Raw genomic sequence first — 64,407 nt, forward strand, 5'->3', positions numbered from 1 at the left:
ACGAGGGGGATTGCCCTGGACTAGCTTCTGCAGGGTCCTCAGCCGGATGTACTGGTTCCTCCCCTGCAGAGCCAGCAGAAATTCTGCGGCCAAGGCTCCCCTCTGGAGCAGACTCATCCGCCTGTGTCTCTGTTGGAAAAATGAGAAAAGACTCACATTAGAATCTACATATTGGCACAATAAAATTTCACAGTTGGTGACATCACAACATTTACCTGGGACAACATGAGGAGCCGCAAAGTCTGGCATGTCCGTATCCATGTTGGACACGCCAAACACCTCCACAGGCTGCACACACCCCTGTGCCAGCTCTTCTAAATCTGTAAACTCCAATGACACAGGGGTGGGACCTCCACCTGTCCCCCTTGCATGCCTAGCCCTGTGTGCCATTTTTTGTTTCAGCCGATATTTGAAGTCTTGCCATTTGTGGGTTAAATTGGAAGCATTACTTTTTATTTGATTGGGTTGTTGGTTTTAGGGTGGTCAAGTGTTTACTTACCGCCGTTTGACATCCCGGGCTAGACGGACATAATCCCCCACCCTATTGACCTCCACGGCTACCTCTTCCCACATTCTCCACTTCTGGCTTGCACTCATATTCCTGTCTGCCTGTGGCAGGATGTCCACACACTTCTGAATCAAAACCTCCATCTCCTTTCTTGTGAATTGTGGCTGCCTTTTCTTTTTGGCAGCTTTGCCCGCATTACTGGGCCCAGCAGCCTCTTCCATGTCATCCTCCTCACCTATTTGGGGTAATTTGAAGAAATCTAAAATTCCCAACTTGCACAATAATATGTTTAGAATTAATCATTGAGTCAAAATGCATGAAATACTTACCACTGAACTGTTGTCCATTGTTTTCCTGGTCTGTATCCATGTGTGTTGTTCCAACTAGAAATACACCAGAATTGTTTTTGTCTTGTGACGTATTTATACATGCGTCCTTATTATGCGGCCGCATCATTGATTGTGCGTTCCTCTGATCCTTCTTTAATTTGGGCGGGAAACTAAACACTATTTATGGGTTGTGGCGTTTCGACTCGAGGTGGCGTTTATTGAATGTTGGAGGTTACGTTGGTTGGAGTTGATTGTTGGCTGGTTTTGGAGATTGCGTTTATTTATTTATTTTTTTTGGTGTTAGCGGTTTTTATTGGTTTTCATTTCCTTTTTTTTCACTTTTGGTTTTTTGGATCCATTCCAGTTTTGGTAAGTTTGGGGAAGTATAACTTCGGGGCAATTTGTCTCTCATTGTGGTGTTGATTTTTCTAATAATTGTTTTCCGTCATTTCATCTCTCTTAGGTTTTTTTTTTGGCTCTGCCCCAAAGACATTTTGGTCCGGTTTCTTAGATATTAGCTCTTGGTAAGTTCATGTGTTAAATTGTTTAGGGAATGTTCTTGTTTGTCTGTACGCAACTTTGGTTGGCCTTCCACATGTGACGTTGTTTTTTGCCAAATCGAACTCTGTGTCTTTTGTTAATATTTTTGGCCGCCGTTATTGTGCCCTGTATTTGCGATCTAATTAGCGCATTTTTACTACTTGCTATTGTGCCCTGTATTTGCGAACTAATTAGCGCATTTTTACTACTTGCTATTGTGCCCTGTATTTGCGAACTAATTAGCGCATTTTTACTACTTGCTATTGTGCCCTGTATTTGCGAACTAATTAGCGCATTTTTACTACTTGCTATTGTGCCCTGTATTTGCGAACTAATTAGCGCATTGTGAAATGTGTATTCATCCCTTAATAATGTTTTTTGTCGCCTGGAGCATTGGTTGATTACATTTGGCCTCTATTTGGCGTAGTGTGCGTAACGTCATTTTGCTCTTGGGCCAAATGTGTGTGTGTGTCCTTTTATGTTTTGTGTTGCTTAAATTTGTGATAATGACATGGCCAGCATAAAATGATGTATATTTTTGATGTTATTATTTGCAGTTACAACATATCATGACAATACCCCGGCATGTAAGCATCACTGGATGGTATTTGAAAGCAAAGTTACATGTATTTTTTTTTGGTGTTGTAAAAAGGCTGACCTTCCAATGTTGTCATTTCAGGTTGATTTGGGTCGGATTGTTCTGGCCCTGCTCCCGGAAGCCGACCAACCTCAATCTCGTCCCAGGCGTAGGCATCGTAGGCGTGCAAGGCCCCAGATATTTCGAACACGTGTCACCCTTTTTGGAATGCCAGATGATGAGGTTTTAAGACGATACCGTCTTCCTCCAAAAATCATCATAGACACTCTCTCATTAATAGAGAGTGATCTTGAGCGGCAAATTGACAGTCCTACAGCAATTCCACCACTTACGCAATTAATGGCGGTGTTACATTTCTGTGCCTCAGGATCGTTCCAAACAACGGTGGGAATAGTGGCGGGCATCTCACAATCCTCCTTTTCCCGGATCCTGAGGGCAGTGATGGAGGCACTTTTCAAGCACCTCCATCATTTTATTCAAATGCCTTTGGATATGGGTGCCCTTAATGTGGCCAAGGCCAATTTTTACCAAATAGCTGGCTTCCCACACATCATAGGGGTTGTGGATGGTACTCACATACCACTTCAGCCTCCAGCACGGCTGGAGGCAATATTTAGAAACCGTAAACACTATCACTCCCTCAATGTAATGGTGGTAAGTGATGCCTCCCTCCAGATCCTGTCCCTGAATGCAAAATTACCAGGAAGTGCACATGACTCCTTCGTCATCCGGCAATCAGGGATATGGCACAAATTAACCAACCTACAAGCTGGTGATGCGTGGCTTCTGGGTAAGTGGAGACCTTTAGTACATAACAATGTTAAGCTTCATACAGAGTGAGCCTGATGTTGTCTTTTCATTTTCACAGGAGACAGTGGCTACCCTTGCACGGCCTGGCTGCTCACTCCTTATTTGGCTCCCACACCAGGGCCACAAAGTGAGTATAATTCCGCACTTACTGCCACCAGGCAAGTGGTGGAGCGCTGTATCGGCCTTTTAAAAGGCCGATTCAGATGCCTCCACCGCTCTGGTGGCGAACTCATGTATTTGCCGGATATGGTTTCGAAAATTGTGGTCCTGTGTGGGATATTTCACAACATCGCCATAAGGAGTGGTGTCCCAATGCAGCAAGAGGATGCCTTACCTGAGGATGGCCCCCCCGAGGTTGGTCGGAGGTCAGTATGTGGGGGGGCCATACGCGATGATGTGGTGGCCAGATTTTTTAGGTAATTATTTTCAAAAAACCAGTGTTGATACCTGATGTGATTGGGTTTGTTTGAGAGCATCTAATTTTTTGCGAATTTGTTTCTACCTCTTCTGTTTTTTGACATAATCTTTGGCACTCCAACGATGACTACTTCCTGCTACCCTTACAAAACCTGTATGTGGATATTTTGTGGCTATATTCGGGAACACTTCTTGCCACGCCATATATGTGGAATCATGTTGGCATGGTCCTTCGTCAACCAGTTCTTGATTGTTTTTTTTGGGTGTTTGTTTTTTGGTATGTGTTGTATTTGAGATTATCACTGTGTGTTTTGTTTGTGAGTGACCACTTTGCAATTTCTGTTATGTTGGTATTAAATTTTTTTAGAGTGAAATGTTGTCCCTTTTTTGTAACGTTACCACCAAGTGTAACCAGGTTCACACATGTAACATTTGACTAAGGGGTAATCCAGTACTGGCGCCATTTGTGCAAAAATGATTCCTTTATTCTGGGTCCAAACCAACACCAAAAGGAAGCCTGGACAATCCTTTTGCTTCGTAATATTGCCCTAAGCTGCTTGCACACCAACTAGGAACCTGGAAAATGTTGAAATATCTAATTGTGACTACACCAAAAAAGGGAAATCAGATTTGTACTGTTAGGTGTTTCTTGTGGCTGTTTGTCCCAAAAATACAACACACACTCTTATTGGCCCAAATGTGAAATCCTTGCAGGAACACTATACTTATGTCAGGGTAAACAATATGTGGTTGGGACAAAACGAATGAGCCAGAACGTAACTTCAAACAAAACAATTTATTTACAGAATGTTGAACAAAAAAAAAAAACTAGTCCCTAAGGAGGACCGACATACGGTCAAGGACCACCAGCACCCCGATGATTTGGCTGTGCATCTGGGCCACACATCCTGTTAAATTTGCCCGAAGCCTCTGTTCCTCTGTGGGTGAGAAAAAATTGGGGATTAATACAACAATAGTGAAACCACATAAAAAAAAAAAAAAAAAATGCATTAAAATTCATCACACTAAAATGGTGTAGGGCAAAAATACAAGGCCTATGTCCAAATTCAGACAGGTGTGCTATGTGTATGTTGAAAACAGCAGTAACAGGTTTACGGCAAACGACCAAAACCACTTATTTTTCTGTTAAACAAACAAACAACATAAAATTAAAAACAAAAAACAAACAGTTTGAGTAGAAAAAAAACAGCCAAAAAAAAAACATACCGGAAGACCCAACGCCAGCTACAGAAGGCCCTCCATCGTCCTCCTCGGAGGTGGGTCCATTCCCCAAAGATCGGGGCGGTGTAATGACCGACTCCGGGGAGGGGGTCATTCGAAGAGGGGTGGTTGGAGGAGAGGGGGAATTGGGACGGAGGGGAAGGAGTCCAGAAAAATCTGGCTGAGGGTGTAGGAAGGTTGGGGAGGAGGGGGGAATAGGGGAAGGAGTGGAGTTGGAGTGTTGGCTGGGGGTGGGGGAGAGTGGCCCTGCTCACCGTCTAGCGGGACGCTGATGGCGTAGTCTTCGCTGGGCCCCTAAAAGATGGTAAACAAATTGTGGTTAGATCCAACACAAATCTGCAAACAAAATCAATTTCAAATGCACCCCCAAACAAAAACAAAAAAAAAATTAGAATGAATAAAGATGAAAGACAGGGAAAACATGACCATGCAGATATGAGGAGAATGAATAAAGATGAAAGACAGGGAAAACATGGCCATGCAGATATGAGAATGAATAAAGATGAAAGACACGGAAAACATGGCCATGCAGTTAGGGCCACAAAGACAAACATGAAAACCACAATCCATTAAACTTACTCGCAGCGATCTGCATGCGAAAGCATGCCAGCAAGCGGGGCGTCCGCCGTTGCAGGTCCGACCACCTGCGCTCCAGCTGCCAGATATGGCGGCGTGAGCCGAAGGAGTGCAGGCGGGCCCGAACCTCCGCATATGCGGAACGCTTCTCGCGGTTGGTGATGGGTGGAGGCTGGCTGGTGATCCGCCTATCCATCACCTCTGTAAGCACCATCAGCTCACGCCTGGTGAATGCGGAGGCTCTCATGATGGCAATGGAGTTTTGCCAAAAAATCATTTTTGATAAAGTGCTGAAAAATTTTCTGATTGGCTAATGTATTTAGGATATTAACAGGAGCAATTCTATTGGTTAGTGTATGAGTCATGTGTTCGACAGGGCCAGAAATCTGAGGAGACTTATGATAGGCTTAATGCAGTGACATGCGTAAGCAAATTTACATAAAAAAATGAACTCAATGAAATATGCGGGGCTAAAAACAAATATACCAATTAGTTTATAGGGGTTAACATGTATTTTGACAAATAAAAGCGAATGTTTAAGCCGTACGTATTCTGCGGGTAAACACAAACACGGACATAAATAAAGTTTATTGCATTGTGTAAAAAAAAAAAAAAAAAAAAAACAATTAAGCTAATTGATATATTGATTGGCATGTTACGATTGAGGGAGGTAGGCAGAATAAACGAGCAGTTAATCGAAATGTCTCAGGCCAACTTCCGGGTAGTACTAGTGCGTGCGTTCCCTTCAAACCACTTCGGGGATGTACGCTCGCTATTTGGCACGCTCGTTAGGTAGAGGAGGGGTCGCCTGAGTTTGGGGAGGATGTTTTGATGCGAACGAAAATACGAGCGTGTGCCTGAATTTAAATATTTCTTTACGTTCGCCTAACGTACGAACGCCCACTTGCGTCCGGGTCTGAATGAGGGCCACAATACCATTTCATGGGCGTACATAAAATAGCCATTGTAATCGCAGCATGAGATCTCTCTGCGTGCGAGGAGCTGCAGTGTTTGCGGCTGCGTGACTGCTTGATGAGCGTCGATGGTACCGATGTTTATGCAGATGTGCAACATCGGACGAATAGAAGGCGGCAGTGGGCGTCTCTATGCCGGCTGTGTTTTGGCAGACAATAGCATATTTGTGCATCTGCGATTGCATTAACGTCCACCAGCGGAATCAGGCCCCGAGTGCACAGGAAAACGGCATTAGCATATTATTATACATCGCAGGGCCATCGCGTATAGGATTGCAGCAGCGATGGGCATTGCCCGCATCTATGTACCAGTGTATGGCCATGAGATCGGCTGCGTTTTCATGGCCATAGCAGCGGCTGACAGAAGCCAATGACAGCAGCGGTGCTGAAGCACGCAACACTGAATGAGGCCCTTTAGCGGTTATTATATCAGGAGACTGACCACTTTTCCAACCGTTCTGCAAGATTTTCACTTTTTTTTATTCATTTGCAAAACTGTTGCCTATTTGTTCCCTTAAGCTGAATGTTGTACGGTGAGATGTGTAACTACAGCTGGAAAAGTTTGATTTAATTTTCCATGGTGTTAAGTGACAAAAGTTATGATTATTATCATCCTTTATTTATATGGCGCCACAAGTGTTCCGCAGCGCCTTACACAGTACATAAAACTAATAAATGAACAACAAAAAAAAAAAACAAGTAACTTACAGTACAGTGAAGGACATTATATACATTGCTGCAATAGTGATTAAAACACTCACAATAAGCAGCCGGGAGTTGGCAGAGACGTGTTAGGTGCCCTTATGAGGAGTAAGGAGTAGAAGAAAGTAAGGAGAAGCACATGAGGGAAGAGGTCCCTGCTCATGAGAGCTTACATTCTAAGGGGAGGGGCAGACAGACAGGCGTGACACAGAAGGGGAGGGGCCGACAGACAGGCGTGACACAGAAGGGAAAGATAGGGAGGAAAGAGCATGAAGTGGGTTAGGATGAGAGCTGGAAGGCCTTGATGAAGTAGTGGGTCTTGAGAGCCGATTTGTAGAGAGGTGGAGAGTCTGATAGGGAGAGGGAGAGAGTAGGGAGCAGCACGGGCAAAATCTGGGATGCGGGAGTGGGAGGAAGTAATCAGTTGGCAAGAGAGGCGGCATGCATTAGATGAGTGAAGTGGACGGGCGGGAGTGTGAAGGGAGATGAGGTCAGAAATGTATGTGGGGGAGGATTTAGTGAGGGCTTTGTAGGAGAGTGTAAGAACCTTGAATTGGCATCTGAAGGGGAAGGGGAGCCAGTGTAGGGCTTGAAGGAGAGAGGAAGCAGATGCAGAACGTCTGGAGAGGAAGATGAGCCGAGCAGCAGCATTGAGGACCGATTGTAGTGGAGAGAGGTGGGAGACTGGTAGGCCAGCTAGGAGAAGGTTACAGTAGTCCAATCTGGAGATGACCAGTGAGTGGATGAGGGTTTTAGTGGCATACTGGGTGAGGAAGGGTCTAATCCTGGAAATATTTTTTAGGTGGAGACGGCAGGACTGCGAGAGGTGCTGAATGTGCGGTTTAAATGAGAGGGAGGAGTCTAGGATAATTCCAAAGCAGCGCACTTTGGGGATAGAGGAGATAGTTGTGCCATCAATAGATAAATTGTGGGGAGTGATGTAGTGGAAGAGGGTGGGAAGATGATCAGCTCAGTCTTAGACATGTTAAGTCTAAGAAAGCGCTGGGACATCCACGAAGAGACAGCAGAGAGACAGTTGGAGATACGGGTAAGAAGCAAGGGGGAGAGGTCAGGGGTGGAAAGGTAAATCTGAGTATCATCAGCATAGAGATGATATTGGAGGTCAAAAGATGTAAATGGGCATGTTTGAATGAAGAAGGGACAGTGCCAGATGATAGGGAGAGATTGAGGAGGTGAGCAAGATGGAAACAGGCAGTGGGAGACAGGTAACAGAGGAGACGGGAAGGGATAGGGTCAAGGGGGGAGGTGGAAGGAGGGGAGGACCGGATGAGGGCCATGACTTCCTCTCCAGAAACAGGGGATGATTTCCTATAGGCACTGTGCGCTGTCCTTACAATGGTAATTATATTGCATAAGCTATTCAGGTAAAAGTACCATCTGAAAACTGTTATTAGACTACCTTAGTGGTTCTCAAACCTCGGTCCTCAGGACCCCACACAGGTCACATTGTCCTGGTCACCCAGCAAGTGCACAGGTGTAGTCATTACTCACTGAGTCTTTTTTAAAGATCCACAGGTGGAGCTAATTATTTCACTTGTGACTCTGTGAGGAGACCTGGAAAACATGCACTGTTTGGGGTCCTGAGGACAGAGTTTGAGAACCTGTGGACTACCTTGATGAACAACCACAGCAGGAGTAATGATCCCTCCTACACCTTGATTTTTCAGAAGGTTTTCTCACATGTTGGTCCAAACTGCATGAACCAGCGAAAACCTCTTCCAAGGCACTTGTGTGACCAGTCCCTGTATGTACGTAGGTCAGGAGCAGGATGTACAGATCAGTTAGTACTTGTTATTTTTCCAGCTGAGATTGGTGTAGTGCTTTGGCGCCATCTGGAGTCAGGTCAGAGTATAACAATAATCTTACCCAGATGTGAATGAAATAACCGATACTAACAGAGGTTTTAAAACAACTAATTCCTTTCATGTTATTACATGTAAAATAAGTAGAGACTTTTCCTAATGGAAAGCCCCGGAGGAAATTATTTCTGTTTTTAATGTGTGAACACCTATTTATCTGATTTTACCAAGGCAAAGAGGCACTGCCCACATGTATAATTGATGCACAATACCAAGGAGGCAGTACCCACTCCTACAGACTACACCCTAATGCTGGGTACAAACTGGCAGATATATTGGCTGATCAATTGATCGGCCAGTATACAGTACCTTCTGTGCGTCGGCCACTGGGTACCAGCGATAGGTCTGTGAATTATGTCGTTCACAGAGATCGTGTTGGATATATTGGGGCATCGTGCTGTGTACTGACCGCCCGTACACTTGCTGCAGAGAGGGGAGAGCATGACACCCCCCCCCCAGTGAGACATGCGCCTAATGGTTGTTCAGTGTGTATGAACAACTGTCATCTGCAGATCACTCAATCTGCAGCAATATCTGCTAGGTGTGTACCTAGCTTAACAGCCAAAAATGCCCACCCCTAACACAGAAACAAGTATGGTCTGAAGAGGTGGGCACTGCCTTACTGTGTAAGGGGTGTGGTCTACAGAGGTGGGCACTGCCTTACTGTGTAAGGGGTGTGGTCTACAGAGGTGGGCACTGCCTAACACCAACATACTGACAATATGAGGCCGGGGCCACAATTCATACAGATCACGACTGTACAATGTGAGAAAACATTAATCAGACAACTGCATTGTCTTACATTCCTGACTTTGGTATTCTTAGACCCCATCAGATAGTGATTGCGGCTGGCAAGATGGAATCTGCGTCCCAACGGATGAAACAACTGTATGCATAAAAATGTGCACTACAAGCAGGAAAGGATCTTATACAGTGCCCTGACCCCTCCCTGCCACAATGGTGATAACACCACCGGCAAACTCATTATTTCGGCTTCATTTAAGTTGCGATCAACGTTGCCCATTCTACATCTGGTATCAGCATTTGCATTCTCCCCCATTGTACACGGGGTAATACGGTGGCACGTTATGGATATTGGGCCTCCTCATGCTAGAAATACGATAAGCATGTACACACAGATAAAATCCCCCTCTTCTCCTTTAATCAGCAATACCCATATGGAGCCAAGGACTTCTAGAACAGGGTGTTTAAGTCAAATTCGCAAGTAAAGGCCAACAGGCCATGTTTTCAGGATTCCTTTAAATCACGCACAGGTGATTTCACCTATTTTGCTTGGCCAGTAATTACCGCACCTGCTTTCACACACAGAAACCCTGAAAATCAGCATATACAGATTTATAAGTATAAAACAGGGGTATTCAACATGCAGCCCTCCAGCTGCTGTGGAACTACACATCTCAGCATGCCCTGACACATTTTTAGTATGCCCTAATAACAAAACAGTGGCAGGGCATGCTGGGTATGTATGGTTCCACAGCAACTGTAGGGTCACATGTTGTATACCCATGGTAGTCCTTGCCCACTGAGTACACCTAAAGGGGGCTGCCCTGTTGTGGGCTGGACCAATATTCCTGAATATATCACCTAGGAAGAGTCTGATTGGTCATTTACAGTCACTCAGAGGCTCCTTATTAAATGCATATTTCTTAGGACTGGTTAAGCCGATTCAAATAAAATAATACTACACAAAAAAGTGCTTTCGCTACAAGTAGGACGCAGCAGAAGAATAAACCACAGGTTTATTCTACAGGCCAGGTAATGTCATCACAGGAGTGCCCCCCTACAGGCCAGGTAATGTCATCACAGGAGTGCCCCCCTACAGGCCAGGTAATGTCATCACAGAAGTGCCCCCCTACAGGCCAGGTAATGTCATCACAGAGTGCCCCCCTACAGGCAAGGTAATGTCATCACAGGAGTGCCCCCTACAGGCCAGCTAATGTCATCACAGGAGTGCCCCCTACAGGCCAGCTAATGTCATCACAGGAGTGCCAGGTAATGTCATCACAGAGTGCCCCCCTACAGGCCAGGTAATGTCATCACAGAGGAAATAAAAAACTAAAGCATTGTGTAAATGAATAACGGCAAGGACAGCATGTGCTCAGTGATCAAACACATTCATCTACAGGACTCCCTCTCCATTATACACCGGTCCCAAAGAAAGACACGACAAACCAGGCATTTACAAATTAATTTATCTGCATTATCCCCCTCCCCCCCTACACTGTCAGCATGAAGGTTCCCGGAACCCTGTACAATATAAATTATTAAACCCATCTACAGCACAGTGCTGCAGGCTCCAGCCAGCAGGAAATGAGAGGAGAACAGCCTTGTAGAGGGCAATGTGTAAACCCGTTTCAAGCAAATCCGCTGCCCTACCGTGTAACCCACCCAAATTGCTTATAACAGTCCCAAAACAGTTTGTGATCTCCCCCTGGAATGGTGAGGAGGAAGAGCACAAATAATGTACAGTTACTGGGGAGAGGCCATCTGCGACATCACATCGCTGTAGGTGACATGCGGGTGTCCAACGTTTCATTAAAGCACCATATTTCCACAGAAGTGCATCTGGCAATGGAAGGATTACCCTTCATTGTCCTTTGTCTACAAAAAAATAAAAAGGCAACGTAAGGTGGGAGAAACAAGAGTTAAAAAAAAAATGGGCCACTTCCATTCTGAAGAGGATTGTTGCGGGTCTGTCTGTTATTGGGTTATCATCTACACACGTGTTGAATGGGTCAATGGCACGTTGCTGAGGTTACTTAAACAATTAAAGATAAAAGTGAATGCGTGAAAAGGCCAGTCTTAATAGGAGAGAACGTGGTGGGAAGTTCCTCCGCCACACACAAAATAGCTTCATCCGCTATGGCGAAGCTCATGTCACTTCCACCATGAAATTGGCTACGGCCTGAGGCTCCAAAACATCTCGGCCCTGGACGTTGTGTGTCAGCTGGTGTTGGTCAAGACTGGAGCGGCAGGAAAAGTGCTCGTCGCATAGCGGGCATGCTAAAGGGCCCTCCTGTTCATGCAGTTTGCGATGAGCAGCCAGGTGACCAGCGATGCGGAAAGCTCTCCCACAGTCCTTGCACGGGTATTTGTGAATACGGAGATGGTTCTTAAAGGCAAGCAGGTTGAAGAATTCCTTGAGGCAATTTGGGCACTTGTAGACCCCAGTCCTATGGGTTTTCTGGTGATTGAATAGACTACCAGCATGGCGGTAAGAGCGATCACATTGGTTGCACTTGTATTTACGATCTTCTTGGGTGCTTGGGGCAGCGTGGTCCCGCATGTCCTCCGATGATTCTGATGGGTAGTTTTCGTTGCTTTCCGTCTCTTTATCAGTTGACAAACCAAGTGTGGAAGACTGAGGAGAAGATAAAGAATTCAATTGCTTATGAGTACGTTGGTGCTGCCGAAGGGTCAGTTTACTGCTAAACCCGCGATTGCATGTTGGGCACTGGAAGGGTTTTTCCCCGGTGTGGACTCGACTGTGGCAGATCAGTTCTCGGGAAGAGCGAAAGGCTTTTCCGCAGTCCACGCACTGGAAGTGCTTCTCAGCTGTGTGAGTGCGGAGATGGTTCCTTATGGCCATGGTGTTAAAAAACTGCTTGTGGCATATTGAGCACTTGTAAAGCCCCGTCTTGTGAGTGTTCTTGTGATTGAGCAAACTACCAGCATGACGGTAGCTACGGCCACATACATTGCATTGATATGGCCGTCCCTCTTGAGATGTTGGGTCTTCTGCCCCATCCAACATAGTCATGTTTTCATTACACTGGTGGCCTTCCAGCTCATTATAACTGGTAAATAATTTTCCACAAGCTAGGCAAACTGGTTTTAATGAGGATGACTGGTCATTACTTACATTTCTGGGTTTCTTTACGGCACTGGATAAGTAATTGCTAATTATTCTGGGTCTTTTATGGGATACAGTGGAGTTTTGCTCCTTGCATCTATCTACGACCATTGCTTCTTCTGCTCCGGAAGGCAGATGGGAATCGGGCGACTGGGTCCCTTCTCGAACATGGACAACTTGGTGTCGGAGAAGCTGCCTCTTCCACCTGAAGGTTTTTCCGCACTGGGAGCAGTGATGTCTTTTTGTTTCGTAATGAGTGCGTTGATGATTCTTCATGGCCATGAGATTAGAATAAGTTTTGTCACAGATGGTACAGCAGTACTGCCCCATTTTGTGGCTTTTCTTGTGGTTAAACAGACTTCCCGCATGCCTGTATGATCTTCCACATTCTTCACACTGATAAGGACGGACATTAGGATCCATAACCCTTTTCACTCTAGCGCCAGAGCGTTTTTTCACAACTCCATTCACTTGAGCTGCAGAACGGTCTTGACTTGGAAGTTCATTCGATACATTAGAGGACTTTTGCTGTTGCCATTGAGTAACTTTTCTATGTTTCATACTTCTGCGGTTGCGCCTTCCTGGCTTTCTGGCTGCCCTTTGCCTGTGTATTCTTTGGTGGGTGTCCAGTTGCTTCCTCAGCCGAAAAGCTTTGCCACAGTCCAGGCACTTGTGCCTCTTCAGCTCAAAGTGTATACGATTGTGGTTTTTCATGGCCATAAGGTTGAAGAAGCGTTTCTGGCAAATGGAACAGCGGAAGATCCCAGTTTTGTGCGTCTGTTTATGGTTAATAAGGCTTCCTGCGTGCCTGTAGCTCCTGCCACACACTTCACAACGAAATGGACGTTGGTGAAACCCACTCTCTCCTGGAATCGGTGACGGAATCCAACCAGACAGGGATAGCTGCAGAACTCCCTTACTCGCTGTTCTGTTGTCCACTAGCAGAGAAGCCATACCTTTTTCTGAGTGACTGCTCCTTTCACAATTTCCAGCACGATGCAGTGCGATTTCTTTTACACCAAAGAACATTTTACCACAAAATTCACAGATCTGAAGTGATTGGTCTTCTCCATCAGACACGTCCAGGGGACTACTAACAGAAACTCCCCCAGGAGCAGCTGTTTGACCAGATGCCGTTCTACTTTTACCAACTCGCCTAGAAGACAGTCGACTTGAGTTCTTGATATGTTTCATGGGAGTTTGGCAGTCGACTTGGGGAAGGGAATTTAGAGTAGAATTAGCCTTAGATTCAGGATCCTTGAACAGTTTAAAGTCACTGGACAGAACACTGGGACCAGTACGGTCGCACAAAGTAACACTGGATGGAGGGGAAAAATTCAACTGTACCATATCCTCAGTAGGGTATATACTTTCATTTAGATTTGAAGCTTGTAGTTCATGAGGATTGTTCAATGCTGCCTGCTGCTTACAATCTGGGTGGTGCCTCAAGTGGTTTCTGTAAGCTGCAAGGTTAGGATACTGTCTAGAACAAGCTACACACTGGAAATTCCCAACTAAATGAGTCTTTTTATGGTTTACTAAACTTCCACCATGTCGATAGGTTTTTCCACATTGGTCACAAGTATAAGGGCGTCTCTCTGCGCTTTCTCCATTAGTGGCAGTTTCCCCCGAGCTCACCTCCTCTTTCATAGTCAGACTTTGCAGGGGGAGTTGATCTTGAAATTCTGCCTCAGGCGAAACTTTTCCACTTGAAGAGGGCACTTCTTCAGCACAGTGACTCAAGCTATGGAATTGCAAGCTCTCTAGGTCATCATAAGTCTTACCACAGAAGCCACAAATGTGGGAGAGCAGAGATCCAGTGTCAGCAGCTTCAATGGGGTCAGCTTCCTCCATCTCGCTCTTTATTCTTCTTAGCAACTCCCTCTCTGAGGAATGCATGGGAAAGGAGAGCTCCGACACCTGTTCCTCAGCATGGAGCCTGGGCAGAGATCCGTCCATCACCTGTTTTTCATGTGCAACCTGGTGCTGATGGAAGTCTACTTCATTTGAGAAGATCAATCCACAGTGGCCACAGTCATAATTGTTATCCACAGCGGGTTGATTGTCCACAAACTCATTCCCCTCAGACCCATCTACGGGTTCTCTGCCACTATTCCTGAGAGCTTGAGGCTTAGTGTGGGACTGAAAATGACTTCTTAGGGCAAGGAGGTTAGGGTACTCTTTGGGACAAAAAGAACACTGGTATATACCAGTCTGATGGGTTTGTTTATGGGTATTCAGGTCCTCCACACTTTCATACACTTCCCCGCATTCTACACAAGTATAATCTAAAGGTTTGATGTCTTCACCTGGAGAACCAAGATCGTTAGTTTCCTCCCCATGGAAATTGGAGATACTAGAACGTTCCCAATCATAGTCCCTAATAACTCTTAAAGTTGGATCTTTATAGACTTTTGGAGTGCTTGACACTGGAGCCTGTTGGTCCCATAATTCTCCCTCTAGTGCCATGTGAACCATTTGGTGAGCCACCAGATCACTTTCATTATGGAACTTCTCTTCACAGCTGACACACCCAAACAAGTCCTTGCCATCGTGGGGGAAGCAAAGATCGGAATACAAAAACCCAGAATTATCACTCACTTGTCCCTGTTGGCTTTTTTTAACCTTGTGATGAATTCTTATATGATTTTTTAAGGCAGCCAAGTTATGTACATGCTTGGAGCAATAAGGGCACATGTAGTCACCAGTTTGGTGTGTTCGTTTGTGATTGATTAGGCTTCCTGAATGTCTATAAGATTTATCGCAGAGGTCACATTCATAAACCCGCCTTCCCTGATGTTCTGAAACTTTCCCATGAGGTTCTGTTACATCTTTTGTTTTAGCAGCAACTTCTCGTGGGTCAGGTAGCATGGAATTCCCACCTTGGAGGTCTGTGGCTGGCTCTGCAAAAGAGTCAGACAATGCTTTCTTACATCTCTGGCTGTGCTTCTGAAAATCCTCTGAACAGGTAAGAGACTTTCCACAGCTGCAATGAATTTGTGTCTCTGTCACAGTTGTTTCAGCGGCTGCAATATGAGCGGCTGTCCCAGGGGATATTTTATCATTCAGTTTTACTGGTTCTAATACACCGCTCGTGATTTTATTTTGCAATAATCTGGGCTTGCTGCGAAAAAAATGATGGTTTCGTCTGGATGTGAGCCCCCTTCTTCCTGCATATGATCGATTATGGAATCTGTGGTGGTTCCGAAGGGCCATCAAATTAGTGTATTGCTTTGGGCAGAGAGAGCATTGATATACTCCTGTTTTATGTGTTAGTTTATGGTTTATTAGGCTGCTTTTGTGACGATATGTCCTTCCACAAGACTCACATTTATAGGGACGGTCAACTGGCGCTTCTTCTTGCTCTTGTAATCTGCACGACTCTTCCTCTTTTGAGACAATCTGATCTTGTGGCAGCTGCTCAAAATCCGTAAATGCATTTTGAAGGCCAGCACCACTGTTTTCGGTCTTTATTTCAGGGGGTACCGATAAGGATTCTTCAGGACTCCACTGTTGAAGGGCAAGACTTTCCACTTCTGTTTTGATTACGTCTGGCATACCAGGACCACTGGAATAAGCAGAATCATCACTGCTACCGTGCGAAGCCTGGGGATGTTCTTGCCAACAAACATCAGTTTCAGGACCCTCCTCCATATGTTGACCTTCACTAACCGTTTCTTTCATTTCTTGCTCCTGGTGAAGTACTTGGTGCTGTAGAAAATCACTCTCATTAGTTAAAATTTCACCACAGCTGCCACACTGGTAAGGGTCCTCTGGGTTTTGGAACAGCTCTGAGAAGCTTGCAGAATGGAAAAAGGCATCTTCTAGCTTTCTCCCTCCTCTAGACTTAAAGTGAGCCCGAACATGGTTTTTTAAGGCAGCCATATTGAACATCTGCTTGGAACATAATGAACAGTTGTACACCCCAGTTTGGTGAGTCTTTTTGTGATTTATGAGGCTCCCGGCATGCCGGTACGTCTTTCCACACTCTTGGCACTTGAAAGGTCTGTTCCCCAAGTCACTAGAGTTGGTTTCTTCTTCAAGTGTAGCGTCATATGGCAGTTGTTGAGCCTGGCACTGCCCAGTTTCGTGCTCAAGTTTGAAGGAAGAATTATGAACCACTGCCTTCTCCTGCACTTGAGCCATATTGTCAATGCTGGAGCTCTGAAGCATTGAGTCTAAACAGAAGCTCCTATTAGCCGTATTATAATTAGGCTTTGAAAGGGGACTTAATGAGCCAGATTCAAGTGCCACCTGGAGGTGTAGGTCAGGTAAGGGGATTCTATCTACATCTTCCTCTACGTTGCTGCTCTCCGATACCTCAGATAGATTAGGCGGGTCTTCGTGCTGTTCCATAAAGTCATCTGACTGCAGCGCATCAGTCGGTGTTAGATCTGCACTTCCCGCAGGGGTTCCAGCGACTTTTGCAGAGGGTTTGAAATGTCTCCTGGCTCTTGAGTCCGAGTGGAGACGGCAGTGGTTTTTCATAGCCATGAGGTTCGAAAATTCCTTGAAGCAAACGGCACATTGATACACACCCACCATATGGCTCTGTTTGTGGTTAGCCAGACTGCCTGCATGTTTATAGGCTTTCTCGCATTGGTTACACTTATACCGATACTCCTCAGCGTTGCTGTTGGTCAGCTCCTCTCTCTCCTCTGCAGCAGTCGCCTTCCCTTCAACGTCATTCTCTGCGGTGTCTTCATCTCGTGACTTCTCCTCTGGGTAATACTTTAACACAAGCTGAGAAAAGTCCACCGGCACTATGGATTCAGCAATGTAGTTCTCCAAGTTACTCATTAAGTTGCTACTTTCTGCAAGTACTGGAGGCTGCACTTCAAGCTTGTGGCTTCTGGAAACGTTTTCCCCATTAGAGACGGAACAAAAACTATGCAGAGACTTCCGGTGGTTGTAAAGCTGCTGTGACATCCGAAAGGCTTCTCCACATTGCTCGCACTGGAAACGCTTGTCCTCTGAGTGAGTGCGCAGGTGGCTTTTCAAGCCCATGGGATTAGAGTACTCTTTTTGACAGATCAGGCAGGTGTAGAGCCCAACCTGGTGGGTCTTCTTATGGTTCACTAGGCTGCCGGCATGCCGGTAACTCTTGTCACACTGATTACATCTATACGGTCTGTCTCCCTGGTCACGGTTCAGAGTTCGGCCTGAAGCGCCTTCTACTCGGTCAGCTCCAAAAACTCCTTTGTCCATGTTTAGCCCGGAATGTGTTGGGGGTCTTTCAAAACATCAATTATCCACCAGTCCCCAGGAATCCAGCTCCACTCCTAGGACACAGGCTTGACAATCACTCCCAGCTGTGGTGACATCACAGATTAAGCGTATCTCTCTTTCGTGTCCACGCCTGGAACCCGGCTCCATATACTCAGCATTTCTTCACCGCTATCCTGTAAAGATATATAAAAGTGAGAATGTTTAGTGTGTAGGCAAAAGGAAACAAGTCACACAGATGATGCTTGAAACAATTTGGGGCAGACACAGAATTAGTCCCTTTATGCTTGTGAAAGCAAAGCTGCACAAACGATAAACATCTACAGAATACCGTAAACCAGGGCTTGACACATTTTTCAAAAATTTAGGAGCCAGGATGAAAGAGTAGGAGCCAGACCCCCCCTTCCCCCCGTGAAGCATTACTGAGCACCTACACTCCTGACAACCAACCCCCATGGCCACACCACTAACGGGGTGCCCCAGTAGTAATCCCCCCCCCCCCTCTGCAGTGTCCCCTGTAGTAATCCCCCCCCCTCTGCAGTGTCCCCCGTAGTAATCCCCCCCCCTCTGCAGTGTCCCCCGTAGTAATCCCCCCCCCTCTGCAGTGCCCCCAGTAGTAATCCCCCCCCCTCTGCAGTGCCCCCAGTAGTAATCCCCCCCCTCTGCAGTGCCCCCAGTAGTAATCCCCCCCCTCTGCAGTGCCCCCAGTAGTAATCCCCCCCCTCTGCAGTGCCCCCAGTAGTAATCCCCCCCCTCTGCAGTGCCCCCAGTAGTAATCCCCCCCCTCTGCAGTGCCCCCAGTAGTAATCCCCCCCCCTCTGCAGTGCCCCCAGTAGTAATCCCCCCCCTCTGCAGTGCCCCCAGTAGTAATCACCCCCCCCTCTGCAGTGCCCCCAGTAGTAATCACCCCCCCCCTCTGCAGTGCCCCCAGTAGTGGTTCCTTTATGTAGTGCCTCTTTAATCAGTGCCCCCAGAAGTGCCCCCCCACCTATGCATTGCCCCCAGTAGTAGTCCCCCCTATGCAGTGACCCCAGTAGTAGACCCCACTATGCATTTCCCCTATTTATAGCCCCCCCCATAATGTCCCTACAGTAGCGGCCACCCCCACCTATGCAGTGTCCCTTAAAAAAAAAGCAACTTACCTGATCCCCGCTCCTACCGACGACCGCCGCTGTCCGCTCTGCACTATGGGAGAGTCGTAATGACGGGACGTCTCTCCCAACCTGCCGCGGGGTGAGCCGGAAGGAGGAGCTCATGAGTGAGCTCCAGCCGTCTCACTCCGTGAACGACGCAGCAGCCAATGAGAGTCTGACAGACTCTCATCGGCTGCTATAACAAAACATGCAGCCGCCGCTGACGGCTGTATGTTTGTTACTCTGTAGTGTGGACCGCGCTCGCACTACAGGGCCCGGGGGTTGCTGAAAACCTGGTCGCCATGGCGACCTGGCCCCCGGGTTTTGTCGAGCCCTGCCATAAACCAATGCCCCCAGGAAGACGACATTAATAATATGCAGGTAATAAAGTGAAAATACCATTTGGTGTGTGTTACATATCATTACATACAAAGGCCCTCATTCAGAGCCGCTCGCAATTAGCGCTCGCTCGTTCATAAAAAGGGGGTGGCTATTCAAATGAAACGTTCGCTCTTTGCGGTCTGTTGCCGCCTCCATGTCTGAACGAGCGAGCAAAACATACGCTCGTTTATTTGATAAAAACGCCCCCTGGCCGCTCGCATCATACGTCATGTCCGCTATTTATTAGATTAATCGAGTACATCGAACAGCGTATGAACTGCTCGCTATTCTTGTGGTTGGTTTTTTCAACCACAATATTGCGAGCAGTTCTGACTATAAAATAACCCAGTGACGTGGTGAATGACGCTGCTGTATTAATTATGCACACCCATAAAACGCCCGCTTTGACCTTTAAGCACGCCTGCGTTCTGACCTCCACTCCCCCTTTTCAAGCACCTTCCCCTGTTACCACCCACATACGCCTCATTCTGTCACTCAAATTAGCAGGCACTCGCTATATAGCGAACAAACGATTTTCGGCCGCACTGACTGGTTCGCACATGCGTACTAAAAACCGTACGCATGCGCAGATGTGCAAATATCGCTCGGAACGAGCGTACTGCCGCTTACGAGCGGCTCTGAATGAGGGCCAAAGACTGCTTTGGGAGATGATGTGTTGCGTGTAAACAAAACAGGCTGCCATGAATGGTCCTTGAGGGTCATTATTGCTCCCCTTCCATGCTCCACCTATATACAAGTGATGTCTCATTACAAACGCTTATATCTGCAGCAAAGGAAGGGAGTGCTGCTGATGGAGGTGGTAAGTAGTGTTGCTGCTAAGCTGTTTTAATGGTACGCCGCCCCCTGCCCGATTTTAAAGGATCAAATTGTGGCCTGCCCTTTTAACGGTGCCCCGCTAGAATAGCCAGCCCTGTGCCTTCCCCACTCGTGGTTGCGGTGCCCGATCTCTGCCTGGTGAATAGATGCTGTTTGCATCTATTCACCATGAGGGAAGAGCTTGGGGGGGGAAGCCCAGCACCCCCGTAAGTACTGGGCACTCCTGCAAGTGGTACGAATTGTGACACGCCCTTTCTAGTAGACCACACCTCTTTTTCAGAAGCACGCAGAGATGCCCTGCCCTCCCTGCTGTCTAGCGGGAACACTAGGTAAGGGGTTTGTGCACACACATACAGGGGAGTGTCTTATCTGGAAAAAGCAGAACAAGGGAGATGCTTCAAATGGGCTGCGCAAATGCTGTCTGTAGCAAAAACACATTTACATAAAATCGCTTTCTACATAACTACTGGATAAAGCCTATGGTAGAGCAGAGATATAGATATATTTTATATAGATTTATTATAAAGTCCCTGTTTTAGGGATCAATCTGTTCGTTCGTGGTTAATGTCTTGAACCACTGGACGTATTTAGATGAGGTTTTCACTATTCTATACAGCACTGGTCGAGGAAAGTTTAGGTGTATGAACCATTCATCCGTGACAAAAGGGAGCAGAGCAGTAATGATTTTAGTGAAGCAAGACAAAAATAAAAAATCTTGTCCCAAGCTGCGGCATAGGTGCTGGCCAGGGTGCTGAAACAGCAAGACCGCATCTAAAACTGATGCTTGGAATGAAGCAAGTCAGTGACAGACTCCTGCACTTGCTTTTACGGTCTGAGAGCCAATGTGCCCTTTGATTAGCAGCTGCCTAGAGAGGGACTGAGCAGGGTCACGTCTGAGGCAGACAGCCTCCACTGAACCCATGAAGATGCCCTGATGCAGACATAGGAGCCAGGGGAGGCATAGCTTCCGGGTCAATCCATGTGGAGTGGTCCAGCCCTGATTGCTTGACCATTTTTAAAAAAATATATATATTTTTTTTGTGTCTGATGACCCCTGTAAGTTAGTAGTCAGAAACCACCATTACTTCATTTGTATTTACCTTTATATAGAGATGGCAGCCATTTTTGCATCATGGCATATGACATTTTCCACTGTTGCAGAAGTCTGGGGTAAATGCAATATCTCAGCTCAGAAAAGTCATAGAAAGCTGGGATTTAAAAAACATTATTTTCAGCACATTTCAAGCTACATTTTTTGTCATACCCATTTCCCTATCTCACTTCCTTAGGAATGAAATTTAAGCCCAAAGTTAATTGTCAGATTAGAAAAAAAAAAAAAATATATATATATATTTTGGATTGTATTTCAGTGGGATGGAATAAAATGTCAGAGCTGTAATTTTTTTTGGGAATAGCTATATACTCAAAGATTTGCCAAACAAATTTTTAGTTATCCATCTGGTCTACTTTTTTTATTAGAGCACTTTGAAATTGCACGTTTTTCCGTCTGTCACCTAAATTGACCTCTAATATCTCTGGTGGGGGACTTGATAAAAATTTAAAATTCACAGCATACAAGAGTACTCTGAAGGATAACTGTAAAAAAATAAAAAATTTTTTCCCCCTTTTTTAGATCAGACAATTAACTATGACCTTAAATTTCAGTCATAAGGAAGTGAGGTAGGGAAATAGTTATTTTCAGCACATTTGCAGCTAAATTTTTTGTCATAACGGTTTTTATCCCAGCTTTCTACGACTTTTCTGAGCTGAGATTTACCCCAAACGTCTGCAACAGTGAAAAAATGTCATACACCGTGATACAAAAATGCCCGCCATCTTCATATGAAGGGAAATAAAAATAAAGTAATGGAGGTTTCTGACTACCAACTTACAGGGTTCATCACAAAAAAATTTTTTTTTTTTTTAAAAAGTTAAAAATGGTCAACCAACCAATTAATTTAATTCTGGACCTTTTAATATGGATTAACCCTTCCAGGAGTATTAAAAAAAAAAAAATTTCTATCTGAACACTAAATGATTTCCAGTCGATGGTGGTAAACATCAGACCGCCACCATCAGATAGTATAAACACTACCATCGGAACAAAAACATTGATGTTAGTAACTATCAGATTCCAATGTCCTCCACCTCCAGCATAATATTCCCATTCAGCCACACGCCCTCAGTGAACAGGAAATTGCTCCCGTGTGAAGTCGCTAGTTACTGTATAAACAATGGGGTGAATGGGAATTATTCAGCGCAGCAGCAACGGCAATTTTACTTAACTACCAGCACGTGTTATTGGGTACTTTCTCTGGATATTAAGCAAGGAGTTCTCCCCTAACAATTTTAGGGTTAGGCTGTGGGTAAGGGTTAGGATATTTGTCTAATCCTGTCGGGATTCTGACTGTTCAGATGCCCCCGCCTGTATGCTGACCGCCGGCATCCCGGTACCCATTTCAATAACATACAACTCAGATTTTATTTTTCACAGGAAGGACCCTGGCTGATAGAACTACAAGCACAAGCCTGCCCTAAAAAAAGTTGTCTGCATGTTCTGGCAGCCATAGGTATACTGGCACTAATAGTTCAACAAATGCCAACATACCCATTAACTTGGTGGGTGCCAGGTAGGGCTGGGCCAATCGTTTTACACAAAAAAATAAATAAATATGGAACAAAAAAAAAACAAAAAAAAAAAAATATATTGCAAAAAATTTCTAAACTTTTAATAATTGGCCCCAAACCCACTGTTCTCTTAGAAGTAAGATAGATAAGCTGGGTAATGGTCTCTGGGAGTGCAGGTCACTGCAACCAGCTTTGCTAGAGTTTCTGGCAACGTCAGAGCCAGGTGAGTAAACATGGAGGTGCAACATGTCTAGAGTGTCTGCCGACTGATGTGGAAGAGATCCTGGTGAGTGATAGCTCACAGCTATTTGTAACCGTATAGCGATCACCAAGCAAGCTCCGGCTGTCAGGAGATCCAGCAATCATTGCACGCCCCATGTCACTCACTCTAGTGACAAGTTACAATAGCACAACAAAGACCACCTAGAACTATAGGTGTACAGATGTGCCATATATATATATATATATATATATCTATCTCGGATCTTGACGCTTGGCGTGACAGACTCTCTGACATGGGTAGCGCAGCAAACATCTCACTAATTACTCTGTCTTGATCTCATCGTAGCTGCATATAGAACCGCTGCCCGTGTACCAGAGACGCTAGTTTGTGACTTGTCTCAAAGAGATTAGTACAAACCATATACATAGTCGCAGATTCAGCATGACGGAACGTTGGTGGGAGGAATAGCCGCGGCTGCCTGCATCTGGGCCTCTCTTACACAGGTCTGCGACTTAGACGCGCACAGATGTACAAGTACCGCAAGCCCCAGGGGTCTGTGTACGGGAGCAACGTAGTTTTGTCACTTCTCGCAGCTCTTAGTAGTGCGCATAAGCAGCAGCTTTTGACAAACGGGACCCTGGCGCACCAAGAGGGGCTATTAGACACAACGGCTTACGAGGACACATCTGTACCCAAATTCAGCCTCTCCGGTCCAACATTACCATACAAAACAACCAGTTTATAATAAACTATGAGCACAAAGTATAGACTGGCGTTAGCGAACATCGCTGCTGCCTATTGCACTTATTCCTGGCCAGAAGGATTTCCCCTTCATTAGGTTAAGCAGAAAGGCTTTCCCAGTACCCAAATCAGTAACATCCTCATATACATACATACATACATGCACACATAATAACTGTAAGGGCCGTCCCTCCTCAGACATATATGTGCAATGGGAGTCAGGACGCGTGCAGCCCATCCAATGGCTTCAAAAAATACATAAAACACAAACAGTAAACCAATAATTGGACATGAGTGTACCCCAATTATTGGTATACCTGAACACTGTGCGCCTTATTACAGATAATACAGAGAAATGTAGGTCATAAGTAGCCTTGTGTTAAACTTTGATACAAAGTAACTTCATGCTACTGTGAGCTAGTGCTGCAGCAGATAAATGTGGCTGGATATCCAGAGTCTTGATATAGGGGAAATATTTATGGAAATCAAACAGTCTGTCCAGAAATATGTGTTTTTTGTATGTTTCCTTCCAGCTTTCAATAAACAATCTCTGTAGATTAAATCATGATGTGATGTCGGCTCCTATTAACATATTCTGAAGCATGTATTTAAAACTGCGCCTGTTAACACTTCCACCGCTAATCGAAAAATTAAATAAAAATAAAAAAAGTTCTCTTTGCAATAAGTACAGCCCTTCAAGGCAAAGTGGTAGGTGCTATGTAGGCAATTAGAGATTGGATACAGCTCGTGCAGCTGATTGGATCAAGTCTCCAGCCAAGACTTGTGAGTAAAAACTTAGACACGGACCGTCCATAGGTGGAGGAACTGTGAGTACTCGCGGTATGTAGAGAATGGGGGCCCCCTTTATTCTCCGCACCTCCTCCGTCTTCTGTGTTCAAGAATATGTTGTCTAGTATCGGACTAGACTGAAAAGCCGATCCGCGTGACGCAATAATCTCTTATATGTCACAGGCGCCCGGAGCATGAGCCTGGACACAGCGCCGGAGCGTGTATCTGTTCAGAGCGTAGACAATCACAGGAAGCAACAGTGTATTGGTGGATACTGAGTGATGAGGTAGTCCCGCCTAACGCGTTTCGTCACTTAACATGTGACTATCAAAAAACACATATTTCTGGACAGACTGTTTGATTTCCATAAATATTTTCCCTATATCAAGACTCTGGATATCCAGCCACATTTATCTGCTGCAGCACTAGCTCACAGGAGCATGAAGTTACTTTGTATCAAAGTTTAACACAAGGCTACTTATGACCTACATTTCTCTGTATTATCTGTAATAAGGCGCACAGTGATCAGGTATACCAATAATTGGGGTACACTCATGTCCAATTATTGGTTTACTGTTTGTGTTTTATGTATTTTTTTAATGTTATTTAATTATTTCTCTTTTATTGTCTAGATTATTGTTTTTATGTACTAGTATTGGCTAATAAATGTTTCATTTTTATACATCTCATTGCTAGGTAATTATCCTTAGTACACTTTTTAAACACATATCATTCTTTATTGTGCTTACTGGAGTGTAAGCGCTGAGTTCTTGTTTTTTTTTTTTTAGATCTACTATTTTTGCAAATATACAGAGTTTGCAACTTGGCTGCATCACTCCAGTATCTTATTTATATTTATATCTATTACTAATAGTTTAACACTAATCGGTACATGCGCCAGTATTTTGGTGGTTCTACAGCCAATGGCTTCCACTGCGAGAGAGATGGGACAGACCTAACACTGCAGAAGTGGCCGAACGTTACCAGGTACAGGGTAAGTATGGTGGGGAGTGTGGACGAGTCAGTAGTGCGGTGGGGACAAATGGGAGTCAAAGCGGGGTTCGGAGCAGCGGAAAGGGGGTCCCAGACAAAGCGCATGGGGGGGTTTGAGTCAGACTGAGGTGATATATCTGTATCACATACATATACACATATATATATATATACACACATATATATATATATATATATATATATATATATATATATATATATATATATATATATATTCATACATACAAGAGTGGAATGCGTATGGCAGTTAGTCCGCTGCACATTAAGTCAGCTCTACGGCGGAATTTCCATTTTCTCATTGGCATTAATCTCAGGGTTGGTTACGTGTGGATAATGTTGGTGAATGACACAGTAACGCTGAAGATGACCTCACAAGCAGAACTAGGCTGTTGGGACCTCTCGGACCACTGACATCAACTGTGAATTGTAGCTGCGCCCTCTGCTGGTCCAACGGAGCCCAACAGTCAGCATCCTGGAATTGCACCTACCACTCAAATAACAAGAAACAAACCTCACACCCCATGTCCTCCGCATGCTGGCGACATCCCAACCAACCCTGGGCCCTATGCAGTCCCCACTATCTGCTCACGTACCTCGTTTCTGCAAAAGACGTCCCATCCACCTTGTACATCCAATCCCTTCAACCTTATCCAGACACTCCCTCTACTTTTCCAGGGCGCTCTTAGAGACGAGGTCTGTATCAAGCTGGCATCCGTCAACCTCCATGACATTACATAAACCCACTACATCCCCTGCAGTACTCTCCCAAGGGGGACGGGGTGCTCCTCCTCAGTCACACTGCCAGACCAGTCACAGACAAGGTGGTAGATAACCTACTACCTTCATGTTGCACTTACATAGTTATATCTCCAGAACCTTTGCACTCTCTTTCTCTTCCTGTGTTGTCCACACTATTGGCCCCATTCAGACTTGGCACTACAGTGGTCCCAACTGTGAATCTTCGCAGTGCATATACGCTCACGTCCAAACGAGGCGTGCTTATTTTGGCTTTATGCCCAGGCATGACAATGGGATTCTTCTTAACACTGGCAAGAAGTGCTGCCCCTGGTGGCTGACTTACTTTTAGACAAACAACCCCCCCCTCCAGCTGTTGTTGAACTACAAATCCCAGCATGCCTTGCAACAGTTTTGACATGGCCAAATAGCAAAAATGTAGCAGGGCATGCTGGGAATGTGTAGTTCTACAACAGCTGGGGGGCAAATAATTATTGCCCAACTGTACTTCAGACGGAAGAGAAGATGTCTGACTGTGTTTGGTCCCGGCTTCTAGTGTATGAAACATCAGTAGCAGGACCACCACTCGCACAGGAAGGCCATGGTCTGAGCCTTTCCTGCCACTGTGTGTGGTGTACGGCATGCTGGCTATTTTACGTTTTCTGTTTTTTTACAGTAAACTCTCATTTCATAGTTAGAGGTGACGTATTCTTTAAAACTGTAAAATACGGTTTAGGTTGGAGGTGCCCTTTACACCTTTTCCCCTGACCACCTGCAGTAGATGTTGAAGTACGGTTGTTGAACATAACTAACTGTTACCACACCTAGGGCCGGATTCAGAGATTTACGCAAACACGATGGTTTTCGCACATCTCCGATATTTTGGGGGCTGCGCATGTGCAGAACGGGTCCTGTGATCTCACTCGCAAATCCCCCAAAGAGCAGCATGTCGATCATTTGGGGAGTGGAGCGGGGACGTGTCTGGCCAGCGTCCCCGGAAACAGGGGCGTGTTGCCACCATTCTCCAGGAGGGATGAGGCCAGGATCCTTATAGTCGGTGGTCGCAGATTTCCTGGCCTCGCAGGCTGCCAAGGATCTGGCCAGGGTGAGTAAGTCTCAGTTTACGCAGCCTGGCCGAAGGAGCAACCATTGCGATTTAAAACTAGAAAAAAAAATAAAAAATAATAATAAATAATAATAATATTATTATTAATAATAAATAAAAAAATTCTCTTCTACTTATGATTTCACTATGCAATTGTTTTATATCCTTTAGAATACACTGGTAATTATTTTTACACACCTGGAGCAGAAAAGGTTTTCTTTGCAATACTTGTTTAGGGGTGCAGACGATTGAATTAGAAAAGACTGCAGGGGTTGTTTTTTTTTTTTGGACAACACGAAAAAAAAAAAAAAAAAAAACCTAAATTTTTGCAATTTTTTGTTCAGCAGCTCAGAGTGGACATATAATGTTGCAATCAACGCGGTCTCTGCCCAGGGCCGTTAAGAGGGCCCGGGTGAAGGGGGTGTGACCTAATTGCGTGAGGCGTGGCCACACCCCTTTAAGATAAATAATGGAGAAAAAACCTAGCTGCAGCACTGGGGAGGAGGGCACTGTGAGCCCCTCTGCAGCATCAAGCAGGGCTGCTTATCTGACAGGAGTGGGTGGAGGGTACACAGCCTACAATCCCTCACCCCCTCCCTCAACTCTCCTATGTGAAATGGTGCCTAATCATGAAGGAGTGACTTTTATAAGCAATCCAAAACACGCAAGATCAGACACATCAGGGATGATGTTTTGCCTCGTTCTAGGATCCAAACTTGGGGCGGTATGCAATTAGTTTCGCACCCACTGAAAAGTTTCGCCTGCTGGACTGTTCGCCTACATCGCGTCTTTTGGCCGCGGAAACTTATCATGCGCGTCCCCGCTATTCGCCCTACTCAATTCCAAAAGAAGCAAAAAACGGCGACAAGCGAAATCAGAACAGACAGAAAGTGTCCGAATCGGGGAAAGATGTAGAAACATTGGGGATCAATGTAGTAGTGTAGCGTTCCCGCTAGGTTGTTTCAGCGGGACACGGCGCCCTTCCCTCCTTTAGGAGGGCAAAAAGCGCCCTGCCTTCACAGCCTGCGGGTGCCGTCTTCACACGCAGGTCGCAGTGTCCCGCGGGTGGGGGAAATGTGCGGTGACCCGGTCAACGCCGGTGAATAGACGCCGGCGCCCGGTGTCTATTCTCCCTGTCAGCAGCACTTGGGGGCTGCCCGGCACGCGCCCAAGAGTGACTAGTCTTATAGATAGGCCCCCTTTTCAATGGCCACGCCCCCTGCATGCCACTGGAGCTAGAGTGAACACTAGTAGTGCCCAAATAAAAAGAAACTTTTGGGGTACTTAAGTTGGTACAATAGCCTCTAATTAGCCTCTTTGCACAAGTGGTGAAGAATGGCAGAAAGCAGTATTTTTAGGAGACAATAAGTAGTCCTGGCACATTTGGGGTACCCGACAATGGGGGCTAGCATCTATTAATGTCTCTAAAGTGAAGTTTTTTAAATAAAAAAGAGAAGTTCCTCCCTCATAAAAGCACCTGCAACCCCCAAAACACTTGGCCCCTTCTTAGAGCACCCCCAGAACCTTATTTCGCAAGTTTTGAAGTTGTCCCCCCACTTTGTATTTTTTCACCCCAAAACAAAAGTAATTTTTTGAGGTGTTTTTTCTGGATTATTTGGACACAGTTGTCCTTTGGGCGGCTATTCCAAGGGTTCTGAGTGGTCTCCCCACCTTTGCACCCCAAAACAAAAATGTTGCTCTTCTTTTCTCCTGCTATTCAGAGGTGAATCTTTTTCGTCTATTATACTGTATTGACTTTCCTCGTACACGAAAAGCGGATGGAATTAATACAGAGAAAAAAAAAGTTTCAGACAGGCGAAAAGACGAAATCGGCAACACTTTTTCGCGGATCTCGGCTTTTCACGTCTAATGGAATACGGCCCTATGAGGGAAGACCTGAGCTGGGACACAGATCCACCAAGTTCGGGTACGTTTACTTTTCTGAAAGCCCAAATTGCTCATCTCTAACTGGTACATCCCCACACCTATAGTACTCGCACTAATGCCCCCACACCTATAGTACTCGCACTAATGCCCCCACACCTATAGTACTCGCACTAATGCCCCCACACCTATAGTACTCGCACTAATGCCCCCACACCTATAGTACTCGCACTAATGCCCCCACACCTATAGTACTCGCACTAATGCCCCCACACCTATAGTACTCGCACTAATGCCCCCACACCTATAGTACTCGCACTAATGCCCCCACACCTATAGTACTCGCACTAATGCCCCCACACCTATAGTACAGGACTTATTTGCTTAAATAATGCTGTCCCTGCTAAAAACATGCCGGGTGCTGTCCCTACCCGTGGGCTGCGGGTGGGAAGAATAGCGGTGTAGCGATCATCGCCGATGAATAGTTGCCGTGAGCATGCACGCGACATCTATTCACAGAGAGATAGGAGAGATTGTGGGCAACACAGATTGATGAAAAGGGATGGGTCTTAAAGAAACGCCACCTTTGGGGAGCGCCATGCCTTGGCACGACTCTGTAGCGCCGAGCGTCTTTACGTGCGACTTAACTTCAAATGCATCTTATATGCAAAACAATACATAGCTACGTTACAGTGTCACAGCAGGGCGCCCCCAAAGAAGTCCAGCCAAACCACCCTACACCAGTGTGATGTGGACACATCTGTACAGTATGTGCATTATCACCGTATGTGCAGGTGATTGTCGCAGAGATATCTGGAAGTCCCTTATTTGCACTGCAAGAACTCAATAACCAAAACAAGAAGCAGAGTTTATTGTAGACACTTAACTACCAGTGACCTCTGTTCCACCCTCTCCAGGTTTATCCTACCCCTCAGGCCATACACGACAGCTGTAAACGCCACTTCTATAACGCAGGATGTGTGTTATGCAAGAGGGGAGACATTGATACTTGGCGCACACGCAAAGAAGACTTTACTAGAAGGTATACTGCAATTCCCAAACTATAATGATTACTAGAGATTTAATTTTACGACAGAAACATCACAAATGACATAATAATCAATTATTCTTCAGTCTTTCGGAACACCAATCCTTGGAGATTCTGGGGAAAATGTTATAGCCTGAGACTTGCAGACATCGCTAAAATCCCAGAGAGTACGCCTGATGTTTTAAAGTGGCAATCATTTAAGAGGCAAAACCTAAAATGATTGCCATGTTTAAGACATCAGGCATACTCTCTGGGATCTCGCCCTATGGCTACCAAGACAGATACACACACAGATGTGTCCTCACTTACTGGTTGTCCGTACGCCATACCGTGTGAGGCGCTCTAGCGTACCATATTTTTCTATAATATTTGCAACTCGGGTGCATCGCAGATGCAGCGAAATGCCGCTCACAGCATACCAGAGGCACAGGGCTCCGATTCTAATGGCAAAGGAATTGGTTTTAAACACAACATCGCAGATAAAGCACAACGAAACCTGAGGTGAGAAAAAGCTGCAGCACTGGAGCCCGACGCACACAGACGCACAAATACCACACGTGAAATGATCAGCGCAGTCTAGAAGAGTAGTTTCCTCACTCAGAGTTTCATTAATGCGAAGACCCACATTTTGGGGGGGGGAATTCAACTGTTTTATGCGGACCCTTTATTAATGGGCAACCAACGGAGCAATTCAATTGTTGCTCCTGTCGGGCGCAATCAGCTGCCAGCGCACCATTTCAGCACACAGCCCCAGGGGGGTGCAAGCTGAAATGTGACCTGTTTGGGCACCCCAACAGCACTTTTCAAGATCGCACCCAGCACTTTGGTCAGGGGTAGCCATTTTACGCGGCAAAACCCAACCACTTTGGGCGCGATCAGCACGAAAAATAGCAGCAATTGAATAGCGCCCCGCTATTTCCCGTCACTTTAGACTGGAGATCGGGCGCGCTATAACTATTGAATACCGCCCAAAAAGTCAGTCTTTCGGTGCCCAAACTGCATTTTTGGCAGCACGCCCAACAGAAGGCTTTAGCTGCTATACGACTAAGACCGGGGGCTTATGGGCGTGACATGCACGAAAAGTAACGGGTGCAAAAAACACATCTGAATATTGCCCAGTTCAGCGAGATAGACATTCACACTGGTACATATGCAATGCATTACCGTCTTACCTATTTACTAAATCTTGACAGGATGAGATGGATTTAATAACCTCCACTGAGAAATAATATCACAATAAACGTGTATATATAAATAATACTATGAATAATAACGTTACTCAAAAATAAATGTAACAATTTTTAAATATTAATTTCCTTATGGAACGCAGGAAACCTAAACACACCCTAATATAATACTGTGGGCCGCTAAATTTTAACACATAGCACAGACTGTTAAGCAGATGTTTGCGGTGGTGGCGAAGGGCTTAGTATTACAGGCTCATGGTACTAAAGTCATCCTGTGCGGGCTATAATTGATATAACTGATAACTAAAACCAACCGTATTGTGTGTGTTAAAAAAAAAAAAAAAAAAAAAAAATGATTGTAGTATGCACTTTTAAGGGGCTTGATTGAATTAGGCGGGATGCCGGCTTTGTGGCACTCACAGTAGGCCCTAAACCACACACACTTCAATACACCCCCCCTGATGTGCCTGCAAACTATAACGTGCGATTTAGGGGTAAATCCGGACGCTTTAGGATGCTGCTGCTGCTGCTGGTATTCCAACACGCGTCCACGTCACCCAACCAAATTGACCCAATGCATTTTGACAGTTTTAATCCCAGACGGGGTCCGGATTGATAGCGAATTAATGACGTATACTCTGTTGGGCGCTGTGGGAGACGGTGGCCCTATTTAAACCATAATGCAGCATCTTAGCAGGGGATCATTATTTCTATTTTTGTTTAAAAAAAAACTAAAAAAAATAAACTTTCTACGAATCTGCCGCAGACTGGATTAAAAAGTCAAAAGAAGCAGCAGCAGCAGCGACCCCATCCCAAATCACGCAGGTCGCAAGCGATAGGCTAACAGTCTCTGATCTATGGGTCTGATTCAGAGCCAGACGCCATTTGCGCTCGCTCGTTCATAAAAAGGGGCTGGCTATTTAAATTGACCGTTCGCTCTTTGCGGTCTGTTGACGCCTCTATGTCTGAACGAGTGAACAAAACATGCGCTCGTAATTTTGAAAAAACACCCCCCGGCCGCTCGCATCCTACGTCATCTCCGCTATTTATTAGATTAATCGAGTACATCGAAAAGCGTATGAACTGCTCGCTATTCTTGTGGTTGCATTTTCCTACCACAATCATGCGAGCAGTTCTGGCTATAACACAACCAAGTGACGTGGTCGATGACGCTGCTTTGTTAATTATGCACACCCTTAAAACGCCCGTTTTGACCTTTTGGCACGCCCGCGTTCGGATCTCCACTCCCCGTTTCCAAGCACCTTCCCGTTACCACCCACAAACGCCTCATCCTGTCACTCAAATTAGCAGGTATTCGCTATTTTGCGTGCACACGATTTTCGACCGCACAGACTGGTTCGCACATGCGTACTAAAACCCATACGCATATGTGCGAACATCGCTCGGAGCGAATGAGTGGCCGCTTACGAGCGGCTCTGAGTCAGGCCCTATGTACAGCCACCGGCACACCGCCGATACTCACCGACAAAGGTGGCCCGCCGCTACTAAAAGGAAGCAGGGTAGCTATGAGAAAATATTATATATATTATAAACACACACAGAAATCAGGGCACACAGGGTAAATGACAAGTGACAGATAGATGATGGATATGATAATGATAATAATAATAATAATGATAGGGGATAGCAGTACCTGAGCGTGTCCAGCCTCCAGCCTCAGGGGGTGTGAGTGTGTTGGGGAGGGGGTGTCAGCCCATAGCCTGGGATGGGGGTATATAGTATGTAGGATACACAGCAGCAGGGGGTGAATGGGCCACAATGGGGCAGGGCTCTGTCCTTGATGTTGGGGGGCCCCCAGGTGCCGCCCCCTGGCTCGGCCGAGGCGCTCTCCCGTCCCCCAGTGAGGGGCCCCAGCCTGCGGGTGAGGGGCCCGGCCGGTGAGATCACTCAGGGATTATTTATACCATCTCTCAGCACCACTAATACTTCCTTTTGTTGCTAGGAAACAGGAAATGCGCCCCCCTAAATGTCTTCCCCACTGGCTCCATTCTCTCCGGCCTCTTCTCCTGTCTCCCAGGACACCGCTGCCAGCTTGCAAGATGGCGGCACGGGGGCCGGCGGGTGCCCGGTCTAAAGATGGCGGGGGGGGAGCGGCCGGCAGGAATGAAAAGGCTGCCACTCACAAGATGGCGGGCAACGGGTGACTTCAAAGGACGTATCACTACAGCAGCGCCAGCGGCTGATGTGGGCGGTGTCCTGGCCGCTGCGCCGCGCTGGTGAGGTCCTGCTTGAAACAAAGCAGGAAAAGGAGCGTTCCGGCCGGCACAGAGCTGACCGTGCTGCGGAGACGCCGGCGGGAAGCTGACACTGTCCGGTCAGGGAGAGCCGGACACTGCCACCGCACAGCCTGACCACGGTGACTCCTTCATCCCCGAACACTCACTCCTGTCAGGGGACAGTTTATTGTAACGGACACCGACTTCCGGCACCGACTCCTCCTCCCACCCCCAGGGTCCTAGGTCCGGCCATGTTACGCTTTGTCTGCTGGCAGGGAGCTGCTGAGTGCCTGCTGGGTGTATAACTCCCATCATCCCCTGACAGCAGGTATATATTATATATGTAATATCTGTGTGTCCTGTATGTTACACATGTCTCCTATTACTATTATATCTGTGTATTATATATACAGTATGTCCTATGGTGTATAACTCCCATCATCCCCTGACAGCAGGTATATATTATATATGTAATATCTGTGTGTCCTGTATGTTACACATGTCTCCTATTACTATTATATCTGTGTATTATATATACAGTATGTCCTATATGGTGTATAACTCCCATCATCCCCTGACAGCAGGTATATATTATATATGTAATATCTGTGTGTCCTGTATGTTACACATGTCTCCTATTACTATTATATCTGTGTATTATATATACAGTATATCCTATATGGTGTATAACTCCCATCATCCCCTGACAGCAGGTATATATTATATATGTAATATCTGTGTGTCCTGTATGTTACACATGTCTCCTATTACTATTATATCTGTGTATTATATATACAGTATGTCCTATATGGTGTATAACTCCCATCATCCCCTGACAGCAGGTATATATTATATATGTGTTATCTGTGTGTCCTGTATGTTACACATGTCTCCTATTACTATTATATCTGTGTATTATATATACAGTATATCCTATATGGTGTATAACTCCCATCATCCCCTGACAGCAGGTATATATTGTATATGTAATATCTGTGTGTCCTGTATGTTACACATGTCTCCTATTACTATTATATCTGTGTATTATATATACAGTATGTCCTATGGTGTATAACTCCCATCATCCCCTGACAGCAGGTATATATTATATATGTAATATCTGTGTGTCCTGTATGTTACACATGTCTCCTATTACTATTATATCTGTGTATTATATATACAGTATGTCCTAGATGGTGTATAACTCCCATCATCCCCTGACAGCAGGTATATATTATATATGTGTTATCTGTGTGTCCTGTATGTTACACATGTCTCCTATTACTATTATATCTGTGTATTATATATACAGTATGTCCTATATGGTGTATAACTCCCATCATCCCCTGACAGCAGGTATATATTATATATGTGTTATCTGTGTGTCCTGTATGTTACACATGTCTCCTATTACTATTATATCTGTGTATTATATATACAGTATGTCCTATATGGTGTATAACTCCCATCATCCCCTGACAGCAGGTATATATTATATATGTGCTATCTGTGTGTCCTGTATGTTACACATGTCTCCTATTACTATTATATCTGTGTATTATATATACAGTATATCCTATGGTGTATAACTCCCATCATCCCCTGACAGCAGGTATATATTATATATGTAATATCTGTGTGTCCTGTATGTTACACATGTCTCCTATTACTATTATATCTGTGTATTATATATACAGTATGTCCTATGGTGTATAACTCCCATCATCCCCTGACAGCAGGTATATATTATATATGTAATATCTGTGTGTCCTGTATGTTACACATGTCTCCTATTACTATTATATCTGTGTATTATATATACAGTATGTCCTATATGGTGTATAACTCCCATCATCCCCTGACAGCAGGTATATATTATATATGTGTTATCTGTGTGTCCTGTATGTTACACATGTCTCCTATTACTATTATATCTGTGTATTATATATACAGTATGTCCTATATGGTGTATAACTCCCATCATCCCCTGACAGCAGGTATATATTATATATGTGATATCTGTGTGTCCTGTATGTTACACATGTCTCCTATTACTATTATATCTGTGTATTATATATACAGTATGTCCTATGGTGTATAACTCCCATCATCCCCTGACAGCAGGTATATATTATATATGTAATATCTGTGTGTCCTGTATGTTACACATGTCTCCTATTACTATTATATCTGTGTATTATATATACAGTATGTCCTATATGGTGTATAACTCCCATCATCCCCTGACAGCAGGTATATATTATATATGTAATATCTGTGTGTCCTGTATGTTACACATGTCTCCTATTACTATTATATCTGTGTATTATATATACAGTATGTCCTATATGGTGTATAACTCCCATCATCCCCTGACAGCAGGTATATATTATATATGTGTTATCTGTGTGTCCTGTATGTTACACATGTCTCCTATTACTATTATATCTGTGTATTATATATACAGTATGTCCTATATGGTGTATAACTCCCATCATCCCCTGACAGCAGGTATATATTATATATGTAATATCTGTGTGTCCTGTATGTTACACATGTCTCCTATTACTATTATATCTGTGTATTATATATACAGTATATCCTATATGGTGTATAACTCCCATCATCCCCTGACAGCAGGTATATATTATATATGTGTTATCTGTGTGTCCTGTATGTTACACATGTCTCCTATTACTATTATATCTGTGTATTATATATACAGTATGTCCTATGGTGTATAACTCCCATCATCCCCTGACAGCAGGTATATATTATATATGTAATATCTGTGTGTCCTGTATGTTACACATGTCTCCTATTACTATTATATCTGTGTATTATATATACAGTATGTCCTATATGGTGTATAACTCCCATCATCCCCTGACAGCAGGTATATATTATATATGTAATATCTGTGTGTCCTGTATGTTACACATGTCTCCTATTACTATTATATCTGTGTATTATATATACAGTATGTCCTATATGGTGTATAACTCCCATCATCCCCTGACAGCAGGTATATATTATATATGTGTTATCTGTGTGTCCTGTATGTTACACATGTCTCCTATTACTATTATATCTGTGTATTATATATACAGTATGTCCTATATGGTGTATAACTCCCATCATCCCCTGACAGCAGGTATATATTATATATGTGTTATCTGTGTGTCCTGTATGTTACACATGTCTCCTATTACTATTATATCTGTGTATTATATATACAGTATGTCCTATATGGTGTATAACTCCCATCATCCCCTGACAGCAGGTATATATTATATATGTGATATCTGTGTGTCCTGTATGTTACACATGTCTCCTATTACTATTATATCTGTGTATTATATATACAGTATGTCCTATGGTGTATAACTCCCATCATCCCCTGACAGCAGGTATATATTATATATGTAATATCTGTGTGTCCTGTATGTTACACATGTCTCCTATTACTATTATATCTGTGTATTATATATACAGTATGTCCTATATGGTGTATAACTCCCATCATCCCCTGACAGCAGGTATATATTATATATGTAATATCTGTGTGTCCTGTATGTTACACATGTCTCCTATTACTATTATATCTGTGTATTATATATACAGTATATCCTATATGGTGTATAACTCCCATCATCCCCTGACAGCAGGTATATATTATATATGTGTTATCTGTGTGTCCTGTATGTTACACATGTCTCCTATTACTATTATATCTGTGTATTATATATACAGTATGTCCTATGGTGTATAACTCCCATCATCCCCTGACAGCAGGTATATATTATATATGTGTTATCTGTGTGTCCTGTATGTTACACATGTCTCCTATTACTATTATATCTGTGTATTATATATACAGTATGTCCTATATGGTGTATAACTCCCATCATCCCCTGACAGCAGGTATATATTATATATGTAATATCTGTGTGTCCTGTATGTTACACATGTCTCCTATTACTATTATATCTGTGTATTCTCTGCCTCTTAGTGCAGCATAATCAAAATCACCACTGTGATAAGACTCAAATAGCAAGAGATGAAATAGCTGTAAGCCAGATAATGTATAAAGCATCTTTATCTGAACCGAACATTGGGCCTAATTCAGACCCGCTCGCAAGCGGGTCGACGTTGGCCGAGTGCGCATGCTCGAGACCCGAATAGCGACGGCCAAACCGTCGTTATGGGTCTTGCACCAGAGGGGGCGTGCTGTCAATGGTGATTGACAGCACGCCCCCTTTGGTAGGCGTGCTGGGGGCGTGGCTGCCCAGACGGAGGCGTTCCCATGGGAACGCCTACCGTCTGGGTCCGGCCCCACTGACATCACTAGTGATGTCAGTGGGAGTGCTTTTGGCTCTGATAGAGCCGAAAGCACTCCAGGGCTTGCGGCCACGAGACCCTACCGCAAGGGTCTCGTCGCAAGCCCGATGGTCGCGATGGTCTTGACCATCGCGACCATCATTTCGGCCGCTCACTATAGCTGTGGGTGGTCACCCACAGCTATGTGAGCGGCCAGGAGGCCGTTCAAAAAAGACAACAGCCCGGCCCTGATTCAGAGCCATAAGCCGTTCCCCTCAGCCTTCGCACTTAAAGATGTTTTAAAGGAGATTCACTTTCCACGAAAAAGACATAGGCCCTCATTCAGAGCCGTACGCTCTGAGCAGAGCGCACGCTCTGAATGAGGGCCGGGCTCCATTTTCATGGAGCGTCCTCCTGGACGCTCGTATAGCTGTGGGTCACCACCCACAGGCTATACGAGCGTGCATTTTGATGGCCGCGATGGTCGTGACCATCGCGACCATTGAAATTGCGAGCCGGAGCCTGCGGTTGAGGTTTTCAACCGCAAGCTCCGGAGTGATTTTGGCTCTATCAGAGCCAAAATCACTCCCACTGACATCACTAGTGATGTCAGTGGGCCGGCTTCTGACGGGAGGCGTTCCCGTGGGAACGCCCCCGTCAGGGAGGCACGCCCCCGGCACGCCCACCAAAGGGGGCGTGCTGTCAATCAACATTGACAACACGCCCTCTTTGATCGGACACAACGAGCGAAGGAAAGTCCTTCGCTCGTCGTGTCTGGCGCATGCGCACGACGGAGCTCCCTCCGTCGTGCGCATGCTCAGTGCAGACCATCGACCCACTTGCGAGCGGACAGCCGCTCGCGAGTGGGTCTGAATCAGGCCCATAATCCGACCATGGAGCAGCACAGATGGTGTAATGGTCAGCATTACTGCCTCACAGCGCACTGGGGTTGTGGGTACGGCCCTGACTGTGTGTGGAGTTTGTATATTCTTCCTGTGCTTGCGTGGATTTCCTCTGGGTGCTCCGGTTTCCTTCCACACTCTAAAAATATACTGGTAGGTTAATTGGCTCCCAACAAAAATGAACCCTAATGTGTATGTGATAGGGAACATAGGGCCTGATACAGACCCGCTCGCTAGATGCGTTCGCACGCGGCCATCAGCTGCCAAAGTATGCAAATCCCGCGATCGCACGCCAAGGCATCAGCATGCCCACTATGTCTTGGCGTGCGATCGCTGTGTGTATTTAGACGCCCATCAGCCTGTCTTAAAACGCCCACTTTCCCTTAGTGATACACGTCGTCTCCAGGAAGTGTATGCAACCATCGGTAACATCGGACCCACATGCAGCACTTGTGGCTGACCATACACACTGAAGCGCTCGCAGAGCTTGCGGTAGGGTATTTCAGCCATGTGACGTGTATTATGACGCTGCGTCTTAATTATGCACGCCTCTGAAACGGCGTTAAGACGCTCAGACACGCCTGCGTTCGCACCATCTCTCCCCCATTTCTATCGACCAACCCCTGTTACCAGGCGTCTCTGTACAAGGGGAGCGATCGCTTCGCCATCGCATGGACTGGTTCGCGCACGCGCAGTGCATCATACGCATGCGCAGATTGCAAACATCAGCAGGCTACGTGCGAACGCAGCCTAGTGAATGGGTCTGAATCGGGCCCATAGAGTGTAAGCTCCACTGGGGCACGGACTCATGTGAATGGCCAAATATTCTCAGTAAAGCGCTGCGGGATATGTGTGCGCTATATAAGTAACTGGTAATAATAACAGATCAAATGTAAAATATTTTTAAGAAATGGTATAAAATTAGTGTACAGGAATAACAAATCTATGCGCTTATCTGACGCCTGCCCTCCTCCTGGAATAAAGAGGTTTTGTTGGATACGGAGCCTCTTGAGCGCCGCCTTCAACTTGGATATACATCGAGGAAAAAAGGAAAGCAACTGAGCGATACACGATTTTACCTCAGGGAGCGCCATATCATCCCTATAATTTGGGACACACGTGAATGTGTTCTGTGGCTGTAATGGAGACTTGAAGTTAGCCAGCTACAGAACCTGTGTAACTCATATGTGTCTCGAATTAAGAAAAAAATAAATAAATAAATAAAATAATAATTAAAAAAATATATATGGGGTGGACATATATACAGTGCATCCGGAAAGTATTCACAACACTTCACTTTTTCCACATTTTGTTATGTTACAGCCTTATTCCAAAATGGAATAAAATCATTTTTGTTCTACTCACAATACCCCATAATGACAACGTGTAAAGTTTTTTTTACGGTTTTTGCAGATGTAATTAAAATAAACAAACTAAGAAATCACATGTACATAAGTATTCACAGCCTTTGCTCAATACTTTGTTGATGCACCTTTTACAGCAATTACAGCCTCAATTCTTTTTGAATATGATGCCACAAGCTTGGCACACCTATCTTTGGGCAGTTTCGCCCATTCCTCTTTGCAGCACCTCTCAAGCTCCATCAGGTTGGATGGGAAGCGTCGGTGCACAGCCATTTTCAGATCTCTCCAGAGATGTTCAATCGGATTCAAGTCTGGGCTCTGGCTGGGCCACTCAAGGACATTCACAGAGTTGTCCTGAAGCCACTCCTTCGATATCTTGGCTGTGTGCTTAAGGTCGTTGTCCTGCTGAAAGATGAACCGCCGCCCAAGTCTGAGGTCAAGAACGCTCTGGAGCAGGTTCTCATCCAGGATGTCTCTGTACATTGCTGCATTCATCTTTCCCTCTATCCTGACTAGTCTCCCAGTTCCTACCGCTGAAAAACATCCCCACAGCATGATGCTGCCACCACCATGCTTCACTGTAGGGATGGTATTGGCCTGATGATGAGCGGTGCCTGGTTTTCTCCAAACATAACGCCTGGCATTGATGCCAAAGAGTTCAATCTTTGTTTCATCAGACCAGAGAATTTTGTTTCTTATGGTCTGCGAGTCCTTCAGGTGCATTTTGGCAAACTCCAGGTGGGCTGCCATGTGCTTTTTTACTAAGGAGTGGCTTCCTTCTGGCCACTCTACTATACAGACCTGATTGGTGGATTGCTGCAGAGATGGTTGTCCTTCTGGAAGGTTCTCCTCTCTCCACAGAGGAATGCTGTAGCTCTGACGGACTGACCATTGGGTTCTGACTGACTAGGGCCCTTCTCCCCCAATCTCTCAGTTTAGACGGCCGGCCAACTCTAGGAAGAGTCCTGGTGGTTCCAAACTTCTTCCATTTACGAATAATGGAGGCCACTGTGCTCATTGGGACCTTCAAGGCAGCAGATATTTTTCTGTACCCTTCCCCAGATTTGTGCCTCGAGTCAATCCTGTCTCGGAGGTCTACAGACAATTCCTTGGACTTCATTCTTGGTTTGTGCTCTGACATGCACTGTCAAGTGTGGGACCTTTATATAGACAGGTGTATGCCATTCAAAATCATGTCCAAACAACTGAATATACCACAGGTAGACTCCAATTAAGCTGTAGGAACATCTCAAGGATGATCAGTGGAAACAGGATGCACCTGAGCTCAATTTTGAGCTTCATGGCAAAGTGAATACTTATGTACATGTGATTTCTTAGGTTGTTTTTTTGTTTTTGTTTTTTTTAATTAAATTTGCAAAAATCTAAAAAAAAAAATTTCCACATTGTCATTATGGGGTATTGTGTGTAGAATTTTGAGGATAAAATGAATTTATTCCATTTTGGAATAAGGCTGTAACATAACAAAAAAAAAAAGTGAAGCGCTGTGAATATCAGTATGCAAAGGTGATGGTAGCTAGTGTCACCGTACTGTGACATCTTGGAGTTGCCAAGACCTGCATCAGTTGTAATCTGACCTCTCGAGAGTCAGTGTGAACACCGTCTAGGCTGCTCAAGGCAAGGCAGGCATGATAGTGGGTGCCTGGCGGATAGGCCGTTCCATTTCCGAAGTTGTGTGGATATTCAACATTCCTCGATCAATGGTGTCACGTGTGTACCAGGAATACCTCATGGAAGGCCTTACCGTCCACCATGGCTGGACACAGGTGCTCAATGATCGTGACCAGCGGCGCCTGGCCAGAATTGTCCGTGGTAACAGACAAGCGACACTGTTTTAACTCACATCCACATCCAGTGCAGGAGGTACCAGACGCGTATCCAGCAGGTCAGTGCAACGTTCTTTAGCTTCCATGGGATATGAGAGCAGAAGACCCACCAGAGTGCTCCTGTTAACACTACGACACCGGACACAGACCCTCACCTTGGGTCTACATGTAAATAGAGATTTGGTGGCACTGAGTGCAATGACCAACTACACAGGCAGCCGGTAGTTACCAACGTTTCAGTGTCGCAACAACATTTTTGTCAGAGTGCATACAGAAGCAAAACCACTTACCAGTCAAATACCCGCCACCGGGACTGTCTATGGTGTCGTTTCACCAGCTGGGGCCTGCACTGCGTCTGGGGGAGTCATGGGTGTAGCGGGATTGAGCATCACAGAGGTCTACACCAGGTGATCTAGAATAAAGCGGTGCGATTAGTTGAAGTGTAGCAGTGTTTGCAAATACGCGCTATAGCGCGTATTTTACCCCATATCGGGGACTGGGGACTCACTTTTTTAAAGTCCCCGGGGACGCGCTGTGGCCAATCCCTGACAGCTGGCTGCAGCACAGCGCGTCCCCCTGCAGTAACAGACACAACGCTGTCTGTTAGAGCAGCCAATGAGAGACTCTCATTGGCTGCTGCTGTGGAAAGCCGTGCTGAGATCAAGTGTCCGATCCCAGCATCGGCACACCGTCCGTGCCCGGCGCTGGGACAGTGTTCGTTCCCAGCGCCGGGTAAGCCACCGCGGCGGGTACCTGGTGAAGGGACCGCCAGGTCCCTTCCACCAGTGGTGGCGGGAGAAGCTTGGCTGCGGGCGCGAGCTGAGCGGAGCTCGCTGCCCAGAAGCCAAGTAGCGGCGGCAGTGGTTTGGCACTGGCCGCGAGCCAAAAGCATCAGCCAATAGGAGGCAGACGCGATGAGCCAATCGCGGCTCGTCGCGTTATAGCCCCGCCCACTCGCGGCGTCTTGAATAGACGCTGCTGAGCGGGAACGCGATCAGTCTGTCGGCCCAGGGGAGGAGTGAAGACCTCCCGAAGAGAAGAGCGGCGCGGCAACAGCACCGGCGGCCGCGCAAGAGGCAGAAGACGGCGTGATCAGGAAGGAAGAGGCGGTGCCGGTGGCCAGGACGGGCCAGTGGCAGAAGACTGAAGCTGAGGACTGCGGGGGAGGAAAGCTTCTTCCACCATACTAGTAGGCGGCCTTGGGCCACCGGTATTTTACTCCTTCCTAGACCACCAGGGTTGTCGGGCACTAGGCCCGTGGGATAAATTCAGGCAATAGGCCTGTGGGTCTCTAGGCGGGCACAAGGCCCGGGCAACATAGGGGGCATTAGGCCTAATTGAAGATATATGCCCCCCAAATAGGTGTGTGACTTCGGCATTTGGCCCAGGTCACTAGGGGGCCCACCTATTTGCCCTTTAGTGGCCTAATGCCCAGGTCACTCACACCTATTAGGGGGGCAGATGCCTTCATTGGACTGCTTAGGTGGTCTGACAGGCATAAGGGGGGCACTGCACAGGGGGACCTCTCCTGGGGGCACTGCACAGGGGGACCTCTCCTGGGGGCACTGCACAGGGGGACCGCTCCTGGGGGCACTGCACAGGGGGAAAGTCATATTACCTGAAAGATCATGGAGGCATTAAAACATGCATTTTAGGGGCATGTGGGGATGTGTGGTGGTATATGGGGAGCTCTAAAGCATAAATTATGATGGGACCCAGAAATGGTCACGTAGGACCCCATTTTTTTAAAGTGGTGGGTCCCTGGGACCCACAAATTTTGTCGCTCACCGCGATCACTGTGTAGTCATGGAAATGTATGTATGTGTATATAATACATTATACATATATATATATATATATATATAATTTTTATTACACACTAATTAGCCATAACCACTGACAGGTGAAGTAACACTGACTATCTCATTACAATGGCGCATTGTAACGGCGCCCTGCTGAAACAGTCTAGCACAGGGGTTCCCAACCATGGTTCTCAAGGCAGTAGTGATATCCATGCTTGAGCACAGATGGTTAAATCAAAATAACTGAGGTACTAATTAAGACACATGTGCTCAAGTATGGCTATCCTTAAAACCTGTAGTGATGTCATTCCTAGAACATACACCTTATATTGGGAAACTATTGATGTCGCTTCTAGAACATACACCTTATATTGGGAGAGTAGTGATGTCACTCCCAGAGTTGAGAGTTACGTGATGTTTATCTAGGTGACGCATCTGGAGGAACGCTTTTTGATGGCTCTTTCTGGTTCTCCTTACCAGGCTTCCTCCGTGATGTCTGCAGGCCAGGGGGAATCTCTAAAGGATATCAAGGTAATGGTTGAGCAAGAGTCCCCTGGCTATGTGTACTGTGGACGTCGCCTCCGCTGTCTGACCTGCCGCAAGACCTTTCCAAATCAGCCACGTGCCAAGCGCCACCTCCAAGCGCACTGGGTAAATGAGAACCCCCAAGTCTCCAACTTCCAAGAGACGAGAGCCGGGAGGAGAACAGCGGCATCAGTGTGTGCACTGCGACAAGTCCTACAAGACGGCGTCCCTGCTGAGGAGCCATGTGCGAAGCCACACGGGAGAGAAACCCTGCCACATGGGAGAGAAACCCTTTGTGTGTAAAGAGTACAGGGACATGTTTTCACTTCCTATTGGGCATATTCAGTTAGGCGCAGGGGTTAAACTCCGGGTTTCAAACCTAGAGCCAATCAGTTGTTCTGCATTTTAATCGCGTGGAATACTCTGGGTTAACATGCGGTACCCCATAGATTCCTTGGAAAAATACTGGAATCTGAAGTTCCCCGTCTGTGATAACCCCACAGGCTGCATATACAGTGTATTTCTCTTTCATCCATCTGGGGGACACCTCTAGAACATGGGGTTAGTGAGGGTCGAGGAGCCAGCCCCCCCTCCCTTCTTACACTCTCTCTCTCTACTCCGCTAAACCCCCTCCTTACCAGAGACACCAGCTACAGAACTGTGCTCTGATATGGGGCTCCGGCGGCAGACAGCTGCCAGCAGGATGTAGAGTGCGGGCAGGGTGAGCAGGAGGTCCGGAGTAACCCGTGGCGGTAATTCGGCCAAGGGGTGCAGTATAGTAAGGCAGCTGGGGGTCGCGGTGCAATGCCGGGACAGGCTGCTGAGAGAGAGCTGTGCTGGCGCGGTGTTCTCTTTGGAAGCAGTCCAGTATGCGAGGTTACATTCCCGGATGTTCCAATTAAACATTCTAAAGAATTGGATGAATCTTTCTATTTTCGGAAGAGATTGTCATTTATGCCTGAAGTAAATGCTTTTTTTTGCAGGGTGTCTTACACATGCAGGCACCATACATCCCATAGAGCATTGGGACTTAAATCTTGTGCTGTCAGCAGTTCAGTTACCACCTTTTGAGTGATTACAGGAGGTGGACTTGAAGGGGGTAACTTGGAAATTAGTTTTTCTGTTGGCTATATCATCGGCTAGCAGGGTGTCAGAATTAGGGGCTTTATCTTGTAAGGCTCTATATCTGGTTTTCCCGAAGATACGGCAGTGTTACGTACACTTCCTTCCGATCAACCTAAGGTTGTGTCTGCATGCCATCTTAATCACGATACAGTCATTCCGTCCATGACTGGTTCAGGCAAGACCAGTAAGGGGTGTCAGTTGTCTCGGTTACATGTCATTAGAGTGTTAAAGTTCTATCTGGAGAAGATGGCAAGTATGAAGAATGGATAAACTGCTTATACTTTGACGCTAAGAAAAGAGGCTGGACGGCATCCAAACAGACTATCCAGATGGATTGGGGCTACAACTTAGCAAGCACATGAGGGGGCTGAGACCTATTCTAGCCAGGATTTCAGCTCATTCCACTCGCTCGGTTGGTGCATGGTGGGCGGCGCGGCATGGTGCCTCTGCGGAGCAGTTATGTGGAACCGCTATGTGGTCCTCATTCACCTAATTTTACAGATTCCATGACTTTGCGTCCAAAGATGCTGCGTTTGGACGAAAAGTATTACGTATGGCCACGGCTGTACAAACACCACCCTTGGGGCAGCTTTGGTACATCCCCCATGGTCTAGAAGTGTCCCCCTGATGGTTGAAGGAGAAAATAAGATTTTTAGTACTTACCGTTAATTCTCTTTCTCCGAGTCCATCTGGGGGACACTTTGGGTTCTCCCTTATTTGGTTGTACGTGGAAGGTAGATGCACTTCTGTCCTTAGTTCTTCAGCCTATCCCAAGGGCTTATTGAGCTCAAACTGAGGAAGGGGTTGGAGGGGAGAAGCTTATATACCTCCAAGAAAAAAGTGAACCTATTAAGTGCTGGCTCCTCAACCCTCATTAACCCCATGGTCTAGAAGTGTCTCCCAGATGGTCTTGGAGAAAGACAGATTTAATTATAAGTAACAAAAATCTTATTTTTTTCCACGCAGCTCCTGAGCGTGTAAGGAAAAGTTGGCGTTATGAGCAGGGATGCAGGACCTGATTTAATACGGCAGGGTTTATTGGATAATGCACCTACAGTGCCTTGCAAACGTATTCACACCCCTTTGAATTTTTCATGTTTTTTTGCTTCACAACCTGGAATTAAAATGGATTCTGTGAAGGTGTGCATCATTTCATTCACAGAACATGCCTACAACTGTGAAGTTGTGGGTTTTTTTTTATATTGTGAATCAAACAACATTTAGGACAACATAACAGAAAACTTCAGCGTGCATAACTATTCACCCCTCTAAAGTCAGTACTTTGTCAAACCACCTTTTGCGGCAATTACAGCTGCAAGTCGCTTTGGATAAGTCTATGATCTTGCCCTTGGGATTTTTGGCCATTCCTCAGGACAAAACTGCTCCAGCTCCTTCATGTTGGATGGTTTCCGCTTGTGAACAGCAATCTTCAAGTCTGACCACAGATTCTTAATTGGATTGAGATCTGGGCTGTGACTAGGCCATTCCAACACATTTACATGTTTCCCCTTAAACCACTCGAGTGTTACTTTAGCAGTATGCTTCGGGTCATTGTGCTGCTGGAAGGTGAGCCTTCGTCCCAGTCTCATATCACAGGCAGACTGGAACAGGTTTTGCTCAAGAATATCCCTGTATTTAGCACCATCCATCTTTCCCTCGACTCAAATCAGTTTCTCAGTCCCTGCTGCTGGTGATCTTGGGGTGATGGGATGTGTTGGTTTTGCGCCAGACATAGCGTTTTCCTTGGTGGCCGAAAAGTAAAATTTTAGTCTTATCTGACCAGAGCACCTTCCTCCATACATTTGGGGAGTCGCCCACATGCTTTTTGGCAAAATCAAATTGTGTCTTCTTATTTTTAGCACTAAGTATTGGCTTTTTCCTGGCCACTCTTCCATAAAGCCCAGCTCTATGGAGTGTACGGCTTATTGTGGTCACATGCACAGATACACCAGTCTCTGCTGTGGAACTCTGCAGCTCCTTCAGGGTTACCTTGGCTCTCTGTGCTGCCTCTCTGATTAATGCCCTCCTTGCCCGGTCTGTGAGTTTTGGTGGGCGGCCCTCTCTGGTTTGTTGTGGTACCATGTTCTTTTCATTTGATGATGGATTTGATGATGCTCTGGGGGATCATCAAAGATTTGGATATTTTTTATAACCCAGCCCAGAATTGTAATTCTCAACAACTTTGTCCCTGACTTGTTTGGAGAGCTCCTTGGTCTTCATGGTGTGATGCCTCTTGCTTAGTGGTGTTGCAGCCTCTTGGGCCTATGAGAAAAGGTGAGTTTATACTGACAGATCATGTGACACTTAGATTTCACACAGGTGGGCTTCATCTCACTAATTATGTGACTTCTGAAGTTAATTGGTTGCACCAGAACTTTTGAGGGGCTTCATAGCAAAGGGGGTGATTACATATGCACATGCCAATTTTCAGAATTGTATTTATAAAGATTCTTTTATATATATATATATATATATATACATTTTTTTTATATTTTTTTTTCACTTCACCAAATTAGACTATTTTGTGCAGATCCATCACATAAAATTCAGATATAAAATAAAATAATTTACAGGTTGTAATGTAACAAAAAAGGTAAAAAGCCAAGGGGGGCGAATACTTTTGCAAGGCACTGTATTTGCGTCTTTTCACTGGTGATTTTTATTATGCTGCACTAGTTTTTTTTTTTTTTTTCGTCTACAAATTTATTGAGATTGTGTGTGGGATCTACTAACGGAGATAGCTGCCGCTTTATATAAGCACCCTAGACACGAAAAGGATTGTTGGACACTATTATATGGACATTTGGGTTTAGTGCAGCATATTATATTTTTCCTTCTATGGAGATATATTTATATATTATGTCCTATATGGTGTACTATGCCCATCATCCTCTGACAGCAAGTGTTCCCCCCTTATCCCCATATATCTAATGTAAATGTCTTATCTGTATCATGTCTGTGTCACTCCCAGAACATACATCTTACATTATGAGATAATAGCGATGTCACTCCCAGAACATACACCTTATAGTGGGAGAGTAGTGATGTCACTCCCAGAACATACACCGTATATTGGGAGAGTAGTGATGTCACTCCCAGAACATACATCTTACATTATGAGATAATAGCGATGTCACTCCCAGAACATACACCTTATATTGGGAGAGTAGTGATGTCACTCCCAGAACATACACCGTATATTGGGAGAGTAGTGATGTCACTCCCAGAACATACATCTTACATTATGAGATAGCGATGTCACTCCCAGAACATACACCTTATATTGGGAGAGTAGTGATGTCACTCCCAGAACATACACCTTATATTGGGAGAGTAGTGATGTCACTCCCAGAACATACACCTTATAGTGGGAGAGTAGTGATGTCACTCCCAGAACATACACCTTATACTAGAAGAGTAGTGATGTCACTCTCAAAAAATTGACCTTATATTGTGACTAATCTGTCTTCTCTGTATCATGTCTGTGTCACTCCCAGAACATACACCTTATATTGGGAGCATAGTGGTATCACTCGTAGAACATACACCTTATATTGGGAGCATAGTGATGTCACTCCCAGAACATACACCTTATATTGGGAGCATAGTGATGTCACTCGCAGAACATACACCTTATATTGGGAGCATAGTGATGTCACTCGCAGAACATACACCTTATATTGGGAGCATAGTGATGTCACTCCCAGAACATACACCTTATATTGGGAGCATAGTGATGTCACTCGCAGAACATACACCTTATATTGGGAGCATAGTGATGTCACTCGCAGAACATACACCTTATATTGGGAGCATAGTGATGTCACTCACAGAACATACATCTTACATTATGAGATAGCGATGTCCCCTCCAGAACATACACCTTATATTGGGAGCATAGGGGTGTCACTCGCAGAACATACACCTTATATTGGGAGCATAGTGATGTCACTCGCAGAACATACACCTTATATTGGGAGCATAGTGATGTCACTCGCAGAACATACACCTTATATTGGGAGCATAGTGATGTCACTCGCAGAACATACACCTTATATTGGGAGCATAGGGGTGTCACTCGTAGAACATACACCTTATATTGGGAGCATAGGGGTGTCACTCGCAGAACATACACCTTATATTGGGAGCATAGTGATGTCACTCGCAGAACATACACCTTATATTGGGAGCATAGTGATGTCACTCGCAGAACATACACCTTATATTGGGAGCATAGTGATGTCACTCGCAGAACATACACCTTATATTGGGAGCATAGTGATGTCACTCGCAGAACATACACCTTATATTGGGAGCATAGTGATGTCACTCGCAGAACATACACCTTATATTGGGAGCATAGTGATGTCACTCGCAGAACATACACCTTATATTGGGAGCATAGGGGTGTCACTCGTAGAACATACACCTTATATTGGGAGCATAGGGGTGTCACTCGTAGAACATACACCTTATATTGGGAGCATAGTGGTGTCACTCCCAGAACATACACCTTATATTGGGAGCATAGTGGTGTCACTCCCAGAACATACACCTTATATTGGGAGCATAGTGGTGTCACTCGCAGAACATACACCTTATATTGGGAGCATAGTGATGTCACTCGCAGAACATACACCTTATATTGGGAGCATAGTGATGTCACTCGCAGAACATACACCTTATATTGGGAGCATAGGGGTGTCACTCGTAGAACATACACCTTATATTGGGAGCATAGGGGTGTCACTCGTAGAACATACAGCTTATATTGGGAGCATAGTGGTGTCACTCCCAGAACATACACCTTATATTGGGAGCATAGTGATGTCACTCGCAGAACATACACCTTATATTGGGAGCATAGTGATGTCACTCGCAGAACATACACCTTATATTGGGAGCATAGTGATGTCACTCGCAGAACATACACCTTATATTGGGAGCATAGTGATGTCACTCGCAGAACATACACCTTATATTGGGAGCATAGTGATGTCACTCGCAGAACATACACCTTATATTGGGAGCATAGTGATGTCACTCGCAGAACATACACCTTATATTGGGAGCATAGTGATGTCACTCGCAGAACATACACCTTATATTGGGAGCATAGTGATGTCACTCCCAGAACATACACCTTATATTGGGAGCATAGTGATGTCACTCGCAGAACATACACCTTATATTGGGAGCATAGTGATGTCACTCGCAGAACATACACCTTATATTGGGAGCATAGTGATGTCACTCTCAGAACATACACCTTATATTGGGAGCATAGTGATGTCACTCACAGAACATACATCTTACATTATGAGATAGCGATGTCCCCTCCAGAACATACACCTTATATTGGGAGCATAGGGGTGTCACTCGCAGAACATACACCTTATATTGGGAGCATAGTGATGTCACTCGCAGAACATACACCTTATATTGGGAGCATAGTGATGTCACTCGCAGAACATACACCTTATATTGGGAGCATAGTGATGTCACTCGCAGAACATACACCTTATATTGGGAGCATAGTGATGTCACTCGCAGAACATACACCTTATATTGGGAGCATAGTGATGTCACTCGCAGAACATACACCTTATATTGGGAGCATAGGGGTGTCACTCGCAGAACATACACCTTATATTGGGAGCATAGTGATGTCACTCGCAGAACATACACCTTATATTGGGAGCATAGGGGTGTCACTCGTAGAACATACACCTTATATTGGGAGCATAGTGGTGTCACTCCCAGAACATACACCTTATATTGGGAGCATAGTGATGTCACTCGCAGAACATACACCTTATATTGGGAGCATAGTGATGTCACTCGCAGAACATACACCTTATATTGGGAGCATAGTGATGTCACTCGCAGAACATACACCTTATATTGGGAGCATAGTGATGTCACTCGCAGAACATACACCTTATATTGGGAGCATAGTGATGTCACTCGCAGAACATACACCTTATATTGGGAGCATAGGGGTGTCACTCGTAGAACATACACCTTATATTGGGAGCATAGGGGTGTCACTCGTAGAACATACACCTTATATTGGGAGCATAGTGGTGTCACTCTCAGAACATACACCTTATATTGGGAGCATAGTGGTGTCACTCCCAGAACATACACCTTATATTGGGAGCATAGTGATGTCACTCGCAGAACATACACCTTATATTGGGAGCATAGTGATGTCACTCGCAGAACATACACCTTATATTGGGAGCATAGTGATGTCACTCGCAGAACATACACCTTATATTGGGAGCATAGGGGTGTCACTCGTAGAACATACACCTTATATTGGGAGCATAGGGGTGTCACTCGTAGAACATACACCTTATATTGGGAGCATAGTGGTGTCACTCCCAGAACATACACCTTATATTGGGAGCATAGTGATGTCACTCGCAGAACATACACCTTATATTGGGAGCATAGTGATGTCACTCGCAGAACATACACCTTATATTGGGAGCATAGTGATGTCACTCGCAGAACATACACCTTATATTGGGAGCATAGTGATGTCACTCGCAGAACATACACCTTATATTGGGAGCATAGTGATGTCACTCGCAGAACATACACCTTATATTGGGAGCATAGGGGTGTCACTCGTAGAACATACACCTTATATTGGGAGCATAGTGATGTCACTCGCAGAACATACACCTTATATTGGGAGCATAGTGATGTCACTCGCAGAACATACACCTTATATTGGGAGCATAGTGATGTCACTCGCAGAACATACACCTTATATTGGGAGCATAGTGATGTCACTCCCAGAACATACACCTTATATTGGGAGCATAGTGATGTCACTCGCAGAACATACACCTTATATTGGGAGCATAGTGATGTCACTCGCAGAACATACACCTTATATTGGGAGCATAGTGATGTCACTCGCAGAACATACACCTTATATTGGGAGCATAGTGATGTCACTCGCAGAACATACACCTTATATTGGGAGCATAGTGATGTCACTCGCAGAACATACACCTTATATTGGGAGCATAGTGATGTCACTCGCAGAACATACACCTTATATTGGGAGCATAGTGATGTCACTCACAGAACATACATCTTACATTATGAGATAGCGATGTCCCCTCCAGAACATACACCTTATATTGGGAGCATAGTGATGTCACTCCCAGGGTAGAGAGTTGTGTGATGTTTATCTAGGTGAACACGTTTTGATGACACTTTCTGGTTCTCCACCAGGCTTCCTCCATGATGTCTTCAGGCCAGGGGGAACCTCTAAAGGATATCGAGGTGATGGTTGAGCAAGAGTCCCCTGGATATGTGGATATCGAGGTGATGGTTGAGCAAGAGTCCCCTGGCTATGTGTACTGTGGACGTCGCCTCCGCTGTCTCACCTGCCGCAAGACCTTTCCAAATCAGCCACGTGCCAAGCGCCACTGCCAAGCACACTGCATAAAGCAGGACCCCAAGTCTCCAACTTCCAAGAGACGAGAGCCAAGAGGAGAACAGCGGCATCAGTGTGTGCACTGCGACAAGTCCTACAAGACGGCGTCCCTGCTGAGGAGCCACGTGCGAAGCCACACGGGAGAGAAGCCCTTTGTGTGTAAGGAGTGTGGAAGAGCCTTCATGCAGCCCATTTGCCTTCGGGTGCACATGGCCACACATAGTGGGCAGCTACCATTCCCTTGTGGGCAGTGCGGAAAAGCTTATGCCACCCCATCCAAGCTGCGAATCCATGAGCGGCTCCACACGGGAGAGCGTCCGTTCTCTTGCCCTGAATGTGATAAAGGCTTCGCTGACCCTTCTGTTTTTCGGAAGCACAGACGTAGCCATGCCGGGCTGCGGCCATACCAGTGCCAGCTGTGCCAAAAATCTTACAGCGAGCTGAAGGACCTAAAGAACCATGAACGAAGCCACACGGGGGAGAAGCCTTTCCTGTGTTCATACTGCGGAAAGGCGTTCTCCCGTGCCTCTTCTCTCACCTGTCACCAGCGCATTCACGCTGCAGAGAAACCTTACAAGTGCCCCATCTGCAACAAAGACTTTACCCAACTGTCGTCCTACCAGAGCCACCAAAGGACGCACTCTGGTGAGAAGCCTTACTTATGCCCTCAGTGCGGCCGCATGTTCTCAGACCCGTCCAGCTTTCGCCGGCATCAGAGAGCTCACCAGGGCGTCAAACCTTACAGCTGCGACAAGTGTGGCAAATCGTTTCGGCAACCGGCCGACTTAGCAATGCACCAGCGTATCCACACAGGTGAGAGACCGTTCCGCTGCCCGGACTGTGACAAGACTTTTGTGGCATCCTGGGACCTAAAGCGCCACCGGTTGTCGCACAGCACAGAGCGGCCATTCCAGTGCACGGAATGCGGGAAAGGCTTTGCTGAGCGTTCTGGACTAAGCAAACACCAACGCTCGCACAGCGGCGAGAGACCCTATAAGTGTGAGGAATGCGGGAAGACCTTTATCGTGTCTTCCAGCCTTAGGAAACATGAACGCACCCACATGAAATCGAATCGAGAGCCCAGCAAGAAGAAGGAGGAATCCACCACCTGTGAGAAGTGCGCCATATCGTTTCGTAGCATGATGGACCTGAGGATTCACCAAAGGTGCCACCCGGAGATGCGGCCGTTTCGCTGTGACCGCTGCGAGAAGGGCTTTGTGGACAGTGCCAGGCTGAAGAAGCACCAGAGAATACACAGCGATGTGCGACCCCACATGTGCCCACAGTGCGGCAAGGGCTTCCTTCGCCCCTCCGACCTACGCAAGCACCAGCGGACACATGCCAAGGGGGTTAAAGGGGAGGAGGAGGAGGAAGAGATCACTACATTGACGCTCCATCCAGCGCCAGAGGAACCTCAACCTCTGTTTGATCCTCTGGTTTCCTTTTTAGAGAAGGTCGCAGAAGGAAACATGGATGTGATCGAGCCTTCACCCACATCAAGCTGAATTTTCCTTCTCCAATGTGGTTCTCTGTTGCCTACAATGATCTTTACTACTTCATGACCAAACAGGACTGCATGGACCATCCAGGTTGGACTGGTAACGTAGACCCGGCAAAGACAGCCATTTTGTGCGCACTGGCTCAGCGATATCACTAGTTCCTAGGGAACTGATAAACTCAATAAGCTGCTTTTAAGCTAGAAAAGGGCCACATCTCCATGTGTGTACGAGACCGGACCCCTTACAGCTGAATTTACTATGAAATCGCCAATAGTTGATCAACAATCCTGGCCTATATCTCGTACCACAAACCTATGAATGCGGTACACGTTCTGGGAAATGTGTGTAAATGTGAATTGTTTTGGTGCAAAAAGGACGGCAGTCATTGGCCATTTTCCAGATGGTTGTCGCCGCCATATTGCGTCTCGCACCCTCTCTGGATAACAGGGATTACAGCGGAATATTTATAGCTGTGACTAGCGCTGCTCACCCGGGCGGGATATCCATAGTGACCATATGTTCCGGTTTGCTGAGTAGCAGAGATTTGCACAGATATCGTTCCCTACTACAGGGAGAGGATGATACAAGACCATGTATTTTTCCCCAAATAATAAATATTACTTTTCCTGAGAATGAAAACCTGATTCCTTCTTAGAGAGCACCTGGTTCTTACACGCGTGGCGGCGTTCTCTGCGTTTGTATCGGATGTCTGCGTTGTCGTTAGTTCCTAATGGATGGATTAGAGCAGTGTTTCCCAATCTCCGCCATTACAGTCCAGGTTTTAAGGACATTCCATGCTTGAGTCCAGATCGCTAGATCAAATTGACTGAAGTGCATGGATTTCCTTAAAACCTGGACTGCAATGGCGGGGTTTGGGAAACCCTAAATCAGTGTTGGCTAACCTTGACACTCCAGCTGTTATGGAACTACATAACCCAGCATGCACTGCTACAGTTTTGCTATTAGGGCATGCTAAAACTGTGGCAGGGCATGCTGGGATATATAGTTCCACAACAGCTGGAGTGTCAAGGTTAGCCAACACTGCCCTAAATTAAGGTCCCCATACACAGAGATTGATTGTGGCAATTCTGCAATCGATTGAAAAAGGGAAAGATTTTTATACACAATCGATTGCAAATTGCACGATTGCTGCAATCAATCTCTGATGTATGGGGGCCTTTAGAGGCATTAAATGATATACACACCTGAGCTGAATCTATGGTTATCCAATTTGCCTCAAATGTGACTTTCTAATGAGCATTGAACCCTTTCAAGTAGATGAAGTCACTGCACAAGGGTCATGTGACCAGGCGCGGGGTGGTGGTCTGTGGTGGTGGTGGTGGTTTTTGCAGGACTTCTAGGGTTTAATCGCAAACATAGCAATAGCTTTATTTGTACATATAAGGTAACAAGCACCTGGCAAGTGTTGAGTATTTTTCCTCATTGTACTAACATAATTGTGAAAGCATGTAGGGTTTTATAGACCTTCCTCTTGTATTTTTATTTGGCATCTGGCTATGTTAATCAATCTATTCAGTGCTGATATATAATAGAAGGTAGACGCAGAGGAGCAGGAGTGAAGCCAGGTGCAGAGTGACAGGAGAGAAATGCAGTCACAGGGGCAGGAGAGAAATGCCGTCACAGAGGGACAGGAGAGAAATGCCGTCACAGAGGGACAGGAGAGAAATGCCGTCACAGAGGGACAGGAGAGAAATGCCGTCACAGAGGGGCAGGAGAGAAATGCCGTCACAGAGGGGCAGGAGAGAAATGCAGTCACAGGGACAGGAGAGAAATGCAGTCACAGAGGGACAGGAGAGAAATGCAGTCACAGAGGGACAGGAGAGAAATGCAGTCACAGAGGGGCAGGAGAGAAATGCAGTCACAGAGGGGCAGGAGAGAAATGCAGTCACAGAGGGGCAGGAGAGAAATGCAGTCACAGAGGGGCAGGAGAGAAATGCAGTCACAGAGGGGCAGGAGAGAAATGCAGTCACAGAGGGGCAGGAGAGAAATGCAGTCACAGAGGGGCAGGAGAGAAATGCAGTCACAGAGGGGCAGGAGAGAAATGCAGTCACAGAGGGGCAGGAGAGAAATGCAGTCACAGAGGGGCAGGAGAGAAATGCAGTCACAGAGGGGCAGGAGAGAAATGCAGTCACAGAGGGGCAGGAGAGAAATGCAGTCACAGAGGGGCAGGAGAGAAATGCAGTCACAGAGGGACAGGAGAGGGGCAGGAGAGAAATGCAGTCGGAGAGGGGCAGGAGAGAAATGCAGTCACAAAGGGGCAGGAGAGAAATGCAGTCACAGAGGGACAGGAGAGGGGCAGGAGAGAAATGCAGTCGGAGAGGGGCAGGAGAGAAATGCAGTCACAGAGGGACAGGAGAGAAATGCAGTCACAGAGGGGCAGGAGAGAAATGCAGTCACAGAGGGGCAGGAGAGAAATGCAGTCACAGAGGGGCAGGAGAGAAATGCAGTCACAGAGGGGCAGGAGAGAAATGCAGTCACAGAGGGACAGGAGAGGGGCAGGAGAGAAATGCAGTCGGAGAGGGGCAGGAGAGAAATGCAGTCACAGAGGGACAGGAGAGAAATGCATTCACAGAGGGACAGGAGAGAAATGCAGTCACAGAGGGACAGGAGAGAAATGCAGTCACAGAGGGGCAGGAGAGAAATGCAGTCACAGAGGGGCAGGAGAGAAATGCAGTCACAAAGGGGCAGGAGAGAAATGCAGTCACAAAGGGACAGGAGAGGGGCAGGAGAGAAATGCAGTCGGAGAGGGGCAGGAGAGAAATGCAGTCGGAGAGGGGCAGGAGAGAAATGCAGTCGGAGAGGGGCAGGAGAGAAATGCAGTCGGAGAGGGACAGGAGAGAAATGCAGTCACAGAGGGACAGGAGAGAAATGCAGTCACAGAGGGACAGGAGAGAAATGCAGTCACAGAGGGACAGGAGAGAAATGCAGTCACACAGGGGCAGGAGAGAAATGCAGTCACAAAGGGTCAGGAGAGGGTCAGGACAGAAATGCAGTCACAGAGGGGCAGGAGAGAAATGCAGTCACAGAGGGACAGGAGAGAAATGCAGTCACAGAGGGACAGGAGAGAAATGCAGTCACAGAGGGGCAGGAGAGAAATGCAGTCACAGAGGGACAGGAGAGAAATGCAGTCACACAGGGGCAGGAGAGAAATGCAGTCACACAGGGGCAGGAGAGAAATGCAGTCACAGAGGGTCAGGACAGAAATGCAGTCACAGAGGGGCAGGAGAGAAATGCAGTCACACAGGGGCAGGAGAGAAATGCAGTCACAGAGGGACAGGAGAGAAATGCAGTCACAGAGGGACAGGAGAGAAATGCAGTCACAGAGGGACAGGAGAGAAATGCAGTCACACAGGGGCAGGAAAGAAATGCAGTCACACAGGGGCAGGAGAGAAATGCAGTCACAGAGGGGCAGGAGAGAAATGCAGTCACAAAGGGGCAGGAGAGAAATGCAGTCACAAAGGGACAGGAGAGGGGCAGGAGAGAAATGCAGTCGGAGAGGGGCAGGAGAGAAATGCAGTCGGAGAGGGACAGGAGAGAAATGCAGTCACAGAGGGACAGGAGAGAAATGCAGTCACAGAGGGACAGGAGAGAAATGCAGTCACAGAGGGGCAGGAGAGAAATGCAGTCACACGGGTAGGAGAGAAATGCAGTCACAAAGGGTCAGGAGAGGGGCAGGAGAGAAATGCAGTCGGAGAGGGGCAGGAGAGAAATGCAGTCGGAGAGGGACAGGAGAGAAATGCAGTCACAGAGGGACAGGAGAGAAATGCAGTCACAGAGGGACAGGAGAGAAATGCAGTCACAGAGGGGCAGGAGAGAAATGCAGTCACACGGGTAGGAGAGAAATGCAGTCACAAAGGGTCAGGAGAGGGTCAGGAGAGAAATGCAGTCACAGAGGGGCAGGAGAGAAATGCTGTCACAGAGGGTTAGGAGAGAAATGCAGTCACAAAGGGTTAGGAGAGAAATGCAGTCACAGAGGGGCAGGAGAGAAATGCAGTCACAGAGGGTCAGGAGAGAAATGCTGTCACAGAGGGACAGGAGAGAAATGCAGTCACTGAGGGTCCGGAGAGAAATGCAGTCACAGAGGAACAGGAGAGAAATGCCGTAACAGAGGGACAGGAGAGAAATGCAGTAACAGAGGGACAGGAGAGAAATGCAGTCACACGGGGACAGGAGAGAAATGCAGTCACACGGGGACAGGAGAGAAATGCAGTCACACGGGGACAGGAGAGAAATGCAGTCACACTGGGACTTAATTATACCCTCTGCATAAGCATGAATATGCTTAGAACCTTAGTCACAGAGGGGCAGGAGAGAAATGCAGTCACAAAGGGGCAGGAGAGAAATGCAGTCACAGAGGGGCAGGAGAGAAATGCAGTCACAGAGGGGCAGGAGAGAAATGCAGTCACAGAGGGGCAGGAGAGAAATGCAGTCACACAGGGGCAGGAGAGAAATGCAGTCACACAGGGACTGAAGTGAGACGCAAGTACAGAGGGGCAGAAGAGAATGGCAGAGGGAGGGGAGAGAGTAACAGGACAGGAAGAAAAGGGACAGGGGAGCACTGTAGAGGGAAAACAAAACCCAGGCAGCCCCACGGACATCAGCTAATGCAGGGCTTCCCAAACTTGGCCCTCAAGGTACCATAACAGTCCAGGTTCTAAGCATATTCATGCTTATGCAGAGGGTATAATTAAGTCACTTGTGCTTAGGCAAGGATGTTTTATTATTTATTACCAGTTATTTATATAACACACACATATTGCGAATCGCTTTTTATAGAGCATATTTGGACATTCACATCAGTCCCTGCCCCATGTACACACGAGGGTTCATTTTTGGTGGGAGCCAATTAACCTACCAGTATATTTTTGGAGTGTGGGAGGAAACCCACACAAGTACTGGGAGAATATACAAACTCCACACAGGGCCGTAGTGGGAATCGAACCCACGACCTCAGTGCTATGAGGCAGTAATGCTAACCATTGTGCTGCCCTTAAAACGATTATCGGGAATCTGCGAGTGTGTGTAGTTGCACGCAGACTGATTGACAGGCAGAGGCATTTAAGGGGCGGGCCCCGTTCCCAGACACGGCGGCGTGTCCGCCCCGTTTTCCGGGAGGGGCCTGCCCAGGATCTGTGTTGATCAACACAGTGTCCTGAGCTCACAAGTCGTGAGTAAGCTTGGGCTTAGCCGACACCATCGACCATCGATGGTGATCCCAGCCTGCGACCTCCATCGCAGTGTTAGGATTGCAAATGCAGCAGGAGGTGTATGACACATAATAGCAAGGATCGCAGTTATAATGGGAAGGCTAATGTGGGATTGTTTGGGGCTTGAAAGCAAAAGTAACCCGCTCATTAAGCTTAAATACAGTCTGACCTATCAGCAGTGCTAATGTATGATTTAGCACGGTTATAGTGATAGACATTAATTATGGATCAGTGCAGACGTCAGAGTCTGGGCGGCCGGCCTGGTTATTATATTATTATAGAAGCTTTCAGTGGGTATCAGTCTGATGGGAGTTTTAAGGTGATGCTGCCTGAGCTACAGTCTCTCAAACTCGGTCCGCAGGACCCCAAACAGTGCATGTTTTCCAGGTCTCCTCACAGTGAAATAATTAGCTCAACCTGTGAATCTTTTTAAAATGTCAGTGAGTAATGAGTACACCTGTGCACCTGCTGGGTGACCTGTGTGGGCTCCTGAGGACAGAGGGTCTCATTCAGACCCGGTCGCAAGCGCCGATGCGCTCGCAACCGGGTTCGATGGTTAGCCCTGCGCACGCGCAGCGGCCGCAAACCCCGGAGCGAGAGAGAAACTCTCTCGCTCTGGAGCTCTCTACAAAAGGGGCGGCTGTCGATGTTGATCGACAGCTCGCCCCGTTTTGCAGGCGGGCCAGTGGGGTGGTTTAAAAAACGGAGGCATTCCTTAAGGGACGCCTACCGTTTGGTGGGCGGCCGCACTGACATCATAAAGTGATGTCAGTGGGGAGCTTCCTGCTCGATCAGAGCAGGAAGCTCCCTGGGGCTTGCGGTTGCCGAGACCCAACCTTAGGGTCTCATCGCAGTCGCGATGGTGTTCACCATCGCGAGCATCAACCTGGTCGGTCGCTAAGCTGTGGGTGGTAACCCACAGCTTAGCTAGCGAGCAGTAGGCCGCACAAAAAAAAGGAAGCGGCCGCCCTCATTTAGAGAGAGCGATCGCTTCTTGCGACCGCCTCTGAATGAGGGCCAGAGTTTGGGAACCACTGCGCTAATAGAATGAAACACCCTGTTCCTTATAATAATATAGGAACGGGAAAGGTTAAGTCAGGTACCTTTCCCGAAATGCAGCCGTCTCCTATGTGAAGTCTCCAGTAGAGCGGTGTCAGTCACACAAGGAATGTACGTGGAACTGAGCAGATGAGATGGTCACTGAGGCCAGCTCTGGAAACAGGTGGATATTTGCTTTTTTTTTTTACCCGAGCACACGGAATTGCGTACATCGCTGAATCAGGCCTAAAAGTCTTTCCCAATTGTCAAGAAGGTTCCACATGCCTTATCCCGCACACCTTTTCTATTCCCCAATCCACCCTGTGGTCTCTGCCGCTAGCCTACTCCCACATTGCTTCCCTCTGTTACATACTCACTCAGTCCTAAAGAGACCATCTCTCTAATCCACCTGTCTCCTGCCCGATGTCTCTCCTGCCCCCTGTGGTCTCTGCCGCTAGCCGACTGGCACATTGCTTCCGTCTGTTATATACTCGCTCAGTCCATCTCTCTACTCGACTTGTCTCCTGCCCGATGTCTCTCCTGCCCTTTGCCTCCATCCTTCCTGAGCGATGTGTGTATAACAACATTTCATACTTTCCTCTGTAATCAGTGCCCCCCGTCCTCCGAGATTACCTCAACAAAAATCTAAAGGTGCATATCCACTACACACAATTTATATATATATATATATATATATATAAATTAACGATAATGCGGACGATAAACGATAACGTTATCGTGCAGTGCCTATGCCGGCAACGACCAGCGATGCGCACTCCCGCTGGCCGTTGTTGGCATCTGTCATCGCCTGAACATATTGCCCAACCTGTCTATCGTCAAGTTGCGCAGGTTCGGGGATGAGGGAGGGTGCCTGCGCTGAACGACATATCATTCAGTGTGGGCACAATATTCACTGTACAGTATAATGAACGATATTTGTCGTTATCGTTCATTAACCGTGTAGTGGATATTCCCCATAAGGGTCACATTCTCCTTTCCCGATCTCTCTGCTGCTTTTTACCCTGGTTGATTACCCTCTGCTGCTCACCTCATCGGCCTTTGTGTCCGAGGGGCCTGATTCAGCAAGGAACGCAGTTGCTTATACGTACGCAATTGACCGATTGTTGTGTAGGGTGAAGGTAGGCGTGTCAGTGCGTTTCAACGTCGTTGCATGGGCGTGCATAAATTAGCCACTGCGATACCAGACTCCTCCTGAGGCCTCATAGCGTGCGCTGAAGTTAGCAATTCCTGAGTGAGGTCTGACCTGCCATAACTGTGCGTATGGCTCCGATGTTACCGATTGTTTCGCTATGTTGCCAAAGCATACGCATGTGAGTAAGGGTAAATAGGCGTCCTTATGTCAGGCTGTCATGGCAATGCGAATGCAAACATTTACATATCACCGCTGATATTAGCTACTGCGCTGCGTGCATATAGGCAGAATAGCGATCCTTGCTGGATCCGGTCCAGCGTTCCAACCTCTCCTTCCTTGTATACGGCTGACTCGTCCTCCCCCCCCCGCCACACTGGACTCTGGTCTCTGCCCCACTTCTGTCACATATTGCCAGACGTAACCAGAAGTCTCCCTTTCTCTCAACATCTACCACCTCAACTAGTGCAATTTCTTGCTGCCTGGTTCTTCACCCACACATCCATACCTTCTTCTGCCTGCTCCCACCGCTCCACCCGAGCCTTCATCCACACATCCATACCTTCTTCTGCCTGCTCCCACCGCTCCACATGCATACCTTCTTCTGCCTGCTCCCACCGCTCCACCCGAGCCTTCATCCACACATCCATACCTTCTTCTGCCTGCTCCCACCGCTCCACATCCATACCTTCTTCTGCCTGCTCCCACCGCTCCACATCCACCACCGGCCCTTCACCCACACATCCATACCTTCTTCTGCCTGCTCCCACTGCTCCACATCCACCACCCGAGCCTTCACCCACACATCCATACCTTCTTCTGCCTGCTCCCACCGCTCCACCCGAGCCTTCACCCACACATCCATACCTTCTTCTGCCTGCTCCCACCGCTCCACATCCACCACCCGACCCTTCACCCACACATCCATACCTTCTTCTGCCTGCTCCCACCGCTCCACATCCACCACCCGACCTTTCACCCACACATCCATACCTTCTTCTGCCTGCTCCCGCCACCCGACCCTTCACCCACACATCCATACCTTCTTCTGCCTGCTCCCACCGCTCCACCCGAGCCTTCATCCACACATCCATACCTTCCTTCTGCCTGCTCCCACCGCTCCACATCCATACCACCTTCTGCCTGCTCCCACCGCTCCACATCCACCACCCGGCCCTTCACCCACACATCCATACCTTCTTCTGCCTGCTCCCACCGCTCCACCCGAGCCTTCTCCCACACATCCATACCTTCTTCTGCCTGCTCCCACCGCTCCACCACCCGACCCTTCACCCACGCATCCATACCTTCTTCTGCCTGCTCCCACGGCTCCACCTCCGCCACCCGACCCTTCACCCACACATCCATACCTTCTGCCTGCTCCCACCGCTCCACCTCCGCCACCCAACCCTTCACTCACACATCCATACCTTCTTCTGCCTGCTCCCACCGCTCCACCCGAGCCTTCACCCAAACATCCATACCTTCTTCTGCCTGCTCCCACCGCTCCACATCCACCACCCGACCCTTCACCCACACATCCATACCTTTTTCTGCCTGCTTCCACCGCTCCACCCGAGCCTTCACCCACACATCCATACCTTCTTCTGCCTGCTCCCACCGCTCCATATCTGCCACCTGACCCTGCACATCCTTCAGGTGCCTACACACATAGCGATGTGCTCTCGATCCCACGATGTGTACGATTTCCCCCTGAATTCTCCCCCGGCAGTCGTGGGCACGATTTGATCTGAAAAGCTGCCAATTTGGCACACAATCCATCATGCCTCCTAAACTGTCCAGTGCATCGTGACTTAGATTGTCAGATCTGCCCTACAACACGGCAGATCTGAAGATGCGATGTGCGACCTGCGGGTACGCGCATCACATCGTGAGTGGGGACTCATGATTTGGGTATATTTTACACGATCTGTTGTTCCAATGCGTCGGAATCGGCCAGATCGTGTAAAATATCGCCATGTGTGTAGGCACCTTTACTCCTCCCCTTCAAAATCCAACTCTAATTACCCACCCTCCCCTAAGCTACTCCTTTAATATACCTTAAACCTCATTCTGAAACACTATCTACTCACCTAAGGGTAGACGTATCAAGCCTTGGAGAGTGATCAATTGGAGAAATTGCACAAAGCAACCAGTCAGCTTCTGTCATCTCAAGGACTGTGCTAGGCAACATGTACACTTTCTCTCTCTCTAAAACACTATACATCTCCCCATTAGTGTCTGATAGCTAAGTTTCACGCCTCCTGCCCACTTTGGTAATTCCCTACCAGGTCCAGTCAGACTCTCGCTGCCTTCAAAGACCTATCTAATAGCTCAGCTTGCCCTACCCACACAACGGTCCCTATCTCCACACTAGGCCACACACACACTCCCCTGGTCTCATCTGTGACCCTTTCCCCCATTTAAGCTCTTCTGTGAGCAGGGCCCTCCATCCCTACCCTTTAATTTGCATTTATTTCATCTACCTGGAATGTCATTTTATATGTGGCCCTGTTTCCCTCACTGCTAA

The 64,407-nt window shown here is 46.6% G+C and overlaps 2 protein-coding genes across 5 annotated transcripts; one reads left to right on the forward strand and one right to left on the reverse strand.

Annotated features, from left to right (window-relative positions):
- Positions 1–8,246: 8,246 nt before the first annotated feature.
- On the reverse strand, positions 8,247–33,421 carry ZNF646 (zinc finger protein 646). Its single transcript, XM_088463802.1, has 2 exons — positions 33,036–33,421; positions 8,247–17,852 (listed from the first exon to the last, which is right to left on the reverse strand). The coding sequence occupies exon 2, from the start codon at positions 17,656–17,658 to the stop codon at positions 11,470–11,472; it is 6,189 nt and encodes a 2,062-aa protein (XP_088319928.1). The 5' UTR covers positions 17,659–17,852; positions 33,036–33,421; the 3' UTR covers positions 8,247–11,469.
- A 117-nt stretch (positions 33,422–33,538) lies between these two features.
- On the forward strand, positions 33,539–55,211 carry ZNF668 (zinc finger protein 668). 4 transcript variants are annotated; one of them, XM_088463807.1, is made up of 2 exons: positions 33,539–33,946; positions 52,758–55,210. In XM_088463807.1, exon 2 carries the CDS (start codon positions 52,767–52,769, stop codon positions 54,465–54,467), a length of 1,701 nt encoding a protein of 566 aa, XP_088319933.1. In that variant the 5' UTR covers positions 33,539–33,946; positions 52,758–52,766; the 3' UTR covers positions 54,468–55,210. The 4 variants fall into 4 exon arrangements, with proteins under 4 accessions (XP_088319933.1, XP_088319934.1, XP_088319932.1 ...); XM_088463808.1 differs by lacking the exon at positions 33,539–33,946 and adding an exon at positions 37,518–37,542; XM_088463806.1 differs by lacking the exon at positions 33,539–33,946 and adding an exon at positions 44,304–44,381 and having other exon boundaries at positions 52,758–55,211.
- Positions 55,212–64,407: the final 9,196 nt, after the last annotated feature.

The sequence above is a fragment of the Taudactylus pleione genome, unplaced genomic scaffold (assembly GCF_031769625.1).
Source record: "Taudactylus pleione unplaced genomic scaffold, aTauple2 ptg001463l, whole genome shotgun sequence".
Classification (NCBI taxonomy): domain Eukaryota; kingdom Metazoa; phylum Chordata; class Amphibia; order Anura; family Myobatrachidae; genus Taudactylus; species Taudactylus pleione.

Bases quoted from the DNA above. Each gene is read 5' to 3' on its own strand.
- ZNF646 (XM_088463802.1), bottom strand. From the start codon at position 17,658: ATGGACAAAGGAGTTTTTGGAGCTGACCGAGTAGAAGGCGCTTCAGGC.
- ZNF668 (XM_088463805.1), top strand. From the start codon at position 44,506: ATGAGAACCCCCAAGTCTCCAACTTCCAAGAGACGAGAGCCGGGAGGA. The intron at 44,671-52,757 runs GTGTGTAAAGAG...GTTCTCCACCAG, and splicing joins ACATGGGAGAGAAACCCTTT to GCTTCCTCCATGATGTCTTC.